General features: G+C 46.3%; 4 protein-coding genes and 1 pseudogene across 5 annotated transcripts in view; 3 read left to right on the top strand and 2 right to left on the bottom strand.

Moving 5' to 3' along the window:
• The window catches only part of LOC311102023 (cGMP-dependent 3',5'-cyclic phosphodiesterase-like), a gene marked incomplete at its 5' end in the record, with an annotated part of 6,751 nt that extends 391 nt beyond the window's left edge, over positions 1-6,360 (top strand). The window contains 10 exons of the mRNA XM_084143242.1: positions 114-184; positions 382-504; positions 2,298-2,385; positions 2,661-2,708; positions 2,804-2,878; positions 3,139-3,238; positions 3,464-3,576; positions 3,761-3,799; positions 3,960-4,066; positions 5,359-6,360. Of these exons, the coding sequence (XP_083999368.1) occupies positions 114-184; positions 382-504; positions 2,298-2,385; positions 2,661-2,708; positions 2,804-2,878; positions 3,139-3,238; positions 3,464-3,576; positions 3,761-3,799; positions 3,960-4,066; positions 5,359-5,608 (1,014 nt within the window). The 3' untranslated portion in view covers positions 5,609-6,360. The remainder of the gene's footprint in view (positions 1-113; positions 185-381; positions 505-2,297; positions 2,386-2,660; positions 2,709-2,803; positions 2,879-3,138; positions 3,239-3,463; positions 3,577-3,760; positions 3,800-3,959; positions 4,067-5,358) is intronic.
• A 10,982-nt stretch (positions 6,361-17,342) lies between these two features.
• cep57 (centrosomal protein 57) lies at positions 17,343-25,962 on the bottom strand. Its single transcript, XM_084142800.1, has 11 exons — positions 25,752-25,962; positions 24,991-25,159; positions 23,568-23,747; positions 23,030-23,151; positions 22,747-22,872; positions 22,596-22,673; positions 22,410-22,517; positions 22,162-22,224; positions 20,746-20,966; positions 20,500-20,644; positions 17,343-20,364 (listed from the first exon to the last, which is right to left on the bottom strand). Exons 1-11 carry the CDS (start codon positions 25,788-25,790, stop codon positions 20,155-20,157), a joined length of 1,461 nt encoding a protein of 486 aa, XP_083998926.1. The 5' UTR covers positions 25,791-25,962; the 3' UTR covers positions 17,343-20,154.
• Positions 25,963-26,597: 635 nt separating this feature from the next.
• On the bottom strand, positions 26,598-43,200 carry amotl1 (angiomotin like 1; the record flags this gene model as incomplete). Its single annotated transcript, XM_084143241.1, has 11 exons — positions 26,598-27,189; positions 27,352-27,941; positions 28,244-28,360; positions 29,973-30,187; positions 30,338-30,487; positions 30,783-30,904; positions 32,874-32,951; positions 33,574-33,718; positions 34,470-35,854; positions 35,937-36,110; positions 43,047-43,200. The coding sequence occupies 11 exons, from the start codon at positions 43,198-43,200 to the stop codon at positions 27,128-27,130; spliced, it is 3,192 nt and encodes a 1,063-aa protein (XP_083999367.1). The 3' UTR covers positions 26,598-27,127.
• Positions 43,201-48,612: 5,412 nt separating this feature from the next.
• On the top strand, positions 48,613-59,254 carry mre11a (MRE11 homolog A, double strand break repair nuclease). The gene is made up of 19 exons (XM_084142792.1): positions 48,613-48,666; positions 49,400-49,533; positions 49,632-49,764; positions 49,850-50,010; positions 50,254-50,341; positions 50,442-50,698; positions 50,793-50,978; positions 51,171-51,342; positions 53,527-53,607; positions 53,877-54,006; positions 54,132-54,232; positions 56,329-56,499; positions 56,687-56,746; positions 56,832-57,012; positions 57,161-57,253; positions 57,358-57,422; positions 57,554-57,642; positions 58,345-58,438; positions 58,550-59,254. The coding sequence occupies exons 2-19, from the start codon at positions 49,514-49,516 to the stop codon at positions 58,595-58,597; spliced, it is 2,130 nt and encodes a 709-aa protein (XP_083998918.1). The 5' UTR covers positions 48,613-48,666; positions 49,400-49,513; the 3' UTR covers positions 58,598-59,254.
• Positions 59,255-62,840: 3,586 nt separating this feature from the next.
• Positions 62,841-68,394, top strand: part of LOC311102021 (high affinity choline transporter 1-like) — a 19,924-nt pseudogene continuing 14,370 nt past the window's right edge. Inside the window, exon 1 of the transcript in view lies at positions 62,841-62,858. The product of the transcript in view is annotated as a high affinity choline transporter 1-like (transcript). The remainder of the gene's footprint in view (positions 62,859-68,394) is intronic.

Raw genomic sequence — 68,394 nt, 5'->3', positions numbered from 1 at the left:
GGAATAACGCAGTTTTGATCACTAAGAGTAAGACTGATTTGGGGAGTATTCAGCCAGATGCAAACAGTCCCCTGCTGTACTGCGTCTGATCTCTGTCTCTCCTGTATCTCCAGGGTATCCTGAGTATGTTTGAGGACATGGGCTTTATCAACACCTATAAGATTGACCTGCACACTCTGGCCAGGTACCTCTCTCTCTCTCTCTCTCTCTCTCTCTCTCTCTCTCTCTCTCTCTCTCTCTCTCTCTCTCTCTCTCTCTCTCTCCTCTCTCTCTCTCTCTCTCTCTCTCTCTCTCTCTCTCTCTCTTCTCTCTCCTCTCTCTCTCGCTATGGTGATGAAGTGGTTGTTATGATGATTGATTGTGTGGTTGTCATGGTTGCAGGTTCTGTCTGATGGTGAAGAAGGGTTACAGAGATCCTCCCTATCACAACTGGACGCACGCCTTCTCAGTCTCTCACTTCTGTTATCTGCTCTACAAGAACCTGGGCCTGGCCAACTACCTCGAGTTAGTAGAAACCCCTTAAACCCTACATACTACATACTACACCATATACATATACCCTAATGCTACACAATACACCCTACCTGCTCTGAAAGAACCTAGGTCTGGCCAACTACCTCGAGCTCGTAGAAACCCTGGCACGCTTTATCCTATAATCTACAGTGCTTTCGGAAAGTATTCAGACCCCTTGACTTTTTCCACATTTTGTTAGGTTACAGCCTTATTCTAAAATTGATTCAATTGTTTTTTTCCCTCAACAATCTACACACAATACCCCATAATGACAAAGCAAAAATAGGTTTTTAGAAATTGTTGCTAATTTATACAAAATAACAGAAATATCACCTTTACATAAGTATTCAGACCTTTTACTCAGTACTTTGTTAAAGCACCTTTGGCAGCAATTACAGCCGTGAGTCTTCTTGGGTATGACACTACAAACATGGCACACATGTATTTGGGGAGTTTCTCCCATTCTTCTCTGCAGATCCTCTCAAGCTCTGTCAGGTTGGATGGGGAGCATTGCTGCACAGCTATTTTCAGGTTTCTCAAGAGATGTTCGATCGGGTTCAAGTCCAGGTTCTGGCTGGGCCACTCAATGACATTCATAGACTTGTCCCGAAGCCACTCCTGCCTTGTCTTCACGGATCTCTCTGTACTTTGCTCAGTTCATCTTTCCCTCGATCCTGAATAGTCTCCCAGTCCTGAAAAACAGTTTTCGCCGCTGAAAAACATCCCCACAGCATGATGCTGCCACCACCATGCTTCACCGTAAGGATGGTGCCAGGTTTCCTCCAGACGTGACTCTTGGCATTCAGGCCAAATAGTTCAATCTTGGTTTCATCAGACCAGAGAATCTTGTTTCTCATGGTCTGAGAGTCCTTTAGGTGCCTTTTGGCAAACTCCAAGCAGGCTGTCATGTGCCTTTTACTGAGGAGTGGTTCCGTCTGGTCAATCTACCATGAAGGCCTGATTGGTGGAGTGCTGCAGAGATGGTTGTCCTTCTGGAAGGTTCTCCAATCTCCACAGAGGAACTCAGGAGCTCTGTCAGAGTGACCATTGGGTTCTTGGTCACCTCCCTGACTAAGGCCCATCTCCCCCGATTGCTCAGTTTGGCTGGGCGGCCAGCTCTAGGAAGAGTCTTGGTGATTCCAAACTTCTTCCATTTAAGAATGATGGAGGCCACTGTGTTCTTGGGGACCTTCAATGCTGCAGAATGTTTTTTGGTACCCTTCCCCAGATCTGTGCCTCGACATAATCCTGTCTCGGAGCTCTACGGACAATTCCTTCGACCTCATGGCTTGGTTTTATATAGACAGGTGTGTGCCTTTCCAAATCATGTCCAATCAATTAAATTTACCACAGGTGGACTCCAATCAAGTTGTAGAAACATCTCAAGGATAATCAATGGAAACAGGATGCACCTGAGCTCAATGTTGAGTCTCATAGCAAAGGATCTGAATACTTATGTAAATAAGGTATTTCCGTTTTTTACTTTTAATACATTTGCAAAACTTTCTAAAAATTTGTTTTTCCTTTGTCATTATGGGGTACTGTGTGTAGATTGATGAGGAAAACAATTATTTAATCCATTTTAGAATAAGGTTGTAATGTAACAAAATGTGGAAAACGTCAACGGGTCTGAATACTTTCCTAATGCACTGTACTACACCCTATAACCATACACACTACACTTTACACCCCTGCACTGTACTACACCCTATAACCATACACACTACACTTTACACCCCTGCACCCTACACACTAACCTCTTACCCCTCCCTCTCTGTCTGTAGGAATATAGAGATCTTTGCTCTCTTTGTCTCTTGTATGTGCCATGACCTGGACCACCGTGGGACAAACAACTCCTTTCAAGTGGCTTCGGTAAGACACCTCACATACACACACACAGATGCTCTCAAATGCACACATACATGTAGGCACAGCCTTGATAAGAGTCATCACACACACAACCTCGCTCGACACACATACAGGTATAGCACCTGTAACACTTGTCGAACACATTGTAGGAAAACTCAAGGAAAGACTGTGGTTAGACAAGGGTAGTACACGTCACTTCAGTTATTACAGCAGAATAGAGAGTGGACTGAGAGGTGGTCTATCTATGTAATAACGTGTGCTGTCTTCTTCCTCTACAGCAATCTGTCCTGGCTGCCCTCTACAGCTCAGAGGGCTCTGTGATGGAGGTGAACACACACACACATTTATCTCTGGGACTATAGTGACACCTAGTGGCCATTCTTCAACCTCCTATCCCATAATAACCTGTGTGTTTCCACAGCGACACCACTTTGCCCAAGCCATAGCCATTCTGAACACCCATGGCTGCAACATCTTCGACAAGTTCTCCAGAAAGGTACGTTTCTCCTAGGCTGGAATCCCACACTGCTGTTGTGTTAACAGGACACCCAGGACTTTTATAGGTTGTGTGTGTGTGTGTGTGTGTGTGTGTGTGTGTGTGTGTGTGTGTGTGTGTGTGTGTGTGTGTGTGTGTGTGTGTGTGTGTGTGTGTGTGTGTGTGTGTTGTGTTAACTCATGTGTGTGTGTGTGTGTGTGTGTGTGTGTGTGTGTGTGTGTGTGTGTGTGTGTGTGTGTGTGTGTGTGTGTGGTTGTCAGGACTACCAGAGGATGTTGGACCTGATGAGGGATATCATCCTGGCCACTGACCTGGCTCACCACCTCCGCATCTTCCCCGACCTGCAAAGGATGGCTGATGGTAAGCCAGTGTGTGTTATGCTGTCTTTTTTGCACCTAAACCAAAGGAAACAATTGTCAACCTTGGTCCATAGAAGGTTTGAGTCTACTTAGGGTGACAATCTCGCCCCAGGGGAAGTGGGTGTATGAGTGTGTGTATGTGTGTGTGTATTTGTGAGTATAATAGTCTTCCATGCACTCTCCCTTTCTGTGTGTGTGTGTGTGTGTGTGTGTGTGTGTGTGCTAGCTGGCTACAACCCCAAGAATCAGACCCACCGTTCTCTGCTGCTGTGCCTGCTGATGACCTCGTGCGACCTGTCGGACCAGACCAAGGGCTGGAAGACCACCCGCAAGATCGCTGTGAGGAACCCTAACGTCTACTCCTAACCCTAAACCTAGCCTCAACCACCACCCTAACCCAAACACTAACCCTATGGCTTCATGTCCACATCCAGGTTCAACCCTAACCCTAACCTCAACCACAACCCCAGACCCTAGTTGACCTTTGACCCTAAAACTATTTTTCTCTCCTCTGTGTATTCAGGAGCTGATCTATAAAGAGTTCTTCTCCCAAGGGGATCTGGTATGTGTGCTACACTGTATTCCTGCACTGTGTCTGTGTGTCTGTCTGTGTGTGTGTTGGGAGGGGGGGGGGGGGGGGGGTGTATCTGATGTGTGTAACTTACGTGTGTGTTGGGGGGGTGAGGGTGTATCTGACATATGTAACTTCCGTGTGTGTGTAGGAGAAGGCGATGGGGAACCGTCCCAGTGAGATGATGGACAGAGAGAAGGCCTACATCCCAGAGCTACAGATCAGCTTCATGGAACACATCGCCATGCCCATCTACAAGTAAGAACCAATCACAACACAGTGTTTATCACTACTGACCCAATCACAACGCAGCGTTTATCACTAATGACCCAATCACAACACAGCGTTTATCACTACTGACCCAATCACAACGCAGCGTTTATCACTACTGACCCAATCACAACACAGCGTTTATCACTACTAACCCAATCACAACACAGCGTTTATCACTACTAACCCAATCACAACGCAGCGTTTATCACTACTAACCCAATCACAACGCAGCGTTTATCACTACTGACCCAATCACAACGCAGTGTTTATCACTACTGACCCAATCACAACACAGCGTTTATCACTACTGACCCAATCACAACACAGCGTTTATCACTACTGACCCAATCACAACACAGCATTTATCACTACTGACCCAATCACAACACAGCGTTTATCACTACTGACCCAATCACAACACAGCGTTTATCACTACTGACCCAATCACAACACAGCGTTTATCACTACTGACCCAATCACAACACAGCGTTTATCACTACTGACCCAATCACAACGCAGCGTTTATCACTACTGACCCAATCACAACACAGCGTTTATCACTACTGACCCAATCACAACACAGCGTTTATCACTACTGACCCAATCACAACACAGCGTTTATCACTACTGACCCAATCACAACGCAGCATTTATCACTACTGACCCAATCACAACGCAGCGTTTATCACTACTGACCCAATCACAACACAGCGTTTATCACTACTGACCCAATCAAAACACAGCGTTTATCACTACTAACCCAATCACAACGCAGCGTTTATCACTACTGACCCAATCACAACACAACGTTTATCACTACTGACCCAATCACAACGCAGCGTTTATCACTACTGACCCAATCACAACGCAGCGTTTATCACTACTGACCCAATCACAACGCAGCGTTTATCACTACTGACCCAATCACAACACAGCGTTTATCACTACTGACCCAATCACAACGCAGCGTTTATCACTACTGACCCAATCAAAACACAGCGTTTATCACTACTAACCCAATCACAACGCAGCGTTTATCACTACTGACCCAATCACAACACAACGTTTATCACTACTGACCCAATCACAACACAGCGTTTATCACTACTGACCCAATCACAACACAGCGTTTATCACTACTGACCCAATCACAACGCAGCGTTTATCACTACTGACCCAATCACAACACAGCGTTTATCACTACTGACCCAATCACAACACAGCCCACAGCACTTACACCACCTAATGTTATGTCCCCCGCCCCTGTCCCCTGATAGGTTGTTGTCAGAGCTGTTACCCGGGGCAACCGAGCTGTATGAGCGTGTAGCGACCAATCGAGTGCAGTGGACCAAAGTTTCCCACAAGTTCAGCGTCCGTGGGTTGCCTAGCAACAATAGCCTCGACTTCCTGGATGAAGAGTATGAGCTGCTGCAATCACAGGGTGCACTTGGGGATGACAGCCACTGCGATGACACCCACTGCCTCAACGGTTGCCTGGATGATGGGGACGGGGGGAGGGGCCAGTAACCACACCAACCAATGGGAGTAGAGCAAGCGGTATTTCTAGGCCAATAGAAGCCTAAGGAAACGATTCCCTTTTTACGTCCTCAGGCGGAGAAGGCGGGACTCTGAGACAGTTTGACGTTTGACTGACTGCTGTCAATCTCTAAGGCTGAGCAAGACAGATGGAGTGAACGCAGGAGGGACGATTCAGATGAATCATTTCAGAGGAGTCGATTCAGACTAGTCGATTCAGACGATTCCTGTAGATGCTAAATGTGACTGAACTCCTGTGAGGAAAGCAGAGAGTAGTGTTAACTCTGGAAATGATCCTTTTCATAACGAGGTCTCCGTTCATATTCTTCTGAGTTTCTGTTTTACACACAGGCTCACAGACACCTAACTGGTCAATACCCACGTAATAACATATATGTAAAGAGCTCCTTTCTTAGTTAACAGAAAGCTGTGTAGTACGAAGGACAGTTAAGTAAGCTGACCCTGTTGGTTTATGTTGTTTTAAGATCATCAGAATCCCTCCCACCAGCCCCCACACACCCTGATCAGCTACTATGTCACTCATATGACTGCTTATGTATGCTGTATGTAGCCTACAGCTATTGTTTCATGTCTTGGGCATCATGTAAGTCTCTAGTTTGCCAAATATTATATTTGTTAGTACATTTGTTAGTATATATGGAGCCCATTCATGGCCATGCGATGCCCATTGGTTATTGAGGGAAACTGTATCTGCCGTGTGTCAGGTAATGTGAGTGTAAGTTCACTCTGGGGACAGTTGATCACTGGTCAGTGCCATCGTCATTAGCTAAAATCTTCTATCCCCGGAGCGCACACACACACACACACACACACACACACACACACACACACAAACACACACACACACACACACACACACACACACACACACACACACACACACACACCACCATTACAACCTTCACAACAACAGCCACTAAGGGACTGTATTCTAGATTCCTTTCTTTTTGGGGGGGGGGGGGGGGGGGGGGGTCTCTCTCTCTGTCTCTGTATAACCCCTTGAAACACATTTAATAGAGTGCAAGTGAATCCCTTTAAATGATCCAGTGTCATCATACCTGTGTGTGTGTGTGTGTGTGTGTGTGTGTGTGTGTGTGTGTGTGTGTGTGTGTGTGTGTGTGTGTGTGTGTGTGTGTGTGTGTGTGTGGTACGGATCTGCCTTATCGTGCATCTATGCTGCCTTTCTCATAGCTTATAATGTCAGACCATAGATACACACAGACACAGGCCATACAGTATCTCCAGTGTGTTGATGAACAGACCTATAGCTGGACAGTGTGTTGATGAACAGACCTATAGCTGGACAGTGTGTTGATGAACAGACCTATAGCTGGACAGTGTGTTGATGAACAGACCTATAGCTGGACAGTGTGTTGATGAACAGACCTATAGCTGGACAGTGTGTTGATGAACAGACCTATAGCTGGACAGTGTGTTGATGAACAGACCTATAGCTGGACAGTGTGTTGGTTATCTGTGTTTGTGGGTGTGAGAGAGCGAGAGTTCACTACTTAACAAACACTACCACTCAACTCCAATCAATCAGTCACCTCAATGTTAAACTAATGTGTGAAACTACTGCTCAGTGAAGTACTAGCAACAGCTTACCCTCACCACATCAGGGCTTACATACTGTATATGTGGAAGAATTAAGGCCATACATGTGAATATATGTCTTAAGACGGCATATAGATGAATATATTTGTTAGATGAATGAACTGGGGATATTGGTTAGGTGACTGGGGCGTACAGGTGAATATATTTGTTAGATGAATGAACTGGGGATATTGGTTAGGTGACGGGGCGTACAGGTGAATGGGGTATAGGTGACAATATGAATGGACAGCATATAGGTTAATATATTTGGTAGATGATTCTCCCTCAGGATGTCTGTGTCTGACTTTGACTTCATTTTGTTGTACAGATTTTAACTGTTCTAATGGCATTCAGGTAGGCTAGCGATCTGAAGTCTCTCTCTAGTGCTGTATGTCTGTGACCTCCGACCCCTGAGGAACACAGATTAACTTCCTCTTACCCCTTTTGTTGTTGTTGTTTTCCTCCGTCCCGTTCCAGATCTGCCTTCTTCATGTGCAATATGTGTGTTGATGACGATGCCGAAACTCTGACGTAAATACAGTCCGATCTTCAATTATTACGTTGGACAGTTTTCTCACATAACTTTGTTTTATGTTAGCGTGTTCGTGTCAGCGAGTCAGGGCTCCATCATGTGCCAATCCCCTTCACGGAAACGCAGGATTCTTACCTGTGATGTAATCGCATAGGCTATATATAAATGCTGTAAATAACAGTTTATGAAGTGTTACTTGATTCTATGTAATTATTACAATGAGGACTATTTTAATTATTTCATGTTATTTGCTGTGGTTTGTAGTTGAATCATCTTGTTCTCTCATTTTCATAGTGTTATTGAAGGGCCCAAAACATGTTGGCCTACAGTTCAAACAGAGAGGGATAAAACCAAAATGCTACTTCAACATAAAATTGATACTAATTCTGACAACTGAAACAAAGATTGAAGTTGATTAAATATTTAGTTTTTGTTGTAGAAGGTGTAGACCAGTGGTGGTCTGTGTGTGTTCTCTAAATGCTGTATAGATCCTTCTGGAAAGAGAACACACTGATAAAAATATGTATTTTTCGTGAAATAAATTTGGTTAAAGGAGAGTTGGTGTCTGCTCAATTTCATGTTTCATACCATGAGACAGTATAGGCTACACACCAACACACACACGCTAACACACCAGCATACATACACAATCAAATACAATCTCAACATATTTAGGCATAGTATTTCTTTGTTATTGTTTGGTGAAGTATTCAGCTTGATGGAAGTCCTCTTGACATGTTTGTAAACACTAAATGACCCTTTTTGCGCATCTTTATAGCGTGCCTCATAATGAACTTGCCTATAAAAGCAGGGACCAGAGCATTTAGTGGCATATTGATGCAACTACAGATATCAAACACCAAGATACTGATACTTATTGACAAATCTGAATATTGACCAGGATGCGGCTCAAAAACTCATCTCGCCCATGTGATCAGCGCTGGACATCGGATCATGACCTGCGGACCACGGTGTCTGAGCACTCGCTTAACCGGCCAAGACTCTCCTCCATCCCGGTAGACTGCATCCGGGGGGCAGTATGAAAATGTATGCACTCACTAACTGTAAGTCGCTCTGGATAAGAGCGTCTGCTAAATGACTAACATGTAGAATGTAGTGAGTCCGCCAGATCAGAGGCAGTAGGGATGACCACGTGTTCTCTTGATAAGTGCGTGAATTGGACCATTTTCCTGTGCTGCTCAGCATTCAAAATGTAACGAGTACTCTTGGGTGTCAGGGAAAATGTATGGAGTAAAAAGTAGATTATTTTCTTTAGGAATATAGTGAAGTAAAAGTTGTCAAAAAATAAATAGTAAAGTACAGATACCCCAAAAAAGTACTTAAGTAGTACTTGAAAGTATTTTTACTTAAGTACTTTACATCACTGGAAAAGGGCTCCCTCACTCACCGAGGAACTTACTCAGTCTGAGATGAACTCAGTCGTTGAAGAGACGGAGCTAGAGGTTGCACCCGCTTCGACCCAGAGCTGGCTGATGAGACGTCTGTTTGGAGGACTCCAGAAGGTAGTCTACCAGGCAGGGATGTTCGCCCTGGACGTTCTGGTGCCACTGTGTAGGCCTAATGCCCATCCTTCTGGGCGCAGCAACATACTTTCTAAACCCTTACTGCACACTTGAACACACTGCCCTCCCTTCTGAATTATGTTCACCATAGATTTGTTTTTACCTATATTTGATTGATGTTATAGTGTCATGCATATTCAGGATGCACATGTAGCCGGCGCGGTCTGCTCGTTGCCGACTACTGCGTTGTGTTCCGGTGCACTGAAGACAAGACACTGGCGTATTTGAAGGCACTTTATTGTGTACAACTCTCTCAATCTGTTCAACATCAAGGAGAGAAAATGTTCAAAACTCTACCCTCGACCAGAATCCGCCTCTCTCAGTCGAGTACAATTAGACTCAGTATAATCACATTCAAAAATCCAAGGAATAAAATACAACATAATTGGAAAATAAACATCGCATCTGGTGTATATCTTATGTATGTGTCATATTGCATGTTATCTCTGCCAAAAACTCTGAGCTTTTAGCCTTTACATTAATACTGTGCAACATGACATAAACCATCTTTCAAATAGGTAATACATACAGTAATATGCACGAAGCAACATGTAATCCTTCACATTTGAGCTTTTCAGTGCCATTAAACACTAATCAATACATGAAAACATTTTAAATGAACACATATTTTTAACCTGATATAGGGAATACATACCTGTTCAACATCAAGGAGAGAAAATGTTCAAAACTCTACCCTCGACCAGAATCCGCCTAACATAAAAAGAACAACGTGGGCTTCAACACAAGAGGATAGAATGACGATCGCTAACTTACAGCTAAACAAAACACGAGGTTAGCTAAGTTAGCAATTTCTCAAACTCTCAAAAACAGCTAAATTCACGACACAGCTTGATTAAATGTACGTACACTCATCATATAATATACATACAAGTTACTATGTGCACTGAAACGTTTTAGTTTTAACAGGTATATCAAGTTTATATCACGCCGAAGTGAACACATACCTCTCTCAGTCGAGTACAATGCAGACTGAGAAAAGCATGACATCCCTCCGCATATAACCAAACCAACACTCTAGAGGGCGCACTTACACAACTAACTCTCCCAATATCTGTAAACTACACGAAATGCTGAACAATACAATATTTTGGTGAAATCAACTCACAAAATAAAATAAAAAATAGAAAATGAACGGTTGCAAAAATCTGTAATTCTTTGACCTGTTACATTCACCCCTCTTTAATTTCACCAAAATCCTTCACACTTCGAGGGTGGAAAATAACCAAAAACATATAGAATAAAACTCTTGTCCACTTGGTCCAAGATAGCCCTGGGACTCCATTTCCCATATACAGCGTATAAAGCTACTTACAAAGTAAGTTAAAAGAAAACAGCAGTTGATCAGGCTACTGCCCCTTCTAGTGAATATGATGCCTTATACATCATATGAAATCTTGGAACACTTTCCCTCCATTATGAACATCTCATGACCCAGGTCATACTACTGGTAATAAAGAAAAATATCTTAATCTCAAAAATGTATCTAAAATAAAGAACGGAAAGACAGTGACCTTCTGACTCCTGTAACAAAACCCTTGGTGAGTGGTTTTTGCACCATGTTCTCTATCAAGCGATCGACTGCCTTAACAACCCTGCCAGTACGTGTTCTGACAACCTGACTTTCAAACCCTTGTACTTGGGAGGGTATCTGACTATCAGTCAGTGTAACAGGTGAATTGACGTCCGAAGACCCTGTCTCATCTAAGTCAGGAACATCAATTGGGGCAACAGAGTCAGTGTCAGTCATGTGCAAATCAGGGGGGTCACTGGAATCCGACAAGTCTCTCACAGGTGAGTATTCATTTTCCCCTTGGCCTCTGGCCTCTTTAGACTGGGCTCTCGTGGGTGTCAGTTGAACAGACTTCCTGGACAGAGAGTGGGGCATCTCATTCTCCATCTCAGACTCATCAGCTTCTCCAATAGACTCAGAGTCAGAGGATGCGTTTAACCACGAACATGTACGGTCCTCAGAAGCATCTACTGCTAGGCCACTCAAAGCATCAACAGAAGGAGGCTGAAACTCACTGGCCACATCCGAGGCAGCTCCATTCGTCTCTTCATCGCTTAGTTCTGGCATGGGCAAGAAGCTCACGTCCAACATCAAATTCCGATGAACAACTTTTGTTTTCCCACTTTCGTCTCTGACTTTGTAAACGTGAGTCTGAGGGTTCCGGTCTATGATGGTATACATAGTGGCTTCCCACTTATCCGCTAACTTCCTCTTCCCTCTCTCTGCTTTATTAGCTAACAAAACTCGGTCGCCAATGTTCAAGTGGGTTCCACGAACTCTCTTGTTGTAGCCATCAGCTTGATGTTGCTGTCCTTTCCTCGCATGTTGCTGAGCTATGTCGGCAGCCACATGGAGGTTCGCCATCAGTTTCTCTGCATAGGTCTTATAATTCACCACGACTGGATCCCTCAAGACTTGTTTGAAGACCATGTCTACTGGGAGTCTGGGGACTCGACCATACATCAAATAGAATGGAGGATATCCAGTTGTTTCATGAGTGGTGGCATTATACGCAAAAGTCAAAGTCTGTATCTGTTGGACCCAGTGTTGCTTAGCTGTCAGGGGTAGGGCACGCAACATACTGCCAAGTGTCCTATTGAACCTTTCGGTTTGCCCATTTCCCATGGGATGGTATGCTGTTGTGTGTGTTTTCATAACCCCTGTGAGGCTGAGGAGTTCAGCTATGAGTTTGCTTTCAAAATTGGCCCCTTGATCAGAATGTATTCGCTCTGGGAAACCGTAGATGCAGAATACGTTATCCCATAACTTCTTTGCTATTTGCTTTGCAGTTTGGTTTATGCAGGGAAAGGCATGAGCCAATTTTGTAAAGTGATCTGTTATGACTAACACATCGACAGATCTTTGCTTACAGTCCTCAGCACTCCAAAAATCAATGCACACCAGCTCCATGGGTGCCGAAGTGCGAATGCTCTCCAAGGGAGCTCGGGCAGCTGGTTCAGGGGTCTTTGCAAGGATACAGCGTTGGCAGCATTTCACATATTCCTTGATGTCTCTTCCCATTTGCGGCCAGAAGAAACGCTGTCGGGCGAGGTGTGCTGTTCTAGCCTGCCCTTGATGCCCAGCGAAATCATGCACACCAGCGAGAGCTTTGGCCTTCAAGCTAGCAGGCAGCACAAACTGATACCTCTTCTCTCTGCTTAATGGGTCTTTGGTTACCCTATATAGGACTCCGTCCTGGACTTTTAGATGATGCCACTGCTTGCACAGTGTCTGGGTCGTAAGAGCTAACCTCCTCCTCCCTCGCCTAGGTGGTGGCTCACCCCTCTGAATGAGTGGCAGGACTTCCCTGATAACTGGATCTATTTCCTGGCTGTGCCTCAGCTCGCCGATGGAGAGGGCTGGAAGTGTGTCTTGTTCTGAGGGCACCGCCTGGGGAAGAGCATTGAGAAACTGTGTTGCTCTTATCTCTGCTCCCCTTTCCCACTCTACATGAGCTTCACAAGCAGATTTCACATGAGAGGGTTCTTGACTGCCGGCCAGCCTGTCTTGAGTGGGGTCCATAGTTACACAGCACCCTGCATCATGTGCCTGGAGACACTGGGTCTTACTCCGGAAGAGATCTTGGACTTTCTCCTCTTTGGTTCCCTCCGCCTCGGCCAAAAGACTTCCATAGGGCTCACTGATCAACCTTTGGCTCACTGATTTATAAAACGGATCTCTACTCAGGGCATCTGCCACAATGTTCTTTACCCCAGGAATGTGTTTGATACTGAAGGTGTAGGGGGAAAGCTTTGCCACCCACCTCTGTTCGCAAGCGTCAAGTTTTGGTTTGGTCATTATATAGGTCAAAGGATTATTGTCGGTCCATACTGTAAAAGTGTGGCCTTTCAACCAGTGGCTGAATTTTTCACAAACACTCCATTTGAGCGCCAAGAACTCCAGTCGGTGAGCAGGATACCTCTTTTGTGAGCCAGTGAGGGTCTTGCTGGCAAAGGCGATCGGGCGTGCCTTCGTTTCTCCTTCTGGTATCTGGGACAGAACTGCCCCAAGGCCATCAAGAGACGCATCAATGGACAGAACCAAGGGCTTAGAAAAGTCTGGATAGCTAAGGACCACACAATTCAGGAGCTTCCCCTTAAGGCCGGCGAAAGCGGAATCGCAGTCAAGGGTCCAATCCGCAGGTTTGAGCTTTCTGTAAACTCCCGCATTCTGACTGTACTTCCCGGCCTTTCCTCTCCGTTTCTGGCCAGCTGTGAGAGCAAACAGGGGTTTTGCGATGGAGGAGCAATTTGGTATGTAGTGTTGGTAATAAAATACCATCCCCAGGAACGACTTCACTCTGCGAACTGAAGGAGTGCAGCCATCATCTTCCATCAAGTCCCTCTTTGACATTTTGGTGATGACCTCGACCTTCTCTGGGTCAACAGCAACACCGTCACTGTCAACGATGTGTCCGAGAAACTTCACAGATCTCCGCAACAGATGGCATTTGTTTGGACTCAACTTTAGATTGTGCTCCCGTAGCCTCTGGAAAACAACCTCTAATCTGCTGAGGGCCTGCTGTTCATTGGGGGCAAATATCAAGAGATCATCTAGGTATCACAAGAGACTGCTGAAGTTAAGATCGCCAAAGATACTCAGCATCATCCTCATGAAGGACGCTGGACTGTTGCAAAGCCCCTGTGGCATTCTGTTATACTCGTGCAGGCCTAATGGTGTTGTGAAGGCGGTATACTTTTTGTCCTCCTCATGCATGGGCAAGTTATAAAATCCCGACGTGAGGTCCATGGTGCTGAAGACAGCATTACCGCCAAGGGCAGCCAAGCAGTCCGATTGATGGGGCAAAGGATGAGCATCCTTGATAGTTCTTGCATTCAGCCATCGAAAGTCTGTGCATATCCGGAGGTCGCCATTTTTCTTCCAAACCATCACGAGTGGAGAAGCATATTCACTCATTGATTTCCGTATGATTTCCTGTTCCTCCATCTCGGTGAGAACTTGGCGCAGCTTTTGATAGTGGGCTGGCGGCACTCTGCAATATGGAAGACGGAAGGGATGGTCGTCAGTGAGGCGGATCCTATGGGCAAAGCCCTTGGCTTCTCCACAGTCAAGATTATGCTTTGAAAATATATCCTGATATTTCTCCAGCAATGTCACAAGTTGGAGCTTGGTGGAGGGGCTCGCTTCACAATGATCAATGTCGACATTTCCTAGACCAGACTTCTGCAGTCTGTCTTTCAGGTCACCGTTGTCGTCCTGTTTCACATGAGTCACTCTAACAGAGCCAGCATCACTCTGACAGGAACCCTGGAACAGTGTGAGATCTTCAGCTGCAACACAAGTAGAGACGTCCGCAAGCTTGCTGTTCCTTTTCAGTGTGAGTGGTTTGTCTGAGATATTAGTGATTTTCATGGGAGTCCAGCCATCTCCCCATAGCGGTGTTACCACTCTCCCCACCATAATGCCCCGAGGCACACACCTGGAGGTTGTAGGCTCCACCATAACTGTACTCCCAGGTGACTTGGGTATATTACTTGGCAGTCTTCCCCACAGCAGGTACTCTTGTTTGGGAAGGAGAGTCACCGCCTGAGTTAGCTTCACTGTCCCTACTTTTCCTGGGACATCTTCACCCGTCCATCTTGTGAGACTGGTCATCATTTCTAGAAATTGTTCGCCATCTGGAGACCCTTTTGTGTTGCTCGAGATAAGTGTCCAATAACTGTTCTCGTTTTTCAGCTGATGCAGTACATGTTTCAACATGTTGGTGCCTACTATTATGTCGTCTTTCTGACCAGTGATCACCAGAACTGGGACCATGCACTTTACCCCATACAGACTTAGTTCCATGTCATACATGCACTTGGGGCGCACTTGTACTCCTCCACAGCCAACAAGGATGAAATGCTGTGAGAGTTCTTGATGTGGGGTCAAGACGCTATCCGATAGTAGTCTTTGCTCTGCCTCTTCACTTATCGTGCAGGCCATTGAGCCTGTATCGAGGAGCCCTTGCAACTGAGCACAGCCATTAACTGTCACCGGTGCGTGAAATAACTCACTGAACGTCTCAACTCTGTGAATATTCTGAACAATTACCGTGCAATTATCAGACATTGCTTTACAGACATTGACATACATCTCCTTCAATTCTTCACTTTCTTCAAAGGTTGAATCTTCAACGCTCACACATCCCCTTTCCGTATGTGAGCTATCTAGTTTAAACTGGCTCCACCTTGCTCAGAGTTAGGTGGTGTGTGCGCTAACTGTGGCTGAGCGTTAATTCTTGGCCGGCGCTGTTGGCATTCTCTCTTCCAGTGGCCGGGCTTGTAACAGCCCATACAGAGGTTCGCCTGTCTACAGTGTGCAGTAGTTGAATGTTCGGCAGACTGACAGACTTTACATCTACTCTGAACAATGGCTGCTGGCCCCCTGCTTGGTGGCACGACTGCTGTTGTGTGTGCCGTCTGCTCTAGCACACGGTTCAGCAAGCCAATGAGAGACTGCATGCAGATGCTCTCTGTCTGAGGAGAGGATGGAAGCCCCATTGCCTTTGAGTAACCAGTAAGGTCTGTTGGGTTTTCAGCAGCGACTGTCTCTGTGGTTAATGCCTGAGCATGTGCACCAATGTTCTTTGGCCGATAAGATTTGGCTTGACACATTGTTCTAGCCTCTCTCTGATGTTCAACGAGGTGTTCCTGAATCTCATTTGCTGTCCACTTTTCAGCTGTTTTGCACTTTAGGACACTTGCAAGAGCGGGGTCGGGACAGTGTTTCACCAGCATCATTGTGACTTCGTGAGAGGGGTCCTCAATGTTTCGCCCCTGCCTTCTCAGACACTCATCTGCGACATCCACAGCCTTGTTCAAGCATATCCAATAGTCCATGGGACTTTCTCCGGCCAGAGGAAGTGTGTTATAGAAATCTGCTAAAGGCATAGAGGAGTAGGTTAACTCACTGAAATGTTGTTTCAGAATATCAAAGACGAGCTTGGAGTACTCAGCTGGCTGCAGCGATGGCATACTGCGCAGGGTAACTTTAACAATGTCTCTAGCCTTTCCCATTAGTCTTGACATTATCTCCTGGGAGTGCTCTTGCGGGTGTACACCCCTCTTATTCAGGTAAACGCTCATAATCTCTTCCCACTCATGCACTGTGTGTTTGTCTGTTCCATCACCCCTGAAGTACGGCGGCTCTTTGACATCTGTCTTCATGACTAACTTTACTCCTGTCATGTTCAGGCTAGGCGTAGGAGTGGTTTGGTTATCTGCACTACCAACAGATCTCTGTAATTGGCTAGCAATGTTCTCTCCTATTTCATGAGCTAACTGTGTGATGAGACTCCCTAGGTCTGCAGAACTCACATGTGAACTAGACACTGGCTGACGTGGAGAATGTTCATCTGTTTGGGTGTGAGTGTATGAAAATGCAGGACGGCCCACTGAACTAACGCTGCTTGCAATGTCTGGAGCATCTCTTAAGCTACGCATGTGTGGTGCGGGGGAATATTCATCAGTGCGTAAGCGTGTGGACGAGAGTACAGGTCTGCCTAGTATACCAGCACCCCTAACCGGCGTGCTCTCCACCCTACTCATAAACCTGCCCCTCCCCAGGCTTACCCCTGCAGCATCTCCAACACTAAATGGTGTCTGCGCATCCTTACCATCAGTCATTTTTTTTTTTTTTTTTTTAATAGAAAGTTGTAATAGACTATGGTAATGATATGTGAATCACCAGAACATGTGAATATGAAAAAAAAATTGTAAAATGATAGAAGTAGCTGAGGTAAGCAATTAAGAGCTACAATTTACACATTAATGTTTGCCCTTATACTTGTCAACGTTCCGAAGAGGTTCCTACTCGTCACAGCAACCTCCGGCGATCACCCTGGCGATGATCTGAAGCGAAGATATCCGGGTCACGGCACCAATGTAGCCGGCGCGGTCTGCTCGTTGCCGACTACTGCGTTGTGTTCCGGTGCACTGAAGACAAGACACTGGCGTACTTGAAGGCACTTTATTGTGTACAACTCTCTCAATCTGTTCAACATCAAGGAGAGAAAATGTTCAAAACTCTACCCTCGACCAGAATCCGCCTCTCTCAGTCGAGTACAATGCAGACTCAGTATAATCACATTCAAAAATCCAAGGAATAAAATACAACATAATTGGAAAATAAACATCGCATCTGGTGTATATCTTATGTATGTGTCATATTGCATGTTATCTCTGCCAAAAACTCTGAGCTTTTAGCCTTTACATTAATACTGTGCAACATGACATAAACCATCTTTCAAATAGGTAATACATACAGTAATATGCACGAAGCAACATGTAATCCTTCACATTTGAGCTTTTCAGTGCCATTAAACACTAATCAATACATGAAAACATTTTAAATGAACACATATTTTTAACCTGATATAGGGAATACATACCTGTTCAACATCAAGGAGAGAAAATGTTCAAAACTCTACCCTCGACCAGAATCCGCCTAACATAAAAAGAACAACGTGGGCTTCAACACAAGAGGATAGAATGACGATCGCTAACTTACAGCTAAACAAAACACGAGGTTAGCTAAGTTAGCAATTTCTCAAACTCTCAAAAACAGCTAAATTCACGACACAGCTTGATTAAATGTACGTACACTCATCATATAATATACATACAAGTTACTATGTGCACTGAAACGTTTTAGTTTTAACAGGTATATCAAGTTTATATCACGCCGAAGTGAACACATACCTCTCTGTCGAGTACAATGCAGACTGAGAAAAGCATGACATCCCTCCGCATATAACCAAACCAACAGTCTAGAGGGCGCAATTACACAACTAACTCTCCCAATATCTGTAAACTACACGAAATGCTGAACAATACAATATTTTGGTGAAATCAACTCACAAAATAAAATAAAAAATAGAAAATGAACGGTTGCAAAAATCTGTAATTCTTTGACCTGTTACACACAGCCCACATGGGATTATAAGACTGTTTGCTGTAGCCAAACAAAAACATGTTTTACCTAGGTTTTAATTAATACAATATTTCCCTCCCCTAAAAACTGTTGATTGATTGGTTTAGCCTACTGCTGTATATAATTACTGATTGAAAATCATAAGCTATCATTGATAGCAAAATAATTTGTATAGCAAAGCTTACATTTTAGAACAGAGGATAGATCACCATGATCATGTATAGTAACATTTTCTTTAGATTTCGTGTCAAATGACGTATTAGGCTATTGAGATCTGCTGAGATACAGGCTTTATTGTTGGCGAAGCTATAATCCATAGGCCATAGCAGGAAAGGTTATACATGCAGTATTCTATTTACCACTCTAAACTCAAGGACGGAGATGCAAGATGGTCAAGATGGTACAGTCAAGCCATTCTGTCTGGTGCTGATGGGACCCAACATTATGAGAAAAACATTTTCAACAACGTCTAACAGATGGCAGGAGATATATTTTTTCAAATATAGATGGTCTGAGTTTCAGAAAGCTGAAAAACGAAATACCATAGGAAAAGTCACGTGTCAAGGAAAGTGTCAACAGTAGAAAATAAATAGTTTATTTCAGAACATTTGATAGACAAGTTACACAAGCCGTAATTCTAGAAATCTAAAAATGTAAAATGTTGGTCCAATGAAAACAACCCTAAGCCTCAAAGCACACACACACCATCTTTAGGGAAGTCGTAAGGCTTCCCACCCCACAGCAACACACTCCCCCTGTCTCCCCCTGTCTCCCCCCCGTCTCCCCCCGTCAGTTCCCTCCCGTCTCCCCCCGTCTCCCCCTGTCAGTTCCCTCCTGTCTCCCCCCGTCTCCCCCCGTCTCCCCCTGTCAGTTCCCTCCTGTCTCCCCCCGTCTCCCCCTGTCAGTTCCCTCCTGTCTCCCCCCGTCTCCCCCCGTCTCCCCCTGTCAGTTCCCTCCTGTCTCCCCCTTGTCTCCCCCCGTCTCCCCCTGTTAGTTCCCTCCTGTCTCCCCCCCGTCTCCCCCTGTCAGTTCCCTACTCACACACTCTAATTTGCTCATCTCAGGGAGTCATTGCAGGGCAGAGGGTTTACATCATTTAACACATGGTACTACACACACAAAATTCAGTCTATTGCTGTGAGCTGAGGTTTGCAGCAACAGTGGAACACACGGTATCAGATTTATACAATAACACACAACACACCCTGTTAAAGCCAATAGATGAAGCAGATATACTGCACAATGCATACTGTACACCCATCAGGAGGAGTGTTCTCTCTCTGCAGAGAGTCTGCAGTATGTTACTGCTACGCTGCTCTCCCAAAGACATCCGAAATACAACATCATTACCCTTCCTCTCTACACCCCTATGTCCCTGTAAATGATTCATCAGCATCATCCTCTTCCAAAATGTCCTTGGGTGGCCTGGCTTCATTCCTCTTCGCCACACAACGACACCCATGGGACGGCTATCAGAGAAGTTCAGGTTGATCTTCAGCATCATGGTCCAGTTCCCTGTTGCGGTCTGGTGAGTAATAGTGTCTTAGTCACGTCAGTGAGGTTGGTCCTGTTGTGGTTAGTAGCTCCATTGTGGTTGGTCCTGTTGTGGTCAGTAGCTCCATTGTGGTTGGTCCTGTTGTGGTCAGTAGCTCCATTGTGGTTGGTCCTGTTGTGGTTAGTAGCTCCATTGTGGTTGGTCCTGTTGTGGTTAGTAGCTCCATTGTGGTTGGTCCTGTTGTGGTTAGTAGCTCCATTGTGGTTGGTCCTGTTGTGGTTAGTAGCTCCATTGTGGTTGGTCCTGTTGTGGTCAGTAGCTCCATTGTGGTTGGTCCTGTTGTGGTCAGTAGCTCCATTGTGGTTGGTCGGGGCGTAGCGAGGTCTGCAGGGACCTCATGTCCCTGAGCAGTGTTAGACTTTTCCTGCTGCGGTCCCCCGGTCGAACTTTGACCGGTCCGGCAGAGCGACTGCGTGTGGTCACTGTGGTGGTCACCTTCACCTCTCCTCCTCCACCTTGCTTCTGACCACGAGCCTCCCTCATAAACCTCTTCACCTACACAGAGACAGAGAAAGTGAGAAACTGTGAAAAACTCCTTAGTCAAATTTGTGTGTTTGTGGATATGTTGGAGGCAAAACCAGTTAAATAGTGCTTTGTCATCAAACTGTATGTGTGTGTGTGTGTGTGTACCTGTGCTTGGTGTCTGCGTAGTTTGCTGATCTGCTCTACTTTTCTCTCCATCCTCCTGAGTAGAGTCTCCTGTTCCCTCTCCACCCCCCTCCTCTCCCGCTCACACACACACGCCTCAGCCTGCCGCACCAGCTCCTGCTGCTCACTGAAAACACACACACACACACACATTTACATACACAACTGAGATAGCTATTCATGCTGAAACAAAGTCTCAGACTCTCTCTAACAGACTGACACACTCACAGGCTCATGTGTCCCAGTTCATCTTGCAGGGCCAGCAGGAGGTCTGATAGCTCCTCCCCACAGGAAGAGGAGGAGACACTGTCAGAGTGGGTGCCATTGGCTGGCTGGGCCAGAGGGGTGTGAGAGAGGACACGTGAGTTACATAGCTGGGGCTGATGCTGCTTCAGCAGGGAGAGAACAGACTGGACGTTGGCCCTGACCGAGTGACTGCACCCTACAGACTAGAGAGAGACAGAGAGAGGGAGATGACCGAGTGACTGCACCCTACAGACTAGAGAGAGGGAGATGACCGAGTGACTGCACCCTACAGACTAGAGAGAGACAGAGAGAGGGAGATGACCGAGTGACTGCACCCTACAGACTAGAGAGAGACAGAGAGAGGGAGATGACCGAGTGACTGCACCCTACAGACTAGAGAGAGACAGAGAGAGGGAGATGACCGAGTGACTGCACCCTACAGACTAGAGAGAGACAGAGAGAGGGAGATGACCGAGTGACTGCACCCTACAGACTAGAGAGAGACAGAGAGAGGGAGATGACCGAGTGACTGCACCCTACAGACTTAGAGAGAGACAGAGAGAGGGAGATGACAGAGTGACTGCACCCTACAGACTTAGAGAGAGACAGAGAGAGGGAGATGACCGAGTGACTGCACCCTACAGACTAGAGAGAGACAGAGAGAGGGAGATGACCGAGTGACTGCACCCTACAGACTAGAGAGAGGGAGATGACCGAGTGACTGCACCCTACAGACTAGAGAGAGACAGAGAGAGGGAGATGACCGAGTGACTGCACCCTACAGACTAGAGAGAGACAGAGAGAGGGAGATGAGGAGGGTGACTGCACACTACAGACTAGAGAGAGACAGAGAGAGGGAGATGACCGAGTGACTGCACCCTACAGACTAGAGAGAGACAGAGAGAGGGAGATGACCGAGTGACTGCACCCTACAGACTAGAGAGAGGGAGATGACAGAGTGACTGCACCCTACAGACTAGAGAGAGACAGAGAGAGGGAGATGAGGAGGGTGACTGCACCCTACAGACTAGAGAGAGACAGAGAGAGGGAGATGAGGAGGGTGACTGCACCCTACAGACTAGAGAGAGACAGAGAGAGGGAGATGAGGAGGGTGACTGCACCCTACAGACTAGAGAGAGACAGAGAGAGGGAGATGAGGAGGGTGACTGCACCCTACAGACTAGAGAGAGACAGAGAGAGGGAGATGAGGAGGGTGACTGCACCCTACAGACTAGAGAGAGACAGAGAGAGGGAGATGAGGAGGGTGACTGCACCCTACAGACTAGAGAGAGACAGAGAGAGGGAGATGACCGAGTGACTGCACCCTACAGACTAGAGAGAGACAGAGAGAGGGAGATGAGGAGGGTGTCTGCATATTGTGTGTGTGTGTGTTCATACCTTCCCTGCTACAAATGGCACGTCTCCCAGGCTCAGTCGGTAGTGCGGCTGCGTGTGTGAGGCCTGCCGCAGAGCACACACACATTCAGATCAGATATTGGTATGGGTCAAAGGCTCGTTGGCCAATCAGATATGTGGCCTGAACAATTAGTTTAGTGTGTGTGTGTTTGGGTGAGGAGGATCACATCGAATGTCATTCATCTCCAGTAGAAACACCGGCACCTAAAGGCTCATGGGAAGGCTGCTACCTTGGAGACCTGTTTCTTCTCTCTGATTGTACTTCTGGCTTTGGGAAGGCGGGGCGAGGGCGACACAGACTGGATCAGGATACGATTGGCCTCCAGACCTGTCTGTAACTGAGGACAGGTGAGAAAGCAGGGTGCAAAATAGTTGCAATACACATCTCCAGAGAGTGTGAGTGTGTGTGTGTCTACCTGGTTGGCCTGGTCCTGGACCAGTTTCCTCTGGTGTTCTTCTTCCAGCAGTTTCAGCTCCAACTCACGAATCTTCCTCTAAAAACACACACATACAGACATCAGAGCCACCAAATCCTAGTCGGGGGGGAAAATGTGTTTGTGTGTGTACCTCTGCGTGGTTCTGTGTGCGGGTCAGTCTCTGGTATTCCTTCTCCAGTAGATCCAGCTTATCTAACTGGGCCTGGTGGGCGGAGTCAGGGGCGGGAGCAGCTGACCTGGTCATCTCAAGGGAAACCTGAAAGGGTCACTATGGTAACTGAGTGCTACCGGAGCATCATACATACAGTTAGGGATCTTAACTCGGCTAACCAACGCTAACTACCTGTCGTTAGCCTGTCTCCCTGGGTTAGCATAGATAATGCTAGGTAAGGCTAGCTGAGGCGTATGCTAACCTGACGTTTGAGCAGGGTTGTTCTGTCGGCCTCTGCGTTGCGGACCATCTTCCTCATGTACTCCAGCTGTCTGTCCAACAGCTTACAGCGAGACTCCACCGCAGCCAGCTGAGTCACCAACACTGAGGGGACCGAGGGGGAGACAGAGAGAGAGACAGAGAGAGCGTGAGACAGAGACAGAGAGAGAGCGCGAGACAGAGACAGAGCGCGAGACAGAGACAGAGAGAGAGCGCGAGACAGAGACAGAGAGAGAGCGCGAGACAGAGACAGAGAGAGAGCGCGAGACAGAGAGAGAGCGCGAGACAGAGAGAGAGCGCGAGACAGAGAGAGAGCGCGAGACAGAGAGAGAGCGCGAGACAGAGAGAGAGCGCGAGACAGAGAGAGAGCGCGAGACAGAGAGAGAGCGCGAGACAGAGAGAGAGCGCGAGACAGAGAGAGAGCGCGAGACAGAGAGAGAGAGACAGGGGGCAAAAAGAGCATCTGTTTACTCTCAAACAAAACACAGTTCTATATTTTTGGAAATGATCACGTCGCTCACCTTGGTTAGGTTCTGACTGGTTGCTAGTCTCTCTCTCCTGTGTGTTAGTGTGTTTGTGTGTGTCTCTCAGTGCGTGTGAGGTCTCTTTCTCCAGGCTGTGTAGACTCTGCTCCGTTCTGCCTCTCTCCAACTCCAGCTTCCTGATCTTCTCCTGTAGGTTCATCAGAGCAGACAGGATCGCTACACACACACACGCACACGCACACGCACACAGTATAATCCCCTTTGAAGATAAATATCGTACCATCATATCTTGCCTTATCAGTTACCACACACACTGAGTTAAAGTTATTCTCCACCAGACATTCATGAGTAAAAACTTATCAGCAAGAACTTTGTTAGGCCGCTCAGAGTAGAAGTGATGAGCAGAGAGGGATAGTAGGATGGGTGAAGGTAGGAGGGATGGTGGCGTGAGTACAGTCGTGGTCAAAAGTTGAGAATGACACAAATATTAATTTTCACAAAGTCTGCTGCGTCTGTTTTTACCATCAGTCCCGTGTCATGCCAACAGTAAAGCATCCTGAGACCATTCATGTGTGGGGTTGCTTCTCAGCCAAGGGAGTGGGCTCACTCACAATTTTGCCTAAGAACACAGCCATGAATAAAGAATGGTACCAACACATCCTCCGAGAGCAACTTCTCCCAACCATCCAAGAACAGTTCCTTTTCCAGCATGATGGAGCACCTTGCCATAAGGCAAAAGTGATAACTAAGTGGCTCGGGGAACAAAACATCTACATTTTGGATCCATGGCCAGGAAACTCCCCAGACCTTAATCCCATTGAGAACTTGTGGTCAATCCTCAAGAGGCGGGTGGACAAACAAAAACCCACAAATTCTGACAAACTCCAAGCATTGATTATGCCAGAATGGATGTGGCCCAGAAGTTAATTGACAGCATGCCAGGGCGGATTGCAGAGGTCTTGAAAAAGAAGGGTCAACACTGAAAATATTGACTCTTTGCATAAACTTAATGTAATTGTCAATAAAAGCCTTTGACACTTATGGAATGCTTGTAATTATACTTCAGTATACCATAGTAACATCTGACAAAAATATCTAAAATCACTGAAGCAGCAAACTTTGTGAAGACCAATACTTGTGTCATTCTCAAAACTTTTGACCATGACTGTAGAGAGTGATAGAGAGATGGGGAGTGATAGAGAGATGGGTGAAGGTAGGAGGAAAGAGGGATAGAGATGTGAGAGTGGGGATAGAGGGATAGCGTTTAGCAGAGCCTCAGGTAACAGGCTGTGTCACACAGGGAGAGTGGTGTCAAGTGTCACCTGCTGTTGCCATGGAGACCAGCCTCACCACACAAACCACAATGGAAACTGTATCTCACACACACACACACACACACACACACACACACACACACAATGTGGTTCTAACAGCAGTGCAGGTAGTGATTGGTGATTACCTGCACTGCTGCTTTCTGGGAATGCCTTGCTGGGCAGTGTCTGATGGGGTATGTGTGTGTTGCGAGGTGTGTAGGAGGGTAGAGAGGTGTTGATGAAGGGGCGACTTGCTGGGTAGTCTTTGTAGGAGGGTAGAGACAGACTGTTAGACATCACGCCGGCAGAGAGCTCCTGCAGACAGACAGACAGACACAGTCATGGAAACACAATCTCTAACACCATGATATTACTGCCCCCAACACTGATAATATTATTACAAAACCAGACACTACAAACTGTCACCCATTCTAATGATAGATTACAATCCTTAGGACTGTCCCCCAAAACAAACGCCACACACTCCTCTACATCTCCAGTGGAATTATCTGGTACACAACTCAGCTGCTCTATAGTTTAGTGATGTTTAGTTTGGTGTTGCACATAAAGGCTGACTATGGTCACTCTCACTTTAACCATTACATTATTGGCTAGCTCTTAGTAACAAGCAAAGTTAGTTAGCTAGCGTAAGTAAACGCGAGAATACATCCAAGACGCTGTGTGTCAAATGGTTAACGTTAGTTTGCGAGTTACTAGTGCTGCTAGCTAGTGCTGGAAAAACACCTAGTTAGATCTGATGCAAATATGCAACTTACAATAGTTAACGTTAGCTAGCTAAACTTTAGTCCATTCAAATGCAAGCTAAGTTAGCTGGATAACTAGCCAAGAGAGGTTTGTTGAGTTGGATAGCTAACGTTAGCTAGCTAAATTAGCTATCTATGTTTACCTTCTCTCGCCCGACGGATGGTTTTGACACTCTCTCCATTGTTGGCAACCAACTCTATTTGCCAGCCGAGCTAGCTACATGGCTTCAGTTTTTATCCGTAGGGTGTCTTCAATTCAGCCAGAGCACATAAACATTCCATATAAAATGTCTGGGTAGCATTTCTACCATCATTTCTGGAATGCAGGAAACAAAATACCGCGCGCGCACTGAAGAGCCGGAGGATCCCCTTTCAGGAGTTACGGAGGAGATGACGTCACACGGCGTACAGGGGCTCGGCTTCTCTCCAAAACGGTCAGATACCGTCCAGACCTGTGCGTGTACACGAAGAGTGCATGGGTTGTGTGGGCCAATAGTTCAGAGGTTACATCAACCAGAATTGACACAGCTGATCCTCCCTCTGACTTGGGAAAGACATGAGAGAAGAACAAACACATTTCCCCTTTAGTGAAAGGCAGCAAAAAGTAACAGAGACACAACCATGTGATCAGTGTAACGTTACAGCTTCACTCACCCACAGCAGCCCACGTGCCTCAGCTTACCAGCTGTCAAGTCTTTACAGTTTTAGCCGCGCAGGTAATGAGGGACTATAGGAAACACACATACTTGTTCTCCTGCTTAGCCATGTGGAACAGAAAGGGCCTCATTATCCAGGACTCTGTGTGTGTGTGTGAACAGTAAAAAATATCCCAACCCTGGTGTTGTGTGTAGTGCAGGTGTGGACAATTCAGGTCCTGGAGGGCCAAAGTCACCAGTGAACAGGCTTTTATTCCAGCCCTTAACAACATACCTTGTTGATAGGCAATACAATGAATTGATTATTTAAAGAAAAAGTTCCACAAACTGGCATCAGGGGGAGACAGAGTACATGTTTATATTAATTGTCACTCAGCACAGTAAAATTCACTTAAAAATCAAAGAAGTTTGAAATCTCTTTGTGGACAAAATCAATTCTTACTCTCAGCAGAAATACAAGTTTTACAAATCTAATCTTTCTGTACAGTTCATTTGAACAAAAATGCACACTTTACAACAAAGTAACATTGCCTCTGAAATGCATTTAACAACTGAAAACACACACGCACGCACACCCACGCACACCCACTTGTCTTGGGTGAATGAGCACACACCAGAAAAGCAATGCAATGCACCTTGGAAATAACTTTGACAGACTAAAGGCACCGTTTTAGAGCAGGGCAGAGGTCTCCCTCTCTCTCTACCATCCAATGAGCCTCCAGTTTCCATCACAACTCCTCTGCCAGTCTCTCTCCTCTATTCTATTCTATCAGTCGGCCATCAATACTTTAATTTGTTTCATCCTTAGTCCTTCAGCAGCAGCTTCACAAGACCCTCTCTCGCTCTCCCTCCCTCCGTGTCCATTAGATTAGGATCTCCACTAAGTCTGTGCTTGGTAGGTTTGGGGGCTGGGTTCTAGTCTTATCTATGGAAACAGAGAGAACAGTTAGCTGAAGACATAGTTATATGTAGAATATCAGATCCAAAGTTAGAATGAAGTTGCTTAACTAGGGTCAGTTTTACATTACATTTTACATTTGGAGAGGGTTCACTGTTCCTTGATTGTTCAGTTTTAGCTGTCACTCACCTGTCCTCTGGGTCCTGGCCAATCCCAGCCAGGCTCTGCTGGGGAGGGGCAGGATTTTGAGGGTCTCTGAACCTTTGTCAGTCTGAGTGCTGCTGTCTCTACTGCCTGTCTTAGAATGGGAGGACAGGAGAGGAGTGGAGGGGAGGGAGGAGGAGAGGGGGAGGGAGGAGGAGAGGGGGAGGGTGGAGGAGAGGGGGAGGGTGGAGGAGAAAGGGAGGGTGGAGGATAGGGAAAGCGTTGAGGAAGAGGAGTAAGGAAGAGTGGAGGAGGAATGAGAAGGTGTAGTGGAGTAGGGGATGGTGGATGAGAAAGCAAGATTGGAAGGGAGGGAGAGAGCAGAGGGAGGGAGAGAGGAGGTGGTTGATAAAGAGGAAGGTGGGGAAGAGAGGAGGGGGAGGGATGGGAGGAGGTTTCTCTCTTTCCTCTCGTCTGTCTGAGAAGCTTGTCGTGGGTGCAGTCCTGTTGCTAAGGAGATGGAGGGGGTGGAGCGGGCAGGGCGGAGGGCGCTGAGGTCATGGCGAGAGTTCCGCTGCTGTAAAACCTTTATCAACGCATCCTTCTCTATCAGTTGGGCATACAGGTTCCTTATCCTGTACACAAACACAGAAAACAGAACCTTGATCCTATTGACTAAAAGACAGAGTGAACCAATACATTTTACATTTTAGTCATTTAGCAGACGCTCTTATCCAGAGCGACTTACAGTTAGTGAGTGCATAAATTTTTAATCTCTAGTTAAATAAATCAACAATTAAGACGCCTTTTAGACAAGATCAGCCACTTTGATTGTGTGTGTGTATATATATATATATATATATATATATATATATATATATATATATATATATATGTGTGTGTGTGTGTGTGTGTGTGTGTGTGTGTGTGTGTATACCTGTGCTCCATGTCATTGCAGCGTCTGGTAGCCTGCTGTACACCATCCTCCTGCCACAGTGTGCAGCCCGCCATCTCACTGTAGCTACCACTGCGAGAGTGCACCACCAGGGTGTCCCTACACACACACACACACAGCCTTGTTAACGTTAACCTGTTTAAAGGTCTTACTCACATCGACTACGGAGAGCGAGATCACACAGTCGTCCGGAACAACCGGTAGAAGGCATTTAGCTTGTCTGGTAGGCTCACGTCACTGGGCAGCTCGCGGCTAGGTTTCCCTTTGTAACACGTGATAGTTTACAAGCCCTGCCACATCTTACAAACATCAGAGCCGGCATAGTAGGATTCGATCTTAGTCCTGTATTGACGCTTTGCCTGTTTGATGGCTCATCGGAAGTCGTAGCGGGATTTCTTATAAGCGTCTGGATTAGTGTCCCTCTCCTTGAAAGCGGCAGCTCTAGCCTTTAGCTCAGTGCGGATGTTGCCTGTAATCCATGGCTTCTGGGTGGGATATGTACGTACGGTCACAGTGGGGACAACGTTGTCGATGCACTTATTAATGAAGCCTGTGACTGATGTGGTAAACTCCTCAATGCCATCAGATGAATCCTGGAACATATTCCAGTCTGTGCTAGCGAAAGTCCTGTAGCTTAGCATCCGCTTCATCAGACCACTTCCATATTGAGCGCGTCACTGGTACTTCCTGTTTGAGTTTTTGCTTAAGCAGGAATCAGGAGGATAGAGTTATGGTCAAATTTGCCAAAGGGAGGGCGAGTTAGCTATGTACAGTATGCCTTGTATGCATTTCTGTGTTTGGAGTAAAGGTGAGCTAGAGTTTTGTCACCTTTAGTTGCACAGGTGACATGCTGGTAATAATGAGGTAAGACGGATTTCAGTTTCCCTGCATTAAAATCACCGGCCACTAGGAGCGCTGCCACTGGGTGTGCATTTTCCTGTTTGCTTAAGGCCCTATACAGCTCGTTGAGTGCGGTCTTAGTGCCAGCATCGGTTTGTGGTGGTAAATAGACAGCTACGAAAAATATAGATGAAAACTCTCTTGGTAAATAGTATGGTCTGCAGCTTATCATGAGGTATTCTAACTCAGGCGAGCAGAACCTCCAGACTTCCTTACCATTAGAGATTGCGCACCAGCAGTTGTTAACAAAGAGACACACCCCTCCCCACTAATCTTACCCCGAGGCTGCCGACCGGTCTTGACAACGCATGGAAAAGCCAGCGAGATGTATATTACCCATGTCCTTGTTCTGCCACCACTCCGAGAAGCATATCACAGGATAGTCTCGAACGGAGCTCATCCAGTTCTCTAGTGACTGTACGTTCACCAACAGAACGGAGGGTCGAGGAAGTTTATTAGCTTCGCCAACGTACTCAGGACGCCGGCTCATCTGCCTCTTTTGTGCCATCGCTTCCTCTTTTGAATCCCGGGAAGTAGGGCCTGGTCCGGAGTAAGCAGCACATCCAGAGCTGCCGACTCGTTGAAATATAAATTGTCGTCCAAATCGAGGTTAGTGAGTGCTGTTCTGATCTCCAGAAGCTGTTTTCAGTCATAGGAAATGATAGTGAAGACATTATGTACAAAAACAATTAAGATCAGCGTAAAAATAACAACACAAAATAGCCCGTAGAAAACGGATGCTATCCACTGCAGCACCATCTCTACCTTCTCTACCTATGTGTATGAGTGACCTGTTGGTGTGTGTGTATACCTCTGTGCGTTGGCTGTAGCAGCAGTCTCCATGTTAAAGTGTCTCATGGCGTTCTCCTGCAGGTACTTCTGTTCCCAGCGGGTAGAGTCAGCCTCTAGAGCCAGCACCCTCTCCTCCCTCTGCCTCAGCAGCTCCCTCAGAGCAGGGGCACTGCCCTCCCCTACACCCCCACACACACCTGGTGCAGAGGTCCCACACACACCCACACACACTCTCTGAGGGGAGGAGAGAGAGGCGGAGGAAGAAGAAAGAGACAGATGGAGAAAATAAAATACGGTTTTAGCCAATCCAGACCCGCTTTTATGCATTAACAAAATAGCATCTGACCTGTTATGACATTGTTATAACACAGTTGTGTGTGGTACCTGTTGCGTGCGCAGTGTGTGTAGCTCTCTCTCCAGCCGTGTGCGCAGGCGTCTCTCCAGCTGCTCTCTCTTCTCACAAGTCGTCTGCAACTGCACCACAGCATGCTGCAACCCTTCCACACGCGCCGCGTACACACACTTCACACGCAGCTACACACACACACACACAGACCAGGGAGGAATGGACACAGATACAGTATGTTGGTTTGATCTGTATGTGTATATGGTGTGTGAATAAGTGTCTGAGTGTGTGATGTAATGTGATGTGATGTAATGTGATGTGATATAATGTGTGTGATGTGATATAATGTGATGTCATGTAATGTCCTGTAATGTAATGTCCTGTGATGTAATGTGATGTAATGTAATGTCCTGTAATGTAATGTCCTGTGATGTAATGTCCTGTAATGTAATGTCCTGTGATGTAATGTGATGTGATGTATACCTCCTCCTCTAGGTGTAGAGCTCTCTGCTGGGCGCTGCTCAGAGCTGACTCCAGTCTCTCTGCCCTCTGCTGCTGCTCCTCCACCTCCTCCTCCAAACGCTCTTTCTCTATCAGTCCATCTCCTGAGAGACAGAGAGAGACAGTGAGAGACAAAGAGAGAGAGACAGAGAGAGACAGTGAGAGACAAAGAGAGAGAGACAGAGAGAGAGAGACAGAGACAGAGAGAGACAAAGAGAGAGACAGAGAGACAGAGAGAGACAGTGAGACAGAGAGAGAGAGACAGAGAGACAGTGAGAGACAGAGAGCGAGAGAGACAGAGAGAGAGAGACAGAGAGACAGAGAGAGACAGTGAGAGACAGAGAGAGAGAGACAGAGAGAGAGAGACAGAGACAGAGAGAGACAAAGAGAGAGACAGAGAGAGGGAAAGGGGGAAGAAAAGAGAGAAGAGAAAAAAGGCTCAAATCAGACTTGCTAACTAACCCTTTAAAGTTAGAATTAGAGAACCCAGTACTCCTCATGACTGGAATGTTCAGAGGCAGCAACATGGCGTCCAGCTCTAAAGTTGGCCAAACTCTAGGTAGGGGTGGACGTGTGTTGGGTGGGGGAGGGAGGGAGGGAGGGATAAGGGGGGTAGTGGAATCTGCTGAGGCAGCATTCCCAGCACAGACCAGATCATTCCCCTTTGTCTCTGGGATAACATGTCACACACACATGCAGGAGGAGGGGAGAGACGCAGGTGTGTGTGAAGGGAAGAGGGGAGGAGGTGGGGTGCAGAGTATTTGGGTAGTTTCTGTGTGTGTGGGGGATGGGGCTGACACTTTGAAAGAGCACCTGTCCTAAAACTGCTATAAGAGATCTTGCCTTTCCCTCCCTTTGCCTGTCTCTACCGGTCTCCCCCTCTCTATCTCTCCCTCCCCACTCTATCCCTCGTTCCTGGTGTCACATACCAGACAGCACAGTGAAATAAAACAAACACTTCCACTCCTCTCTCATGGTTCCCTTTTGTACTTTAACTATTTGCACATTGTTACAACACTGTATATAGACATAATATGACATTTGAAATGTCTTTATTCTTTTGGAACTTTTGTGAGGTGTAATGTTTACCGTAAAAAAAGAAGAAGTTTATTTCACTTTTGTTTATTATCTATTTCACTTGCTTTGGCAATGTAAACATATGTTTCCCATGCCAATAAAGCCCTTTGAATTGAATTGAATTGAGAGAGAGAGAGCGAGAGATAGAATGGGAGAGAAAGAGAGAGAGAGGGGGAGTGGGAGAGAGAGGGAGGGAGAGGGAGAGAGAGGGAGTGGATGAGAGAGGGAGAGAGAGTGGGAGAGAAAGAGAGAGAGGGGGAGTGGGAGAGAGAGGGAGAGAGAGAGAGAGAGAGAGAGGGGGAGTGGGAGAGAGAGGGAGGGAGAGAGGGAGTGGACGAGAGAGGGAGAGAGAGTGGGAGAGAAAGAGAGAGAGGGGGATTGGGAGAGAGAGGGAGTGGACGAGAGAGAGGGAGAGAGAGAGAGAGAGAGAGAGAGAGAGATAGAGAGAAAGAGGGGGAATGGGAGAGAGAGGGAGTGGACGAGAGAGGGAGAGAGAGAGAGATATAGTGGGAGAGAAAGACATAAAGAGAGAGAGAGAGAGAGAGAGAGAGAGAGAGAGAGAGAGAGAGAGAGAGAGTACAAGAGGGAGAGAGATATAGTGGGAGAGAAAGACATAGAGAGAGAGAGAGAGAGAGCGTGAGAGTGGGAGTGGGAGAACGTGAGAAAGGTGGTGGTCAGGAGGAGAAAGTTCTCTCTGTTCGGGTTTCTAGGCAAAACGAGGTCACTGTCTGTATTCACACTGACTCTCTAATAAAAGTGTGTGTGTGTGTGTGTGTGTGAGCGTCCGTGCGTGCATGGGTGTGTGTGTCATGTGTGGCTAAAAGGAAATGGGATAATTGTATGTGTGCTGAATTTAGCCTGGGAAGAGAGGGAGTGGTGGAGAAAAAGGAGGAGAGGAAAGAAGATAGGAAAACCTAAATGCTGGGTGTGTCCATATTCCCGCTCACAAACACTCATCAACATCACAAACACACAAGTACAGACACACACACTTACTAAGCTCAGCAGCATGTCCATCCTCCTCTCCTTCTGGCTCACGGCACGCTAGCTGTTGATTGGCAGTCTCTAGGCGATCTGAGACAGACATTACATAGACATAACATAGTCATACAGACATGACATAGTCACGCACAGACATGACATAGTCATAGAGACGTGACATAGTCATACAGACATGACATAGTCATGCACAGACATGACATAGTCACACAGACATGACATAGTCATAGAGACATGACATAGTAATACAGACATGACATAGTCACGCACAGACATGACATAGTCACACAGACATGACATAGTCACGCACAGACATGACATAGTCATAGAGACATGACATAGTCATAGAGACATGACATAGTCACACAGACATGACATAGTCATACAGACATGACATAGTCATAGAGACATAACAGTCATACAGAGACATAACAGTCATACAGAGACATAACAGTCATACAGAGACATAACAGTCATACAGAGACATAACAGTCATACAACATGTTCAACTCCTCTTTCTTCTATTAACACAACTTATTGGTCGAAATGACCCAAATCCCAAACATACAGTCTGCTAAATGATGTAAATGTAAATGTAATACAGCTAAGAAAAAGGTGGAAAAAAGGGTGACGGCACTTATAGTACCCAATTATTAATTTTATTTTCAACATCCTTTTACAAGTCCTCCTGTCCTACCTCTCAGGTCTCTGTTGAAGACTGTCAGGCGTCTAATCTCCCCCTCCAGTTTGCACCTCATGGTTCGGTCCAGCCCCTCCCTCTTTGACGAGCTCTTCATCAGCCAATCATACTCTTCAGAGATCTTCTGGAGCTCCTCCTCTAACTGCAGCACAAGGAAGAGTAGTTCGTATAAATTACTGAAATAGGGTCGGGGGGTTGTTAAACCCTGGTTTAAGGCCCAATTAAGCAGTTTTTATATCAATATCAAATAATTTCTGGGTAAAAATTAGGTACCTTACTGTAATAATTTTCCATTAAAATTGACAAAAATAGCTTTTAAGCAAAACCATTTCTCAAGCAAGAATCTTGACTATCTGGGAGTGGTCTAAATTGGGAGTGGAAAACTGAACAGTAGCTGTTATTGGCAGAAAGGTTTGGAACTCTCTTTGTTATTGATCTATTAATCAATTTACCACATGGTGATGTCACCATGGAAAGACGAAACTGCTGATTACAAGGTCCTGTGTAGATTGTATTTTATTATAATAATAATAATAATAATAATAATAATAATAATAATAATAATAATATGCCATTTAGCAGACGCTTTTATCCAAAGCAACTTACAGTCATGCGTGCATAAATTTTTGTGTACGGGTGGTCCCGGGGATCGAACCCACTACCTTGGCGTTACAAGCGCCGTGCTCTACCAGCTGAGCTACAGAGGACCACCCTTTTCAACCAGAAACTATCAGGAAATAACACTGATCAAATTTGTTCACCATTTTACAGTGTTAGTTTCATCAGCTGTTGTACAATATGATATAAAACACACAAAAAACTGAATTTTGAATGCAATGGGCCTTAAAGGTTATGGGGTTATAGTGAGCACACACACACAAACTCCCTCGTACCCAGTGCAGTTTGGAGGCCTTCTCTCTGTGTGTCAGCAGCTCCTGTCTCAGAGTCTGGTTCTCCTCACACAGCAGCTGGACCATCTGCTGCACCTTGGCTGCCATGACTACCTCTGCACCGGAGGGGCCTGGGGTAGGTTGTTGAGGCTGGGCTTGGAGCTGAGAGACAAGGGTAGAAGTCTGGGGCTGGATCTTGGGGAGAAGGGTGGAGGTGTGGGTCTGTGAAAATAGGGTCTGGGAGGGTGTGGGACTGTGGTGGTACTGGACTGAGGGACCCCCTAGGGTCCCGGGGTGGTGCCGCCTGCTCTGGTACTCAGGTGGGGGGTTGCTATCAGCTCTGGTTGGCTGGGCTGTGGACCAGTCCATTATTGTGGAAGAGGGGGGGTCGATGAAGAGAGGGCCTAGCTCAGAGGGAGAGGAGGGGGGCTGGGGTTTCCCTGAGGGGGAGCAGGGGGGCGACTGGGGGGGCTTGAAGGGATACTCTGGCGGGGGTCCGCGGGGGTCTCCTGATCCTGTGAGTGGGGTTAGGTTTAGGGGTGCGGGGTAACAGGGGGAGGGGTTGTTAGAGGGAGGGTTACTAGTTCCATTGGTCTCAATGCTGAGTTGGAGGATCCTCTGGCTGAGGGAGTACACATGACCCTGCTTCAGTTCCCTCAGAGCAGAGACTCCAATGGCCGCTCCACCCCAGATAGACAAACCCTCAGCCTCATCCCCATCACAGATAAAGCCTTGCTGAGGGCCCAGGGGTGGGCTGGGGCTGGGGCTGGAGAAAGGAGAGGGGTCAGTGTTGGTGTCAGGGCTAGAGGTCTCAGAGCGGCTGTCGGGAGCTAAGCTGGTCCAGGCTGAGGGCTGTCTGTCTGGGGTGTGAGAGGGGCCAGGTAGGCTCTCCTGGTCCTCCAGTGTGTAATAGAGCTGGTCCTGGTGGTGGCGTTGTCCCTGGGTCTGGGCCTTGGCCTGCTCGTAGCTCGGCAGCTCCTCTAAGCTGGGCTGGAGGGAGGGTTGGGGGGGCTGGGGGGGTCCATGTTTCTCCAGGGAGCTACCGTCAGCCTGCTGCTCCTGCCCCTGAGGCTCCTGCCGAGCCCAGCGCAGCTCGGGGAACTGGGGGTGAGCTAGTGGGGGGTGAGGGAAGGTAAGGGGGTAAGGTGGTAGTTGGCTGTCTGAGGTGGGGGGGGCGCTACAGTCTGTACTGCTGGGCGGTGGGGAGGCCACCTGGGAGGGCTGCATGGGGTTCAGGTTGTCACTCTGAGGCCCTCCTCCTCCTCCTCCGCCTCCCCTGTAGCTGGTTTGTTCTTGTATGGTGTTTGAGAGAAGACTCCTGCCCTCCTCCTCCTCTCCTTGCATGGCGCTCACACAGGGGTGGGACACAAACGCCAAGGCTGCATCACCTAGGAAACAGCAGGGGTCAGAGGTCAATGTCAGGTGAATAATGCCTAAGGCCTAGCTTAACCCCCCTAACTGCTAGTGTACCTGGTTCCCTGGCAGGTGTGGAGGTGGGATGGGTGGGGTGGGTGGACAGTAACAGTGGATGGGTGGTCATTGAGGGGGGGTCATTGTTGATGGTGAAGGGGACTGTCTCTGGGGGGCACAAAACCACATCCTCCAGTGCAAAGGCTCCTGGGAAACTGTGGTACAAAGAGAGACCTGAAAAAGAAACAAAAATAAAATAGTCGTTTTTACTTATAAGTTATAATAGGTTAGGGACCAGGACCTCCTAATTCTCAGGAGGCAACACTGTCTGGTCATCTGCTGTCCTCAGCATTGCCACCCTGGTGTTTCCCTCCAGTACCTCTCAAAGCAAACAGAGACACAACCACCTGTCCAACTACTGCCTGTCCATCCACCCACACACACACACACACACACACACACACACACACACACACACACACACACACACAGTAAAATGTGGAAGATGTCCAGAGAATCTTGTAACTATATACATAGCATGCTTGCTGTTGTAGCCTACTGGACAACTGACACATTAACAGGGTTTACCAAACTCGGTCCTGGGCCCCCGGGTTCACGTTTTGTTTTTTGCCCTAGCACTACACAGCTGATTCAAATAATCAAAGCTTGATGATGAGTTGGTTTTTTGAATCATCTGTGTAGTGCTAGGGCAAAAAACAAAACCTGAACCCAGGGGGGGCCCAGGACCGAGTTTGGGAAACCCTGCACTAACAGACAGAAATAGACAACTGAACTGACACACTAAAGGACCGAAATAGACAACTGAACTGACACATTATGGAACGAAATAGAACCGGAGATTAATTCCTGCACTATGTAGGCAGCTATAATCGCGACCCAAGCCGCTATGCACTTTGAAGACAAACACCCAAAAGTTATTTAGGCTAGTCTACAGTTAACTTCCCGAGAACCGGTCAGAGACGGCCCTGCACAATTTGAGACAGTATGTGCGTAGCGCGTGGATCGAAGTGACCAAAACATCACATGCTGAAAGAAAGCTGACCTCACGCACTTCTTTCCCTTATACAGGCAGAAACGTTTACCTCGGTCCTAAATGATCGGTCGTGTTGAGATACTTCTCTCCGCGCGCTAATGGCGCAACAGGTCTTGAGGCTGACTGCACCGGCTTTCAGAAAAGCAGATTCGGGCAGAAGCGCAAATAGCAGTGGGTCAGCGACCACAGCGGTAGCGCGAGCATAATCAGCTCCGGCCCGTTCGTTCTGGAATGAGCGGAATGCCAGTGCAAGCCCTGCAGCTCAGGGGGGCATGCCGGGGTCCTAGCGCCCGCGAGTTAATAACCGGGGGTCTTCTTCTTACATTTGACATTTTAATCATTTAGCAGACGCTCTTATCCAGAGCGATTTACAGTTAGTGAGTGCATACATTTTCTTCTTCTTCTTCTTCTGTTGTTTTTTATATGGCGGTTGGCATTCTTCTTCTTTAAGGTTTTATGGCAGGCTACACCAAATGGTGTATAGCTGCTACCGACTGTATTGAAACAAAAAATATTCCATTGGGGGGGGGGACCCGAAATCATACAAAAATAAAAAAAAATTATCAAAAAACATCACACTCCTTCAGTCACAGTTGAAATCATATCCCTAAACAGGCTCAGGTGCCCGTGAGGATGGAGCGTTCATCGACAGGATTCCTTGTAATACCTCTGCTGTAAAATCCTTGAGTCCCAAAAAACACTCAGCCGTACTCACAATGTTGCCTATTTTCTCAGATTTCCTCTCTGTTTGCGCTGTGCAGTTGATAACCAATGCAATAAATGCTACAAAGTCCACCTTTCTTAACATGCAACATGTCAGAATCTCTCTGTTGACAAGGAATATTCTCTGGTGTCTCTACTCCTACTACCATTATTTCTTCAACTTCACTCCTTTCTTCCACTCTTCTCACTGCCTCCAGATAGGAGACATGCTGGACAGCCATTATGTGGGTCAGTCGGTGTGCACCAACCACTTGATCCAATTCTTCACGTATATATCCTTTGCATTTACTTCTATCACCACCACAGAGATAACACCCTTGATAGGCACCCGGCTTCGAAGATCCACACACAACACATTCCAATCCGACATCTTTTTGATGCGCAGAGCACGCTCCTTCCTGTACCATAGATACACACATTCCAATCCGACATCTTTTTGAGGCCCAGAGCATCCTCCTTCCTGTTCCATAGATATACACATTCCAATCCGACATCTTTTTGAGGCGCAGAGCACGCTCCTTCCTGTTTCATAGATACACACATTCCAATCTGACATCATTTTGAGGCGCAGAGCACGCTCCTTCCTGTTTCATAGATAAACACACATTCCAATCCGACATCTTTTTGAGGCGCAGAGCACGCTCCTTCCTGTTTCCCCACAGTGACCGTACGTACATACCCCAACCGGATTACAGGCAACATCCGTACTGAGCTAAAGGGTAGAGCTGCCGCTTTCAAGGAGCGGGACTCTAACCCGGACGCTTATAAGAAATCCCGCTATGCCCTTCGACGAACCATCAAACAGGCAAAGAGTCAATACAGGACTAAGATTGAATCGTACTACACCGGCTCTGACGCTCGTCGGATGTGGCAGGGCAACACTGAAGCATGCATGAGAGCACCAGCTGTTCCGGATGACTATGTGATCACGCTCTCCGTAGCAGATGTGAGTAAGACTTTAAAGCAGGTCAACATTTACAAGGCCGCAGGGCCAGACGGATTACCAGGACGTGTACTCCGAGCATGTGCTGACCAACTGGCAAGTGTCTTCACTGACATTTTCAACATGTCCCTGACTGAGTCTGTAATACCAACATGTTTCAAGCAGACCACCATAGTCCCCGTGCCCAAGAACACTAAGATAACCTGCCTAAAAGACTACCGACCCGTAGCACTGACGTCTGTAGCCATGAAGTGCTTTGAAAGGCTGGTCATGGCTCACATCAACACCATTATCCCAGAAACCCTAGACCCACTCCAATTTGCATACCACTCCAACAGATCCATAGATGATGCAATCTCTATTGCACTCCAAACTGCCCTTTCCCACCTGGACAAGAGGAACACCTACGTGAGAATGCTATTCATTGACAACAGCTCAGCGTTCAACACCATAGTGCCTTCAAAGCTCATCACTACAGTGAGGGAAAAAAGTATTTGATCCCCTGCTTTTTTTGTACGTTTGCCCACTGACAAAGACATGATCAGTCTATAATTTTAATGGTAGGTTTATTTGAACAGTGAGAGACAGAATAACAACAAACAAATCCAGAAAAACGCATGTCAAAAATGTTATAAATTGATTTGCATTTTAATGAGGGAAATAAGTATTTGACCCCTCTGCAAAACATGACTTAGTACTTGGTGTCAAAACCCTTGTTGGCAATCACAGAGGTCAGATGTTTCTTGTAGTTGGCCACCAGGTTTGCACACATCTCAGGAGGGATTTTGTCCCACTCCTCTTTGCAGATCTTCTCCAAGTCATTAAGGTTTCAAGGCTGACGTTTGGCAACTCAAACCTTCAGCTCCCTCCACAGATTTTCAAGTCTCCTGAGTGGCGCAGTGGTCTAAGGCACTGCATCGCAGTGCTAGCTGTGCCACTAGAGATCCTGGTTCGAATCCAGGCTCTGTCGCAGCCGGCCGCGACTGGGCGGCGCACAATTGGCCTAGCGTTGTCCAGGGTAGGGGAGGGAATGGCCGGCAGGGATGTAGCTCAGTTGATAGAGCATGGCGTTTGCAACGCCAGGGTTGTTGGTTCGATTCCCACGGGGGACCAGTTTGAAAAAAAAAATATATATATATATATGTATTCACTAACTGTAAGTCGCTCTGGATAAGAGCGTCTGCTAAATGACGTAAGGTCTGGAGAATGGCTAGGCCACTCCAGGACCTTAATGTGCTTCTTCTTGAGCCACTCCTTTGTTGCCTTGGCCATGTGTTTTGGGTAATTGTCATGCTGGAATACCCATCCACGACCCATTTTCAATGCCCTGGCTGAGGGAAGGAGGTTCTCACCCAAGATTTGACGGTACATGGCCCCGTCCATCGTCCCTTTGATGCAGTGAAGTTGTCCTGTCCCCTTAGCAGAAAAACACCCCTAAAGCATAATGTTTCCACCTCCATGTTTGACGGTGGGGATGGTGTTCTTGGGGTCATAGGTAGCATTCCTCCTCCTCCAAACACGGCGAGTTGAGCTGATGCCAAAGAGCTCCATTTTGGTCTCATCTGACCACAACACTTTCACCCAGTTCTCCTCTGAATCATTCAGATGTTCATTGGCAAACTTCAGACGGGCATATATATGTGCTTTCTTGAGCAGGGGGACCTTGCGGACGCTGCAGGATTTCAGTCCTTCACGGCGTAGTGTATTACCAATTGTTTTCTTGTTGACTATGGTCCCAGCTGCCTTGAGATCATTGACAAGATCCTCCTGTGTAGTTCTGGGCTGATTCCTCACCGTTCTCATGATCATTGCAACTCCACGAGGTGAGATCTTGCATGGAGCCCCAGGCCGAGGGAGATTGACAGTTATTTTGTGTTTCTTCCATTTGCGAATAATCGCACCAACTGTTGTCACCTTCTCACCAAGCTGCTTGGCGATGGTCATGTAGCCCATTCCAGCCTTGCGTAGGTCTACAATCTTGTCCCTGACATCCTTGGAGAGCTCTTTGGTCTTGGCCATGGTGGAGAGTTTGGAATCTGATTGATTGATTGCTTCTGTGGACAGGTGTCTTTTATACAGGTAACAAACTGAGATTAGGAGCACTCCCTTTAAGAGTGTGCTCCTAATCTCAGCTCATTACCTGTATAAAAGACACCTGGGAGCCAGAAATCTTTCTGATTGAGAGGGGGTCAAATACTTATTTCCCTCATTAAAATGCAAATCAATTTATAACATTTTTGACATGCGTTTTTCTGGATTTTTTTGTTGTTATTCTGTCTCTCACTGTTCAAATAAACCTACCATCAAAATTATAGACTGATCATGTCTTTGTCAGTTGGCAAACGTACAAAATCAGCAGGGGATCAAATACTTTTTTCCCACACTGTAAGCTAAGGATCCTGGGACTAAACACCTCCCTCTGCAACTATATCCTGGACTTCCTGACGGGCCGCCCCCAGGTGGTAAGGGTAGGTAACAACATATCTGCCACGCTGATCCTCAACACGGGGGCCCCTCAGGGGTGCGTGCTCAGTCCCCTCCTGTACTCCCTGTTCACCCATGACTGCATGGCCAGGCACGACTCCAACACCATCATTAAGTTTGCCAACGACACAACAGTGGTAGGCCTGATCACCGACAACGATGAGACAGCCTATAGGGAGGAGGTCAGAGACCTGGCTGTGTAGTGTCAGGATAACAACCTCTCCCTCAACGTGACCAATACAAAGGAGATGATTGTGGACTACAGGGAAAAAAAGAGGACTGAGCACGCCCCCATTCTCATCGACGAGGCTGTAGTGGAACAGGTTGAGAGCTTCAAGTTCCTTGGTGTCCACATCACCAACGAACTATCATGGTCCAAACACACCAAGACAGTCATGAAGAGGGCACGACAAAGCCTATTCCCCCTCAGGAGACTGAAAAGATTTGGCATGGGTCCTCAGATCCTCAAAACGTTCTACAGCTGCACCATCGAGAGCATCCTGACTGGTTGCATCACCACCTGGTATGGCAACTGCTCGGCCTCCGACCGCAAGGGGTAGTGTGTACGGTCCACGGGGGGTCAGTATGAAAATAAAAAAAATGTATGCACTCACTAACTGTAAGTCGCTCTGGATAAGAGCATCTGCTAAATGACTAAAATGTAAAATGTACATCACTGGGGCAAAGCTTCCTGCCATCCAGGACCTCTATACCAGGCGGTGTCAGAGGAAGGACCTCAAAATTGTCAAAGACTCCAGCCACCCTAGTCATAGACTGTTCTCTCTGCTACCGCACTGCAAGCGGTACCGGAGCGCCAAGTCTAGGTCCAAAAGGCTTCTCAACAGCTTCTACCCCCAAGCCATAAGACTCCTGAACAGCTAATCATGGCTACCCAGACTATTTGCACTGCCCCCCCACCCCCACCCCATCTTTTTACGCTGCTGCTACTCTGTTAATTATTTATGCATAGTCACTTTAACTCTTCCCACATGTACATGTTACCTCAACTACCTCAACTAGCCGGTGCCCCCGCACATTGACTCTGCACTGGTACCCCCCTGTATATAGCCTCCCTACTGTTATTTTATTTGACTTCTGCTCTTTTTTTCTCAACACTTTTTTGTTGTTGTTGTTTTATTTTACTTTTTTATTAAAAAATAAATGCATTGTTGGTTAAGGGCTGTAAGTAAGCATTTCACGGTAATGTCTACACCTGTTGTATTCGGCGCATGTGGCAAATAAAATTTGATTTGATTTGATTCACACACATTCCAATCCGACATCATTTTGAGGCGCAGCGCACGCTCCTTCCTGTTCCATAGATACACACACATTCCAATCCGACATCTTTTTGAGGCTCAGAGCATGCTCCTTCCTGTTCCATACATACACACATAAAAAAGCCCACTTCTCGTTACTCTCATCGACGCCACCTCATCCAACGCATCCACCATGTTTATAGAGACTTCAAATGGATCTCCCAGGTAACAACATCGATCCAAAACCCTTACTACAAAAAAAGACTCAGAACTAGGCTTGAATTTACTCGATTCCACAACCACTTTACTTCACTTATTTCCTTTGGTATTCGCCTCTGTAATCCAATTCCTCTCAGTCTCATCTCTACTCTACGCCATCTGATTCAAACAGAACATCCGCTTCCGTCATTTTCCTCCCTGGGCCCTCTCACCAATACCAATCGGAAAGGCTCTAGCCAGGGGTCATAGTATAGGGTTCCAATGATGTTAGGTTTAGGTTCAAGTGTAAAACTTATGCTGATTTATGGATGGAAAGAGAGCTCTACCTAACTCTGTCTCACCTGGTGTTTTGTTGCAGGCCTAGGTCATATTTTTCAGAGCCTATTTTTCTCACACACACACACATGCTTGTTTTTCTAACCTCGTAGAAAAACAAAACCACACACACACACACCCAGGGAGAGAAGGGGGGGTTAAGTGTAGACTACCTCCGTCGGGCTCGGGCTCGTGCTCCTGAGACACTCCAATGTGATCCAGCCATTGAGCCACATCTTCTGGAATCCAGTTCTCACCAGACTCCAGACCAGCTTTCCCCCTTGGTGCAGAATCCAGTCCAGCATTTCTTTCAGACCCTGACTCCATGCCTGCTTTTGATCCTGGTCAGACAGAAGCTCTGGTTAGGGTGTGTGTGTGGTTAGGTTTATTCCTGCATGTGAGAACTTGCTTGGTACTCAACTACAGTCTGTAAACACCTACTTTTGTGTGTGTGTGTGTGTGTGTGTGTGTGTGTGTGTGTGTGTGTGTGTGTGTGTGTGTGTGTGTGTGTGTGTGTGTGTGTGTGTGTGTGTGCGTGCGTGCGTGCGTGTAATCTGAAAAACATTCCCTACAGCAACAAGACACCATGTGTGAGAGATCTGTAGATTTAGATATCTCCATCCCTATTTCCCTTTATCTCTCACACACTTTCCCCTTGCTTATTCACACTACAGACTAGAGCAGAGGAGAGAATCAACCACAGATCACTCTCACAGTACCTACTCTTTATCCTCCTCTCGCTCTCGCTCTCTCTCTCTCTCTCTCTGTCCCTTCCTCGCCCTCTGTCTCCCTCTGCCCCCCCACCCCACCCTTTAATGGAGATTGTCCTACCTGAGTGTTGCCCGTGGATAATGTCTGATGAGGAAGATGATGGTGAGAGTCAGCGATGAGTGTGTGCTTTGGGGCATCTAAATGGCGTCTGAATCCACCAAACCCCACAGTCACACAGACATGCCAACTCTGCCCAGACCTGCCTCAACACACACACACATAGGGGCGTCCTTGGAATGAGGGAGGGAGAGAAAGAGGCAAGGGAGCGATAGAGGTGGGAGAGAGAGGAAGAAGAGAGGAATAATTAAATAACCAAGTAGAGAGAGAGAGAGAGAGAGAGAGAGAGAGAAAGAAAGAAAGAAAGAAAGAAAGAAAGAAAGAAAGAAAGAAAGAAAGAAAGAAAGAAAGAAAGAAAGAAAGAAAGAAAGAAAGAAAGAAAGAAAGAAAGAAAGAAAGAAAGAGAAACGAGAGAAGGAAAGATTAATCTCTCCTACATTCTGCCTCTTCGTCTGTGTTTAGAGACATTCTGTCTGTTCTGTTATCTGTCCACTGAGGGCAAGGACACACACACACATGCACACACACACACTAGCGGTTAGCACGTTGGGCCAGTAAACAGAAGGTCACTAGTTCGAATCCCTATCCAAAAAGGTGAATAATCTGTCAATGTGCCCTTGAGCAAGACACTTTACCCTAATTGCTACAGGGTTGTCACTGATAAGCAGACCCTGGCCGTGACCCCACTCTCCGAGGCTGTCTCAGGGAGAGTGGGATATGCAAAAAACACATTTCCAATACATACTTGTACATGTGTGAAATAGGACAAATATAAGCACCCACCAAATTATTATTATTATTATTACACACACTGCGCTCTCACTGCCCTCTAGTGAGTAGTTAGTATGTTCCTACTTTTCTGGGACTGGGTGAAGTCTGACATCATTCTATCCTAATCGCTCATTATTTCCTAATCTCTCATGTCTCTAAAATAAAACCTCTATGCCGCTATAAAAGCATATAGCCTACCGAGGCCTATAATTACAAATGACCTACGCCGCTCACTGCAAATTGAGCGCATCTAACTTTGTTTTTCTGGAGTAGATCGTCTTCTTTAGGGATTTGTCATTTTTTCTTCGTCAGACATGGTATGGCTACTTGCGGAGGCTTCATGTAAATAAAACTACATTTCCCCCCCCGAAAACCACGTGTAGGTATGGCGAGAAAGAGAGCGCGGTTGTTTGAAATGGATTGATTGATATTGATAAAGAAGAACATCAAGACGAAGCAGCTGCTTTACAAGTGGGATGCACTGTTGAGCGCTACATCCCGAGGGGTTCATGCTGATTGTATGGAGATTGTGACTGCCGGTTAAATGGCGTCCCTTGGCAAGGCAAGAACAAGATTTATGTCCGGAGAAGTGCAGTATTATCATGAGGAGACATATACTTGGAATGGTAGGTGTGGTGAAGTTCTCGGAGCCCGATGCTTGCACCGAGGGTCAGGATAAAGATGAATCTGTGACAGTAGGAGTGACGTTTTTGGAAAAAGTGGACCCTTGCCTTTTGGCTTAACCATTTGTGGTTTCAGGGTGGGTGAAGACAGAGCTGGGTGCTGTGTGTGGGAAATTATTCTCTTATATTTTAGATGTGCTGTTAGCTTAGAAAGAATACATTAATGATTAAACATAATAGGTTTGTACTGTACTGATATAAATTGTTTAACCTAACAAGCTGTGATTAATGTGAGGAGCTGTTAGGGAGTAGGGTGAGATAAGGCTTGTGTCTCACATACACCCACACTGCCTCTTTGTTAGACCGCTCAAGGACATGTGTTCTGCTACAAACTGTGTCTATGGGTGCTGACTCTCTGGACAAGCTGCAGATAACAACTTATGCCTGGCAACAGTGAAGCGCCAAGGGGCTGGGACTAGCCTGTGCGCCAACGATAGGCTGAGTAAGTCTAAACCACGCTCAGTCTCTACTCTGATAGGCCAGCAGGGAGCGGGAACTATCTCTGTCAGAGTATTTAAAGAAGAACTTATAACAATGGGCCAGTTCTCTGACTGCCCTGTGTGGTTTTTCAGTGGACCCGTATATACGAACATCATATTTACCATTGAAGTGTTTTGCATTAATTAAAATACTAGTCTATTTTAGAAGACGTGTATTGACCTCTTTTTGTTCCAATACCAGATTTGAATTGACGCAACTTAACATGTGGAATTGGTGAGGGTAACCAGAAGTGGTCTTGTGATAATTGTTTGTGTTTCTGCTGGTCAGAGGGAGCAGGCACTCTGTGTTAAACAAATGGGGGCAAGATATGTGAATTGTTTTGCTCTCAAGAAAAGGGCTCAATTGAAAGGAGTGATTACTGGGGTAGCGGTAAATATGAAAGCTCTCCCGTGCGAGAGAGGCAGGTTGAGGTTTCCAGGGTTAGAGTAGTGCAGAAGTTGTCATATGCTGAGACAGTGAAGAAAGTAAATGAAGATGGGTCAAAGGGGAGGGATCCTGAGAGGAGTGGTGTGAGTAGTAGATTTGTACCAGTACAGAGGGATAAACCAACAAGTGATATATGTTTCAGTAAGATTGGATTTGTGGCATTTATAGCAATGGTTATCAACTGTACTGCAGGGATGGAACGAAAGTCGCAGAAAATAGAGGTTGTGGTGGCAGCAGCATAGAGGTATTTGACGTCAGAAGAGTTACAGGGGTGTTAAGTGGTGGTGTCCCATCCTTTCAAGCTGTTTGCCAGAAGTAGGACTAAATAGATTTAAATAGTGGAGTATGTAATTTTTTTGTTTGTATTGTTAGATGGTAGGGTATTTGTTTTAATAATGTATATACACTGCTCAAAAAAATAAAGGGAACACTTAAACAACACAATGTAACTCCAAGTCAATCACACTTCTGTGAAATCAAACTGTCCACTTAGGAAGCAACACTGATTGACAATAAATTTCACATGCTGTTGTGCAAATGGAATAGACAACAGGTGGAAATTATAGGCAATTAGCAAGTCACCCCCAATAAAGGACTGGTTTTGCAGGTGGTGACCACAGACCACTTCTCAGTTCCTATGCTTCCTGGCTGATGTTTTGGTCACTTTTGAATGCTGGCAGTGCTTTCACTCTAGTGGTAGCATGAGACGGAGTCTACAACCCACACAAGTGGCTCAGGTAGTGCAGCTCATCCAGGATGGCACATCAATGCCAGCTGTGGCAAGAAGGTTTGCTGTGTCTGTCAGCGTAGTGTCCAGAGCATGGAGGCGCTACCAGGAGACAGGCCAGTACATCAGGAGACGTGGAGGAGGCCGTAGGAGGGCAACAACCCAGCAGCAGGACTGCTACCTGGAGGAGCAGGAGGTTGGTATGAGGGCCCGACGTCCACAGGTGGGGGTTGTGCTTACAGCCCAACACCGTGCAGGACGTTTGGCATTTGCCAGAGAACACCAAGATTGGCAAATTCACCACTGGCGCCCTGTGCTCTTCACAGATGAAAGCAGGTTCACACTGAGCACGTGACAGACGTGACAGAGTCTGGAGACGCCGTGGAGAACGTTCTGCTGCCTGCAGCATCCTCCAGCATGACCGGTTTGGCGGTGGGTCAGTCATGGTGTGGGGTGGCATTTCTTTGGGGGGCCGCACAGCCCTCCATGTGCTCGCCAGAGGTAGCCTGACTGCCATTAGGTACCGAGATGAGATCCTCAGACCCCTTGTGAGACCATATGCTGGTGCGGTTGGCCCTGGGTTCCTCCTAATGCAAGACAATGCTAGACCTCATGTGGCTGGAGTGTGTCAGCAGTTCCTGCAAGAGGAAGGCATTGATGCTATGGACTGGCCCGCCCGTTCCCCAGACCTGAATCCAATTGAGCACATCTGGGACATCATGTCTCGCTCCATCCACCAACGCCACGTTGCACCACAGACTTTGTCAAAGACTCCAGCCACCCTAGTCATAGACTGTTCTCTCTGCTACCGCACGGCAAGCGGTACCGGAGTGCCAAGTCTAGGTCCAAAAGACTTCTCAACAGCTTCTACCACCAAGCCATAAGACTCCTGAACAGCTAATCATGGCTACCCGGACTATTTGCACTGCCCCCCCCACCCCATCCTTTTTACGCTGCTGCTACTCTGTTAAGTATTTATGCATATTCACTTTAACTCTACCCACATGTACATATTACCTCAACTACCTCAACTAGCCGGTGCCCCCGCACATTGACTCTGCAACGGTACCCCCCTGTATATATAGCCTCCCTACTGTCACTTTATTTTACTTCTGCTCTTTTTTTTTCTCAACACTTTTTTTGTTGTTTTATTTTTACTTTTTTTGTTTAAAATAAATGCACTGTTGGTTAAGGGCTGTAAGTAAGCATTTCACTGTAATGTCTGCACCTGTTGTATTTGGCGCATGTGACCAATACATTTTGATTTGATTTGATTTGACTGTCCAGGAGTTGGCGGATGCTTTAGTCCAGGTCTGGGAGGAGATCCCTCAGGAGACCATCCGCCACCTCATCAGGAGCATGCCCAGGCGTTGTAGGGAGGTCATACAGGCACGTGGAGGCCACACACACTACTGAGCCTCATTTTGACTTGTTTTAAGGACATTACATCAAAGTTGGATCAGTCTGTAGTGTGGTTTTCCACTTTAATTTTGAGGGTGACTCCAAATCCAGACCTCCATGGGTTGATACATTTGATTTCCATTGATAATTTTTGTGTGATTTTGTTGTCAGCACATTCAACTATGTAAAGAAAAAAGTATTTAATAAGATTATTTCATTCATTCAGATCTAGGATGTGTTATTTTAGTGTTCCCTTTATTTTTTTGAGCAGTGTATTTTATTTTTTTCAAGCAAAGTACAAGGGAGTTATACTCCAGTCTAGTAGGTGGCGGTAATGGATGCCAACCGCCGTTAAACCTCATCGAAGAAGGAAACGACGTGTCCTGAGCCAACTTCCGTAAGGGGAGTTCACGTGTGCACAACAACTGAGCGCCGGGAATACTTTGGAAACGAGAGGTGCGTGATTTGTGAAGAGTAGCTATCTCAGTGTATAATGTGAATTAGTTAGTATTTGAGAACATGATATTTGCATGGGGGTCAGATATGCCAGTTGTGTCACTGCTAAGATTAGCCAACTTTACTAGCAACTTGATAAAAGCTAGAGTTAATTAGCTAGCTAAATGTGCTTTTAATGCGTTGTTGGAACATCATTAGCTAGCTGCAGAGTTCTATCTTAGTTGTCAATATTACATTTTAAATTTTTGTTATTTAGCAGACGCTCTTATCCAGAGCGATTTACAGTTAGTGAGTGGATCCATTTTCATACTGGCCCCCCGTGGGAAACGAACCCACAACCCTGGCGTTGCAAGTGCCATGCTCTACCAACTGAGCTACAGGGGACTATATGTATGCGCTAACCTCCGAAAATCCTAACCATAGCTAACTGCAAAACTGTAACGTTACCTTAGTCCTTTGATCAGTGTCTAGGCCGGGCCAACTTCAACTCAATCCGTGTATTCAGAAGTTGGTCATACTGGATCCAGGAGTCTTTCCTGCAGTTAGCCGAGCTGGCTCAACCTCAGAAGCATAGCTATGGGAGAATTGCGTTTGCATTGGTTCACAATGTTGTGACAAACAGTATGTGACCTGACCAGGGAAAACTCTGTGCCCCAATTACAGGCTATACTTTAAGGTGACTGCTGGCATTTGTCAGAGTATCAACCAGACTTTTCTCTCTCGCTGTCTGTAGGTGACATCTCGAGAGAATTGTTATATTGATACAGGCGTTGACGTCACTCCCTCCCACTACCTCTGCTGCTAAAGGGTTCTCTGAGAAGCTGCTCTGGACACGTTTCCATTCAACATGACATCAGAGAACACCCTGTAAGTAACGTCAGAATAACCTCAGTCTCATCGTGGTGTAGTTGTCACTGTGTGTTCATCTGGAGACTCTGGGGTTCTGATTGTGCTTCTGTTTCCAGGGACGATGAGGACACCTTCAAGATCTTAATCGCCACGGATATTCACCTTGGTTACCTGGAGAAAGATGCTGTGCGTGGCAACGACACATTCAACACCTTGGACGAGATCCTGAAGTGTGCCAAACAGAACCAAGTGTGTGTGTGTCTGTGTGTTTTGTGTGTACACAGTGGAATGTAGTTTCTCTCTCCCCAACACTCACCTCCGTCTGTGTCTGTAGGTTGACTTCATCCTGTTGGGAGGTGATCTGTTCCATGAGAACAAGCCTTCCAGACGCTGTCTTCACTCCTGCATCTCTCTGCTGAGGAAGTACTGCATGGGAGACACTCCTATCCTCTTCGATGTCCTCAGTGACCAGGCTGTCAACTTCAGCAACAGCAAGTCAGTCTGTGTGTTAGCCCTGACGTGCCGATGCTAGCCCTTGCTTAGCATCCTCAAACTTTTTTAACCAATGAAAAACCAATACATCACCTGTCACAAATGTTGAATAATATTATATTTGAACTTACTATGCAGCAGGGAATTTGAGATACAAATATCCATGTATTAAAGACTTTCCAAACGTGGGTCGTATGTAGAGTATAGTAGTGGATGTGCATCAAATCTTTCTCTGTGTGTTCTCAGGTTCCCGTGGGTGAACTATCAGGATGAGAACCTGAACATCTCCATCCCTGTGTTTAGCGTGCACGGTAACCATGACGATCCTACAGGGGTAAGCTCCGTTGCTAGGTTTCGCTCCTCCAGCTTGAACCACAGACACGTGTGTGTGTGTGTGTCTCTGTGTAACTCTGTCTCTCTCCTCACCACTCCAGGCGGATGGTCTGTGTGCGTTGGATCTCCTGAGCTCTGCCGGACTTGTCAATCATTTTGGCCGCAGCCAATCAGTAGAGAGGATAGAGATTAGCCCCGTCCTCCTGCAGAAAGGCAGCACTAAGCTAGCCCTATATGGCATCGGCTCTATCCCTGATGAGCGCCTCTACAGGATGTTTGTTAACAACCAGGTGACCATGCTCCGCCCCAAAGAAGACCAGGACCGCTGGTTCAACCTCTTCACCATCCACCAGAACAGGTGTGTGTGTGTATATACTAAGTGTGTGTGGTACTGTTTGTGTGTGTTTTACAAAAGCCACAAACTACATCTCTGAGGTGTGTGTGTGTTGCAGGAGTAAGCACGGGGCCACCAACTACATTCCAGAGCAGTTTCTGGATGACTTCCTGGACCTGGTAGTGTGGGGTCATGAACACGAGTGTCTGATAAAACCCAGCAGGAATGAACAGCAGCTGTTCTACGTCACCCAGCCTGGTAGCTCTGTTGCCACGTCACTGTCCCCCGGAGAGGCCGTCAAGAAGTACACGCACACAAACACACACACACACACTTACATATGCTCAAGCAGCACTCACTGTGTGTTTATTTCTGTGTATGTTTGTATGCCTGCGTGTGTGTTCCTGTGGCCATGTGTGTCATTGCCTGCGTGTGTGCGCCTGTGTGTGTGTGTCTGTGTGTGTGCGCCTGTGTGTGTGTGCGCGTGTCTGTGCAGGCACATAGGTCTGCTGAGGGTGAAGGGGCGTAAGATGAACCTTCAGAAGATCCCGCTGCACACGGTGCGTCAGTTCTTCATCCAGGACCTGGTCCTCTCAGAGCACCCTGACCTCTTCACCCCTGACATGCCCAAGGTCAACCAGAGGGTGGAGGCTTTCTGCCAGGAGAAGGTGAGCACAAGTCTCTCTCTCCCTCTGTCTCAATTTCAATTGTACATTTGTACATTTTAGTCATTTAGCAGACGCTCTTATCCAGAGCGACTTACAGTTAGTGCATACATTATTTTTTTATCGAACCCACAACCCTGGCGTTGCAAACGCCATGCTCTACCAACTGAGCTACATCCCCTGCCGGCCATTCCCTCCCCTACCCTGGACGACGCTGGGCCAATTGTGCGCGCCGCCCCATGGGTCTCCCGGTCGAAGGGGCTTTATTGGCATGGGAAACATATGTTTACATGCCAAAGCAAGTGAAATAGATAATAAACAATAACAAATGAACAGTAAACATTACACTCACAAAAGTTCCAAAAGAATAAAGACATTTCAGATGTCATATTATGTCTATATACAGTGTTGTAACGATGTGCAAATAGTTAGTCTCTCTCTCCCCCTGACTCTGTCTCTCTCTCTCTCTCTCTCTCTCCCTCTGTCACTCTATCTGTCATGCTCTCTATCTGTCACTCTATCTCTGTCACTCTCTGTCTCCCCCTGACTCTGTCTCTCTCCCTCTCTCTTCTCACTCTCTCTGTCTCTCTCTCTCTCTCTCTCTCTCTCTGTCTCTCTCTCTCTGTCTCTCTCTCTCTCTCTCTCATCTGTCACTCTCTCTCTCTCTCCCCCTGACTCTGTCTCTCTCCCTCTCTCTCTCCCTCTATCTGTCACTCTCTATCTCTCTCTCCCCCTGACTCTGTCTCTCTCCCTATCTCTCTCTATCTCACCTCTCTCTCTCTCTCTCTCTCTCTCTCTCTCTCTCTCTCTCTCTCTCTCTCTTCTCTCTCTCTCTCTCTCTCTCTCTCTCTCTCTCTCTCTCCTCTCTTTCTCCCCCTGACTCTGTCTCTCTCCCCCTGACTCTGTCTCTCTCCCTCTCTTTATCTGTCACTCTCTCTATCTGTCTCTCTCGCTCTCCCCCGACTCTCTCTCCCTCTCTCTATCTGTCACTCTCTCTCTCTCTCCCTCTCACTCTCTCCCTCTCTATCTGTCTCTCTATCTGTCACTCTCTCTCTCACTCTCTCTCTCACTCTCTCTGTCTCTCTCTCTCCATCTGTCACTATCTGTCACTCTCTCTCTCCCCCTCTATCTGTCACTCTATCTCTCTCTCCCCCTGACTCTCTCTCCCTCTCTTCTCACTCTCTATCTTTCTCTCTCTCTCTCTCCCCCTGACTATCTCTCCCTCTCTCTTCTCACTCGCTGTCTCTCTCTCTCTCCCTCTCTCTTTCACTATCTCTCTCTCTCCCTCTCTGTCACTCACTATCTCTCTCTCCCTCTCTCTGTCACTCTGTCACTCTCTGTCACTCTGTCACTCTCTCTCACTCTCTCTCTCTCTCTCTCTCTCTCTCTCTCTCTCTCTCTCTCTCTCTCTATATATATATATATATATATATATATATATATATATATATATATATATCACTCTCTATCTCTCTCTCCCCCTGACTCTGTCTCTCTCCCCCTGACTCTGTCTCTCTCCCCCTGACTCTGTCTCTCTCCCCCTGACTCTGTCTCTCTCCCCCTGACTCTGTCTCTCTCCCCCTGACTCTGTCTCTCTCCCCCTGACTCTGTCTCTCTCCCCCTGACTCTGTCTCTCTCCCCCTGACTCTGTCTCTCTCCCCCTGACTCTGTCTCTCTCCCCCTGACTCTGTCTCTCTCCCCCTGACTCTGTCTCTCTCCCCCTGACTCTGTCTCTCCCTCTATCTGTCACTCTCTCTCTCCCCCTGACTTTGTCTCTCCCTCTATCTGTCACTCTCTCTCTATCTCACTCTCTCCATCTCACTCTCTCCATCTGTCACTCTCTCTCTCACTCTCTGTCTCCCTCTCTCCATCTGTCTCTATCTCTCTGTCTATCTCGCTCTCTCCCCCTGACTCTGTCTCTCTCACTCTCTCTATCTGTCACTCTCTGTCTCTCTCACTCTCTCTGTCTCTCTCTCCCTCTCTCTCTATCTCTCACTCTCTCTGTCTCTCTCTCCCTCTCTATCTGTCACACTCTATCTCTCTCCCCCTGACTCTGTCTCTCTCCCTCTCTCTCTGTCTCTCTCTCCCTCTCTATCTGTCACTCTCTCCCTATCTCACTCTCTCTGTCTCTCTCTCCCTCTCTATCTGTCACACTCTATCTCTCTCTCCCTGACACTGTGTTCCCAGGTGGAAGCGATGATTGAGGAAGCGGAGAGAGAGAGACTGGGAAACCCCCTTACACCTGAGAAACCCCTCATACGCCTCAGAGTGAGTGAGACACAAGGAACATTTTATACTACATTTTATTCTGTGGAACAGTGCAACAGCATCAAGGGTGTTTCTCAAGGTGACACTCCATCCACCGTGACCTTTGACATTTTTAATTTAGAATTCCCATTTTCTTTCTCTTTCTATTTCTCTGTCACTATCTTATTTCCCGCTCTCTCCCTTTTTCTATTTATTTCGTGCTCTCCCCCTTTCTCTCGCTCTCTTTCTTATCTCTCTCTCTCTCTCTCTCTCTCTCTCTCTCTCTCTAGGTGGACTACAGTGGTGGTTTTGAGGCCTTCAATGCCACTCGTTTCAGTCAGAAGTTTGTAGAGCAGGTTGCCAACCCCAAAGACGTTGTTCACTTCATCAGACAGAAGGAGTACAGGGCCAAAGTTAAAGGTAACACACAAACACCGTGCACACACACCATGCACCATAATCATAACATTTGACAAGCCTACTTTTTCTGATGTTCAGATCACTCGCCTGTCTCTTTCTTGCTGTGTGTGTGTGTGTGTGTGTAGGTGAAGAGGATGTTGACTTTGGGCAGCTCCTGAGTCGCTCCTCAACTGAGGGTCTGAGGGTGGAGGATCTAGTCAAAGAGTACTTCCAGACAGCAGAAAAGGTACACACACATACACACACACTTCTCCATACCCTGACTGTGTGTGTGGATGTGTGTCAACATGACTGTGTGTGTGGTAGGGCTGACCCCAATTAGTCAGTTGTTTGGTGGTTAGGCTGTTGGTCGACCGAGATTGTTTTAGTCGAGCAGTAAAAAAATATATATATTTGCACCCATCTCAGTGAACTAATCCATTGCGTAAGCTTAGACTAAAAGCCAATTTATGCTTGATCCGAAAATGTGGTGGGAGGCTCCATATAGAGGGTGTGACACAATTGTGGAGCCTCCAGAGGCATGCAGAGTCCAAATCGAGCTCTGTACCGCATCGCCATTTTGTAACAATGCGGAGCGCTCTGTATAGTGCGGCGTTTACATCATTGGTTGATGGTAGGTGGGGGCGGTACATCCTGTATAAACACAAACTCACTTCCTTGACAACAGCTCTGCACTGCTCCGCAAATTCAAAATTTGAATGCTCTGACTTCTGCTGAGGCCATATCACCATAAATGCTGCATGGCCAATGCAGACGTTGGATTGACCATGCACCCAGATGCACAATGCACTTCTCTCTCCAGAATGCGCTCTCGCCAATTTGTGCAGATTCATTGTTTCATAACTTCATTGTGTGAATTGTTTGCGTTTGATTGTTAGTGTATATCAATTCCCCATAACATATATCACCAGTAGTACATTTACCGTTAATTCCTATAATTTGTAATCTACTATGTTTGTTACTTTGGTTACGGTCATTTATTTTAATGCATTCAATATTATTATTCCAGTCTTCCTGTTCTCATTGTCTGAGTGGAGACATTGTTTGCAAAGTGCACAACCTATGCTACACTTGTGAGAAACAAGTTTTGGTTTATTTTATCAAATTTACGAGTTTTGTCAATTTAGTCATTGTCTTTTTGTTTGGAGCGCTCCTGTCAATGTTGAGTAAGGACGCGCACCTGATTACGCAAGTCTGTCCAGCTCCCTTTTGATAACCACTGAGCGTGAAAGCGAAAAATGTCATGCTCTGATCCAGTGGAAACGTCATAAAATAGGCCTACCTGATTACTTCTTATCAGTGCTTGAAATAGGTTCCGGTACTCATTTTGGGTGCTGGTACTGTTTTATATTTAGGTGCAGGAGCTCCACAATACTTTTGAGATAATATTCTGTAAGAACAGGAGCTCAAGCAGTAGAACATTTGAGGTGCCGGTACTCCGCTCCGGTGAACTCTTGCCCAAGTCAAGCACTGCTTCTTATCCCTTGCGCAAATAGCCTACAGCTGTGTCTGTCCCGAGCTCACTGGCGTGGGAAACTGAGGGCTCCGAATATTTTATACAAAGTTGCAAGTTCGTTAGCTCCAGCTTCTGGGCTGGACCCAATTTAATAGTTGATACAATGTTTCAAGTTCGTTGCAGATAGGCCATGTGATTTATCTGATATTTATTTTTAATCAGGATATTTTCTTACCTGCAAGCTGCAATGTTTTTATTTGTTGGCTTTATGTAGGCTATTTTTAAATAAGTGGCAATGGCAATAGAAGTTACTTTTTAGGTTTGTAATTTTCATTTAGATTTGGATAGAATTTTGATTAATCACATGACAATGATTTTGAGATATGAAGACGTTATTATAAATTAAATTAAACTGTTTAACGAAAATGTGCATATGAAAACTATAACTGGGACGCAGATCGGTAGAAATGGTAAGATAAATTGGCATTCCACATGAGAAAGGTTGCCGACTCCTCGTGTAGCCTATTACCGGCAACTTCAGGAGAGTAATGGCAGAATCTGCGAAAGCCAGCTGGAGCAGGAGGAGAATAGTTGTCAGGTTAAGTTTTGTCTTCTTCTGGTTATCTAGATCTCTGGTGCCCTCTTGAGGCATCAAACCGTAAGCTTAAAGCATCAGACAAGCTCAATGCACATATTTTATTTTATTAAAACACATAGGGTGTGTCTATATATGGAAAAATACACGTACAAATTTAGAGCAATCGATTAATCGAAAGAACAGACGACTTTCGGTTGACTTAAGATTTATTTTAGTCGGGGACAGCCCTAGTGTGTGCATGTGTGTTAACATGACTGTGTGTGTGTAGACGGTGCAGCTGTCCCTACTGACGGAGCAGGGTATGGGGAAGGCGGTGCAGGAGTATGTGGACAAGGAGGAGAAGGATGCCATCGAGGAACTGATCAGATACCAGCTGGAGAAAACCCAGAGACACCTGCAGCAGAGAGGGGTACTGACAGAGGAGGAGATTGACCAGGAGGTACGGAGGAGAGGGGGAGAGGAGGGGTAGACACCTGCAACAGAGAGGGGATTGATCAGGAGGTACAGAGGGGGAGGGGGTAGACACCTCCAGCAGAGAGGAGTACTGACAGAGGAAGAGATTGACCAGGAGGTACGGAGGAGAGGGGAGAGATGATGGTAACCACAGCAACCTGTTCTCTCCTCAGATACGCCGTTTCAGAGAATCTAAGAAAAACACTGCAGAGGAGGCTGAAGAGGTTCAGGAGGTGAGTCAGTCTCTCACACACACACACACCACACAACGCACACCACACGTATACATTCATACCAGTACTCTCCTCCTCTGTATAGGCCCTCAACAGGGCTAAAGCTCATCGCATAGAGCGAGGCGACGCCCCAGAAGACCTGGACCTATCAGATGAGCCTGACGTTTCCATGGATTCGGATGAGGACTCTGCCCATCCTCCCCCCACCAGGGGCAGGGGGCGGGGTGGCAGGGGGAGGGGCCAAACCACAGCCAGGAGAGGAAGAGGTTTGTTTCTCTCCAAGATCTCATCACTTATCTAAAAGCTTCATTATATTTATGCATGTATACATTAACGACTGCATTTTGTTTGTTTGTGTGTGTATGTTGTGTGCGTGGGTGCATTTTGTGTGTGTGTATGTATTTGTGTTTCCAGGTGCAGCTGCTGCAGAGCTGAAGCCAGCAGGTCGGGCCCGTTCCCAGAAGGCCTCAGTGGTAAACCCCAAGCAGGGCAGAAACATCATGGATGGTGAGTGGCTGCTGTGTTTCTCAACCCTAAGTGTATGTGTGTTATTGTACTGACCTACTACGTATCTTCCATCCCTCCCTCTTTCTCCTCCCTCCATCCTGCAGCGTTCCAGGCTCCACCCCAGCGGCCATCGAGAGGGGCGGTGGCAGCTAAGTCTTACACAGACGAGGTTAGTCCCTCACACTCCCCATCTCTGTTTCTTACTGGTCTTTAAGTGCATGTCTGTGTTGTAGAGATGTTCTAATGTTGTTATCCCCTCCTCCATCTCTCCTTCTTCCATCTCTCCTCCCTCATCTCTAGGTAACCATTGATGATGATGACTCTGATGACGATGTTTCCTTTGTGAAGCCTGCATCAAGACTGACGCCTGCATCACGACCAACACAGAGGTAGGAAAGTGTGTGTGTGAGATGGGTAGGAGTTGGACATTGATTAGTGATCTGTGTGTGTATATGTGTCTGTTTTGTAATTGGAGGGTATTAAAGGGGCAGTGCAGTCAAAAACTTGATATTCCTATGTTATATATATTTTTCCAAACTATGAGGTTGGAATAATACTGTGAATGTGAAAACGATCATAATAATGCCCTTTTAGTGTAAACTGTTTGAAATGTCAGCTTGTTTTGCATGGGTGGAGTTTATATACCAATAACAAAGAGAGTTTGCCCTCCTCTCTCCCAATAACAGCTTAGTTTTCAGGTTACACATTAGGCTCTTCCAATTAGACTCATCACTCAGACAGTCCTAGTCAAATTCTTTACATTTCATTTCCATTTCAGTCATTTAGCAGATGCTCTTATCCAGAGCGACTTACAGTTAGTGAGTGCATACATTTTCATACTGGCCCCCCGTGGGAATCGAACCCACAACCCTGGCGTTGCAAGCGCAATGCTCCACCAACTGAGCTACAGCAAATTCTTGCTTGAGAAATAGCTTTTTGATAAGAAGCTGTTTTTGTTTGTTTTAGATTAAAATGGTAAAAAAGAATCACAGTAAGGTACTTAATTGTTACCCAGTAATTATTTGATATTGAGTTAAAAACGGCTACATTGGACCTTTAACAGGTTAACGGTTCTGCGTTTTGTATTCTAGGACCTCCTCCTCTTCCTCCTCCAGTAGGCGGGGCTCCCAGAGTCAGAGCCAATCATACAAAGGGGTGACATTTGATGACGACGACGATGATGAGGTAAGAGACCTGTGAGATGACTGATACGCCTGTTGTAGTGTGTGTGTCTGTCTAACCTCTCTGTCTGTCTCTCTCTCTCTCTCTCTCTCTCTCTCTCTGTCTCTCTCTCAGGAGGAGTTTGACCCGTTTAAAGGCTCCAGTAGGAGTGGCCGGCGATAGCTTTAACTCCGCCCCTTTGGACAATTTTCATGTTTCTTATTGGCTAGTGAGCTGTGAATGTATGATTAACTTACCCATAGTTCTTCATACCACTTGTGGTCCTGACTCCTGAGGATGGACCCCTGGGCTGCCTGTTCAGAATAGAGGAAGCGTTAGCTAGCGCTAGTCGGCTGTACCTGCGCAAAAACTCTATTTTTCATCCTATAGCTTGTTCTCAATCTTCTTTTTAAATAGTGAGCCAACATGTTTTCAGCACTTGTATTTCCCTGACAGATCAAAACTCATTTTCTCATGCTCTCTGTTTTGTCTTTCTGCAGTGAGCAATCAAATCGCAATAAACATCAAATCGCAGAAGCAAATCGCAATATATATAGAATTGTGAGAATTGCGATACATATGGTATCGGCACATAAGTATGGTGATAATGTCATTTTGTGAGGTCCCAGCCCTATTAGGGACCCATTAATTCTAACTTCTCGCTCGAGTTTTCCATACCATTTGAAGACTTCCTTTTGCTTTGACTGTTGATTGGCCGTTCTGAGCTCCTAAAGCGTCATTAGTCAGTGTTGAGCACTGTTATTGTTCAGTGTTGGACCCATTCAGTCACCATGGCAACCGTCCGCTTTCAGCAAATGTATTAAATACTTCCTGTTTCTATTCCAGGTGTGTGTTTACTGTTCCTGTTTGACCCATGTACACACACACACACACACACACTTCTCACCTGTTGACATTCACACCCGCTTTATGTTAGAACACACAAGACAAGCTAAACAGTAAATCTCAATTATATTCCCTTGATTCCACAGGTCCTCGTCTCCTCAAAGCATATTGGAGGGTCCTCCCTCAGATCTTCCCCTCCAATGCGTTTTGAGGAGGAGGCATGGAGAGAGGCCGCAAACACAATTGAGATTTATCACTTCAGGAGAGTTTCTTTATTTGACCAATCTCTGGAAGATGTTTTACAATTAAAACGATAGACTGATGCTTCAAGGATATGATCAAATGTGGTCCTGTACAAATACATTAAAAGTTGAGCCTTTTCTCTCTAATTTCTGACCTCATTTGACATGACGAGGGATTTTCACACTGCCAGTTTTCTTCCACATTATAGCATTATATATAAATATAGCACATTATATTATGAAAGGGCTGTTTCACACTTGTATATTCTGTTGTCTTAACACCAACCTTAGCCCAGGGCTTAGATAGAGCAGGGTATTGGGGCTAGCCCCACACATCGTTCTAAACATGGTGGCAAAATTGCCAGTGTGAAACGCCTATTTCTGATGTCATTTAAGTGAAACATGTATCGTGCAATCATGGCCAGATATATGGTGGAGACCTTGAGGCAATTTTGTCAGATCAGTGATAGTTCAAGGAAGGACAAATTGCTGTATATTTAGAGTTGGCCACTTGAACAGAGTAGTACCTGGCCAGTGACTGGAACTACAGTGTACAACAGGTCAAATAATGTCGGTGTTCCTTTCTACATGTCGCCATCTTCTGGTTAGGTCTGGGATGGCATGTTTATTGGTAGTGAACACGTGGACGATCTCAATTGCATACGCCTCTTGTCTTCTCAAAACCCATTGGACGAGAAAGCCAGAGGTCCCTCCCCCTCTGACCTTTTCCAATGGGTTTTAATGTAATCTTGTTTTGCATGGATGGAGTTGATATACCAATATAAACTCTACCCATGAGGAGGGGACGCAAGAAGTGTAGGTAGGCAGACAGGAATAGTTTGGCCGACAAGACGTCAACCAGTAAACCTGGTGGTCCATGATGGTGTATAGCTGGTATTGCAGTGTGGAAGTAATGCAGATCCTTTAGAGTTGCCTTATCATTTCAACGGTTGTCTGATGTGGGAACCCAAAGATCAGGCACTGCATCACTCACATCTACACTACATGGCCAAACGTATGTGGACACCCCTTCAAATTAGTGGATTTGTCTATCTCAGCCATACCCGTTGCTGACGGGTGTATAAAATTGAGCACACAGCCATGCAATCTCCTTAGACAAACATTTGTAGAAGAATGGCCTTACTGAAGAGCTCAGTGACTTTCAATAGGATGCCACCTTTCCAACAAGTGAGTTCGTCAAATTTCTGCCCTGCTAGAGCTGCCCCGGTCAACTGTAAGTGCTATTATTGTGAAGTGGAAACATCTACAAGCAACAACGGCTCAGCCATGAAGTGGTAGGCCACACAAGCTCACAGAACGGGACTGCCGAGTGCTGAAGCGCGTTGCTCTTAAAAATCGCCTGTCCTCGGTTGCAACACTCACTACCGAGTTCCAAACTGCCCCTGGAAACAACGCCAGCACGATAACTGTTCGTCGGGAGCTTCATGAACTAGGTTTCCATGGCCGAGCAGCCGCACGCAAGCCTAAGATCACCATGCGCAATGCCAAGTATCGGCTGGAGTGGTGTAAAGCTTGCTGCTATTGGACTCTGGAGCAGTGGAAATGCGTTCTCTGGAGAGAAGAATCATGCTTCACCATCTGGCAGTCCGACGGACGAATCTGGGTATGGCGGATGCCAGGAGAACGCTACCTGCCCGAATGCATAGTGCCAACTGTGAAGTTTGGTGGAGAAGGAATAATGGTCTGGGGCTGTTTTTCATGGTTCAGGCTAGGCCCCTTAGTTCCAGTGAAGGTAAATCTTAATGCTACAGCATACAATGACATTCTAGATGATTCTGTGCTTCCAACTTTGTGGCAACAGCTTGGGGAAGGCCCTTTCCTGTTTCAGCATGACAATGCCCCCGTGCACAAAGCGAGAAATGGTTTGTCAAGATTGGTTTGGAAGAACCTGACTGGCCTACACAGAGCCCTGACCTCAACCCCATCACACCTTAGGGATGAATTGGAACGCCGACTGCAAGCCAGGCCTAATTGCCTAACATCAGTGCCTGACCTCACTAATGCTCTTGCGGCTGAATGGAAGCAAGTCCCGGCAGCAATGTTCCAACATCTAGTGGAAAGCCTTCCCAGAAGAGTGGAGGCTGTTATAGCAGCAAAGGGGGGACCAACTCCATATGAATGCCCATGATTTTGGAATGAGATGTTTGACGAGTAGGTGTCCACATACTTTTGGCCATGTAGTGTATGTCCAGATCAGTGAGATATTTAGTCCAGACCTCTGTGTGCCAAAGAGAAGGAGGAGACTTCCACCAGCATGATGATTGGAATACAGTTGACCCCTGATAAGTGCACAACAGATGGGGGAAAAGACATCTTCCTCATTCTTCAACTTTCCTTTATTTTTCTTTTTTTTTTTTACCTTACATTTTACATTTTAGTCATTTAGCAGACGCTCTTATCCAGAGCGACTTACAGGAGCAATTAGGGTTAAGTGCCTTGCTCAAGGGCACATCGACAGATTTTTCACCTAGTCGGCTCGGGGATTAGAACCAGCGACCTTTCGGTTACTGTCACTACGCTCTTAACCACTAAGCTACCTGCCACCCAGGTACCTTGATATCTGCAATCCTCCATGCTCCTGGTCAGTGCTGTGGACACAGAGTGGAATCAAAAGAAATTGCTCATGGAAAAAGTAGTGGCAGTAAAGCCCATTCTGAGGAACAAAGTTGCCAAACAACGTTTGTTATCCTGGTTGTGTCTATTCCAACCATGACTAGCAACATTCCACATCATCATGAGCAATATTCGGCAATGGGCGCCAGGTAGCTTAGTGGTTAAGAGCGTTGTGCCAGTAACCGAAAGGTCGCTGGTTCTAATCCCCGAGCCGACTAGGTGAAAAATCTGTCTGTGCCCTTGAGCAAGGCACTTAACCCTAATTGCTCCTGTAAGTCGCTCTGGATAAGAGCGTCTGCTAAATGACATAAAATAAAAATAGGAGAGATAAGTCATGTCCTTCTCAGAGACCAGCTGAGGACAATACGCCGCTGCAGTTAGAACCAGCGCCAATCCAGTCTGCCTGTCTGGGGCTGGAGACAGACAGATGGAAACCATGAACAGGTGCAGAAGCCCCCTATCCACCAAAACATTGATCTGTCTGTCTGTTTCTCTTTCTGACTGAGTTCGTGTGTACACTTTGGTCAGTCACTGACAGATGGATGTCAGGGTGGGGCATGAAACAGGGGAAACAGAATCCTTGGTGGTTTCCAGAAAGAGTGGGTGTATTTCAACCTCTATAACAAGAAAACTACAGCTTTGACTTATGAACCAAATGGCATTCTTCCCTTGTCCCCTTTCCATCCTCACTGGTGGGCTGAAACATGGATGTCCACTGCCTGGTAAATTAGATTTAACATATCTGGTTCCTTTGAGAAGGTGGTGAAAGAAAGCAGTCAGGGAGAAGATGCTGTCTGAAACTTTGACACGGTGTTGATGTGTGAAGCAGATGGAGAGGTTTTGAATAGAACTAGAGATATGTGTTGATAGGTGGAGGGACAGAGAGGTGAGTGGGTAGTGCTGTAGAAGAGAGCTCTGTCTGCTCAGGCTCTCACCAGCCTCCTCCTGCTCATCCACTGTAGGTCAGTGGTGTGTATTCATGGATGCCAAGGGAAGCCAGGCTTCCCCACAAAATCTCTCTGTGTTTCAGAATTTATTTTCAATTCGCAAGAGGCTGATTGTATCTCACTGGAGAAAGCATCTGAGCGAGCGAAACAGCGCCCCTCTGTCTCTCTATGTGTAGGCCATCTATCTGATGCTGTCTGGTCCAAACGAGTATGACAGTGTTGCCGCCCGTAGCATTGAAGGCAAGGGAAGCCAGCGACCTTATGGCCTCCCATGACAAAAAAAGTATACAAATTAGTCAATCAGCGTTGAGCTAAACTGAGCGAGCTCAACTGTGAATGTGCACCAAAAGAAGTGTCAAGGGAAGCCAGCTTGGATTTGGTGTCACTGTTATCAAATCCCATTGAGAGCATATGTCATTGACAGAAAAAGTTGAATTGTTGCATCTCGTTGTGTTGTCCTCCGGTGGCTAGCTAGCCAGCTAGCTACAATGGGCCCTTTCCTAAATTAGTCATGGATGGAGATAGGGATTTGGACTTAATTCTCCGTACCGGCAAATGATTATAAGGGCGATTCTGATCCAACCATTAATTCATACATTGTTGTGCCCCTGGCCTGAGAGGATGGAAGTTCAATATGTAGCTAGATGTAGAAGGCTAATGTTAACTAGCTAACGTTGCCCATGAATGGAAGTTAGGCTAGTGAGCAAGCATTTTAGCCAGGTAGCCTAGGACAACAAAAAATAAAAGCGTGTACTGTATGACAGAGTGATATACCGTTTCCTCAACATGAAAGAGAGGAGGATGGCATTGGCATTTCTCTACCAGTAGGGTGAGTCAACATGGTTTTCTACTTGCACACACCCACACACAAGTCAGAAGCATGGACAGCCACATCAAATTTAGCTTATGTTGATTGGACTAAATATTTTTTTTGTATCTTTTAGTTGTCACTGTATTACACTAAGCAGAGGCGATTTGATGATGTTGAAATGGTGCTGAAATAGTGGACGTAGCTCCTGTTTTCTTTGCGACTTGCGGTAAATCTCTGTGGTTCTAAATCAATAGTTGTTTAGTGGTCCGAAAATGTCGGAAACATTAACTTGCTTGACCATGCTGTAGGTCATGTAACTGTCTGTTACATGCAATATGCTTTGTGGACTTTGCTGGACAGAGGTTGCTCTCTGGTTTTGTGATAAAACAAAGGTGTGGTTCAATTTATTATGCTACTGTGTCTTCTTATTGTCTTTGCTTTTAGGCCTATACAGTGTAAAAGTATTCATCCCGCTTGGTGTTTTTCCTATTTTGTTGCATTACAACCTGTAATTTAAATGGATTTTTATTTGGATTTCATGTAATGGACATACACAAAATAGTCAAAATTGGTGAAGTGAAATGAAAAAAATAACTTGTTTCAAAAATTCTAAGAAATAAATAACGGAAAAGTGGTGCGTGCGTGTCTATTCACCCCCTTTACTATGAAGCCCCTAAATAAGATCTGGTGCAACCAATTACCTTCAGAAGTCACATAATTAGTTAAATAAAGTCCACCTGTATGCAATCTAAGTGTCACATGATCTGTCACATGATCTCAGTATATATACACCTGTTCTGAAAGGCCCCAGAGTCTGCAACACCACTAAGCAAGGGGCACCACCAAGCAAGCGGCACCAAGGAGCTCTCCAAATAGGTCAGGGACAAAGTTGTGGAGAAGTACAGATCAGGGTTGGGTTATACAAAAATATCCGACACTTTGAACATCCCACGGAGCACCATTAAATCCATGATTAAAAATGGAAAGAATATGGCACCACAACAAACCTGCCAAGAGAGGGCCGCCCACCAAAACTCACGGACCAGGCAAGGAGGGCATTAATCAGAGAGGCAACATAGAGACCAATGATAACCCTGAAGGAGCTGCAAAGCTCCACAGCGGAGATTGGAGTATCTGTCCATAGGACCACTTTAAGCCGTACACTCCACAGAGCTGGGCTTTACGGAAGAGTGGCCATAAAAAAGTCATTGCTTAAAGAAAAAAATAAGCAATCACATTTGGTGTTCGCCAAAAGGCATGTGGGAGACTCCCCAAACATATGGAAGAAGGTACTCTGGTCAGATGAGAATAAAATAGAGCTTTTTGGCCATCAAGGAAAACGCTATGTCTGGCGCAAACCCAACACCTCTCATCACCCAGAGAACACCATCCCCACAGTGAAGCATGGTGGTGGCAGCATCGTCAGGGACTGGGAAACTGGTCAGAATTGAAGGAATGATGGATGGCGCTAAATACAGGGAAATTCTTGAGGGAAATCTGTTTCAGTTTTCCAGAGATTTGAGACTGGGACGGAGGTTCACCTTCCAGCAGGACAATGACCCTAAGCATACTACTAAAGCAACACTCGAGTGGTTTAAGGGGAAACATTTAAATGTCTTGGAATGGCCTAGTCAAAGCACAGACCTCAATCCAATTGAGAATCTGTGGTATGACTTAAAGATTGCTGTACACCAGCGGAAACCATTCAACTTGAAGGAGCTGGAGCAGTTTTGCCTTGAAGAATGGGAAAAAATCCCAGTGGCTAGATGTGCCAAGCTTATAGAGACATACCCCAAGAGACTTGCCTCTGTAATTGCTGCAAAAGGTGGCTCTACAAAGTATTGACTTTGGGGGGGGTGAATAGTTATGCACGCTCAAGTTTTCTGTATTTTTTGTCTTATTTCTTGTTTGTTTCACAAGAAAAAATATTTTGCATCTTCAAAGTGGTAGGCATGTTGTGTAAATCAAATGATACAAACCACCCAAAAATCCATTTTAATTCCAGGTTGTAAGGCAACAAAATAGAGAAAATGCCAAGGGGTTTGAATACTTTCGCAAGCCACTGTATATCACTGTTGCAAGGCATACGAGATAACAGGTTATAGAGCAAACAACGCAATTATCACAACACAGGTTGTAATATGGATTTTTTTTTTTGGGGGGGGGGATTTTACCCACGCACCGCTACTGCTGTAGGTGTCAGGTTCTGTGTGTTTTCGGATGGAGTGTTTCATCTAACACAGAGCCGCAACCATTATTTATACAACAGTGAACCATGCTCTTCCCCCTCAGACACATCTGGGCCTCTTTCTCTCCCCCGCCTCTCTCTTTCTTTCTCTCTCTCTTTCTCCCCCTCTTTCTTTCTTTGTTGTGGGCAGTGTGCACACTTTGTTGTGGGCGGTGTGCACAGAGCCTGTCTTCTCTTGAGAGCCAGGTCTGCCTATGGCGGCCTTTCTCAATAGCAAGGCTATGCTCACTGAGTCTGTACATAGTCAAAGCTTTACTTATTTTTGGGTCAGTCAAGGTGGTCAGGTATTCTGCCACTGTGTATTCTCTGTTTAGGGCCAAATAGCATTCTAGTTTGATATGTTTTTTTGTTAGTTCTTTCCAATGTGTCAAATAATTATATTTTTGTTTTCTCATGTTTCGGTTGGGTCTAATTGTGTTGCTGTCCTGGGGCTCTGTGGGGTCTGTTTGTGTTTGTGAACAGAGCCCCAGGACCAGCTTGCTTAGGGGACTCTTCTCCAGGCTCATCTCTATGTAGGTGATGGCTTTGTTATATAAGGTTTGGGAATCGCTTCCTTTTAGGTGGTTGTAGAATTTAACGGCTCTTTTCTGGATTTTGATAATTAGCGGGTATCTCTCTCGCGCTCTCTCTCTATGACATTTAAACTTGTGTCCTCAGGGCCAGTGTGTTGTTGACAGTATAGGACTGGGTAACTTGGATAAGGATGGCGCCAACAGACATGGCAGCTCTGATTCTAGCTCCTAAGCAACTTTGCAGTAGATCTTTTATTGGTGTGTGTTATTTCTTACATTATTAGCACAAAGTTTTGTGTGTTATTACATACAGCCGGAAATAACTTTTGGATATCAGAGCGGCGGTAACTCACCAGCATTACGACCAGGAATACGACTTTCCCGAATTGGATCCTTTGTTCGTACCCACCAGGGCAATTGAACTGATCCCAGAGGCTGATCCAAAACGCCGCCGGCGGAGGAGAGGTATTCGGAGTGGACTTCTAGTCCGACTCAGGAGGAGTGCACACCATCCACTGCTTCCGAGTATATTACTCGCTAATGTTCAGTCTCTGGATAATGAAGTAGACGAGCTCAGGGCGAGGATCTCCTTCCAGAGAGACATCAGGGATTGTAACATACTCTGTTTCCTGGAAACATGGCTCTCTCTGGATATATTGTCTTCGTCCATACAGCCAGCTGGGTTCTCAGTACATTGTGCAGACAGGAATAAAGAACTCTCAGAGAAGAAGAAAGGAGGGGGTGTATGTTTCATGATTAACTAGTTATGGTGTGATTGTGATAATGTCGTATCGAGTGAGTGGTGGCAATTATTGCTGATAAACAAAGGAGTCTGCTCATACTGAATCCTTGATCATAAGTTTATTCAGATCACAAGCTTTCAGCATAAGTGACAGGTGACATGACACCCGGAGAGCGACGCCTCAGAATGGCTGCTCGTTCTGCCCTCTCCTTCGTTTTCCCCCCTATTTATAAACAATGACGCTCCCTCTTCTGGCCAATCACCAGTCTCCCCTGTCTACAACACACTTCCTGTCTGTTGTATGTGGCGTTACACTAAACATTCCCTTTTGATACTAACATAAACAACATTCCATTTCTTCATGAAAAACATTTAACACCATGATAATCTCAATACACTACATTAACATACAGAAACTTAAGTCCTTTTGTTCACCCAACCTAGAATACCTCACAATCAAATGCCGACCGTAATACCTCCCAAGATAATTCTCTTCTGTTATAGTCACAGCCGTGTATATCCCCCCTCAAGCCGATACCACGATGGCCCTCAAAAAACTACACTGGACTTTATGCAAACTGGAAACCACATATCCTGAGGACGCATTTATTGTAGCTGGGGATTTTAACAAAGCAAATTTGAGGAAAACGCTACTGAAGTTCCACCAATACATTGACTGTAGTACTCGCTCTGGGAAAACATTGGACCATTCCTATTCAACTTTTCAAAATTTCTACAAGGCCGTCCCCTGCCCTCCCGTCGGCAAATCTGATCACGACTCCATTTTGCTCCTCCCTTCCTATAGGCAGAAACTCAAACAGGAAGAACCTGTGCTAAGGTCTATTCAACACTGGTCTGACCAATCGGAATCCATGCTTCAAGATTGTTTTGATCACAGGGACTGGGATATGTTCCGGGTAGCTTCCGAGAATAACATCGACAAATACACGGATACAGTGACTGAGTTCATCAGGAAGTGTATAGAAGATGTTGTACCC

Source organism: Coregonus lavaretus, assembly GCF_964263955.1.
Source record: "Coregonus lavaretus genome assembly, chromosome: 26".
Taxonomy (NCBI): Eukaryota; Metazoa; Chordata; class Actinopteri; order Salmoniformes; family Salmonidae; genus Coregonus; species Coregonus lavaretus.
This window is presented reverse-complemented; position numbering and strand designations above follow the sequence as displayed.

Bases quoted from the DNA above. Each gene is read 5' to 3' on its own strand.
- cep57 (XM_084142800.1), bottom strand. From the start codon at position 25,790: ATGGAGAGAGTGTCAAAACCATCCGTCGGGCGAGAGAAG. The intron at 23,152-23,567 runs GTGAGCGACGTG...CGGTCCCCTCAG, and splicing joins CCAGTCAGAACCTAACCAAG to TGTTGGTGACTCAGCTGGCT. The intron at 22,674-22,746 runs GTACACACACAA...GTGTGTTTTTAG, and splicing joins GCACACAGAACCACGCAGAG to AGGAAGATTCGTGAGTTGGA.
- mre11a (XM_084142792.1), top strand. From the start codon at position 49,514: ATGACATCAGAGAACACCCT. The intron at 50,979-51,170 runs GTACACGCACAC...GTGTCTGTGCAG, and splicing joins CCCGGAGAGGCCGTCAAGAA to GCACATAGGTCTGCTGAGGG. The intron at 54,007-54,131 runs GTAACACACAAA...GTGTGTGTGTAG, and splicing joins GTACAGGGCCAAAGTTAAAG to GTGAAGAGGATGTTGACTTT.